Source organism: Barbatula barbatula (assembly GCF_947034865.1).
Source record: "Barbatula barbatula genome assembly, chromosome: 13".
NCBI lineage: Eukaryota > Metazoa > Chordata > Actinopteri > Cypriniformes > Nemacheilidae > Barbatula > Barbatula barbatula.
This window is the reverse complement of record NC_136776.1, coordinates 20584776-20656864: the sequence shown is the minus strand read 5'-3', so window position 1 is coordinate 20656864 and position 72089 is coordinate 20584776. Positions and strand designations below refer to the sequence as shown.

General features: G+C 39.8%; 1 protein-coding gene across 1 annotated transcript; it reads right to left on the bottom strand.

Annotated features, from left to right (window-relative positions):
* Positions 1 to 17365: 17365 nt before the first annotated feature.
* cntnap5b (contactin associated protein family member 5b) lies at positions 17366 to 58017 on the bottom strand (the record flags this gene model as incomplete). Its single annotated transcript, XM_079471020.1, has 24 exons — positions 17366 to 18487; positions 18591 to 18656; positions 18736 to 18939; positions 19574 to 19661; positions 19764 to 19897; positions 21222 to 21446; positions 22432 to 22671; positions 22831 to 23049; positions 24029 to 24199; positions 24657 to 24784; positions 24970 to 25126; positions 26147 to 26347; positions 27435 to 27554; positions 28473 to 28579; positions 33742 to 33913; positions 35120 to 35263; positions 36150 to 36420; positions 39258 to 39401; positions 39550 to 39734; positions 40764 to 40967; positions 44280 to 44427; positions 46212 to 46405; positions 47475 to 47585; positions 57945 to 58017. The coding sequence occupies 24 exons, from the start codon at positions 58015 to 58017 to the stop codon at positions 18285 to 18287; spliced, it is 3909 nt and encodes a 1302-aa protein (XP_079327146.1). The 3' UTR covers positions 17366 to 18284.
* Between the last annotated feature and the right edge of the window lie 14072 nt (positions 58018 to 72089).

Genomic DNA, 72089 nt, shown 5'->3' with positions numbered 1-72089 from the left:
ACGGGCTCTTCTCGGCTGAGCATGTAGTTGTATTGGCAATCTATCTGAAACGCCGTACATTTCAAATCAATAAGCAACAGTAGACTCGCAAGCGGCCACCCCACCGCGTCGAAGCGAACGTCCAGTAAATAACTATTGAGAGTCACCCGTGTGTCAAATCTGTCATCTTAGTTTTGCATTTTGCTGTTGTGAAGAATCAATAACGCAAACCACGAGGGAACTGTTGCAGCAATCCACTTGTTAACAGAAGCGAAAAGCCAAATGAATAGCTAGTTTTGAAAAAACTAAATGCCACTGTATTGCACGCTTAAGAGCTCCAATTTAAATACAACATCATCGTCGTAATTTCCATTTTATGACGGTTGAACACTGCATATTTGTGTGTGAGTATTTGTGATGTATTTTTTTTCATTTTGCGTGTAAATACAGGTCTCCACTGGTCTGTTCAGGGAGAGCGGTTTAATTTCGCATTGTTATTGGGGTTTATAGAGCTCTGTGTTGTAGCCTTTAGCTAAGAAGATTACGCTAATTAGCATCTATGCTTAAAGCTAATGAATGTCAAAACGCAACCAGATTTTCTTTCAATTTCAACCCCCGGGACTGTCGTCCCCAATTCACAACGTTGGCCGAATAATACAAAGTATAAGCGTACTTAGCTCTTTATGACCTCAGATTCGAAAGAATGGGGAAAATACGAGTCACCTCAGCTGTGTTTTGTCAAATGTATTAAAACGGATTTACTTAATAATTTACTTTAAATAATTTGGGAAACCAAACAGTTCTGGGGCACCATCGACTACCTTAGTAGTCTATGTTCGTTGGCTCCGTAAACATTGATTTTGATCTTTGACATGGCCTTCAAAGTCACATTTTCCCAGAATGTTCTTTATATTATGTAGTTAATCACCAAAAAACCCTAGTAGCTTTAATCTGGGTTTACAATTCATATATTTAAGGGTCACATACTATATATACAGTATACTGTAGGGGCCACGCATTACGGTATGTTATTATAGTAGCATCATGTGACAGTCTCCAACTCACCTCATTAATTTTGATGTCATTCACAGCAGGCTCTCAACATTAATAATTTAACCAAAGACTCTCAATTTTTCGTCAACACCCTTCGTTGTGAGTGTGAGGATTAGCTTAGCCAACAGCAGGTGACACTTAGAAGCTTTTGTCAGTGTTCGAATTCTTAAGCTGTCTGACAGGTCGGATTCAACAGTGTACCCGCTCAAGTTCCCGAGCTAATCATATAACCTTCCTTCTCATTATTCGAACATGTATAAAGTATAAGTGTGATGGAAGGCCCGCCTGCTCTCATCTATAGCGGCTGCCACAGCGCGCATGGGAAAATCGCGACATTTCCATCAAGATCTGCAGCGAGCATCATCCAACAGAGTTATTACAGGTGCACTGAAAAGAGAGGCGCCTAAATCTGTGAATTTCATGTTTTCAGTCCACTTGCTCGGCTGGATGACATGCTTGTTGGTCTAGTTCAGGATGTGAGCTCAATAGTATGGAAGACTGGGTAATGATAAAACAATGCCAAGTGGCAACTGTCCGGGAATGGATTCATCGAATTGTGCGATGTTGCGGTGCTGGTCAAACACGATGCTTCATCCGAACAACACATACAGAACAGTAGGTGACATGAAATGAAATAATGAAATGAGATTTTATACGCAAACAGAGTGGCATGAAAGAAACAACAACAGTATGTCATGAGGTGTGTTCACTGTGCCCATGACATCTAAGCATCGTGAGAGCGTCTCGACAGTAATGCCTGGACGTCATATGCCGATCGGTCCGTACAGCGTCACATCTTGTCATTTCAAACCTGTATTACTTTCTTGCTTCTGCAGAACACAAAATAAGTTATTTTAAAGAATGTTGGAAAACGAACAACAGCGGTACTTTTATTTCGTGGACAAAAAAAAACATGGAAGCTAATGGGAACTGCCGTTGTTCAGTAAACAACGTTTTTTAAAACATATTTTTCATAATAAGTTTGAAATGACGTGAGGGTGAGTAAAAGATGACAGAATCTTCATTTTGGGTGAACCATTTCTATAAATGTGAAATAACCTGAAGGTGACTACCAAACGCTAATAAGTAGATCAGTGAATACCTGAAAATCCATTAAGCTATTTATTTTTTCATTTCTCCTCCTAAGAAAAAAACAGACAAAAGAAGCTGTTTTATTATCATAAAAGGAGCTTGCCATTGTCAGACTCCCTTTGTGGTGCAATTGGATGTCACCTGCTAACAAAGACCGGTGTAAGACCCGAAGCGCTTACTCTGTGTTTCGGCTTCTCACCCTGACGTTTCCGTCCTGAACACCGCTTTGCCTTTCAAACACGAACATGATGGCGTGCTTTAAGCCTTTATTTATTACGCTCTCAACCCTTAAACGTGCCTCATTCCTGTCGTATCAAACCGTCTCTAGTTGAGGCTAAGCCAAATCTAAATGAGGGGGTTGACACGGTCTATTGAATGGTGCAATTTAGCTTTAGCAAAAGCCGCGTTGTACGCACCTATCATTTGTGATAACAACACTGATTGTTAAAATCCCAAAGCCTTGAGAGGAACAAACGGTCAAACGTTTGTCTTTTTGATCAAATTTGAACTGTTGAACTTCTCACACCGCAATTGTAAATGTCTGACACGTTTATCTTGCGGCAACACAATGCCACATCCGGAGACGGCTTTATTTGCGTCCGGGGGAATAACCGTATCTCCATTACGCAGGTTTCCAAAGGCCTTTCCAAAAACAACCGCATCCAGCTTTCCCAGAACATGCCGGTGCTGTTATGAAGAAAGTATGGTCCCATTTCTTCGAAGAAATAGGCTTTAAATGAAGGCTGTGTGGTCTGTTTTCTCTGCGGCAGCTTTAGGTAACCTAACCGAATGATACTTGTTATCTCGGGGCTCAGCCGGGGCAGAAGAAGAGGTGAGATTGGAGGCGGGTAATAGGATAATTAAGACAGATAGTGTTGGAAACTAGAGTTACAGTCATTCATTTACAGACCTTGCTATATCTTGCTAGTTTTTATATGAAAGGAATACAGGCTGTGATGGCCAACCTTGAGCATTTCAACAAGGTCACTTTCTTGAATAAGCGTATATGTGACTCGCCAATAAGTTTAGCGGGTGAGTTAGACATGCAGTTTTTAAATGTTCTTAGCAACACATATTACTACATCTGAGAGACTTTTGGTGTAATAAAATACACATTTTGTGTTAGAATTGATCATGAAAAGAGGGTGTTACATACCATAATGGAGCCAGGTGACTAGAGGGATCCAAATGTGGAGGGATTCACGACGCCATCTTAAAAGGAACACTATCAATCATTATTATGAGTCTGGATTAACAAAGCAAATCTGACTATTTCTTTTTAAATAAAATTTAAATATACATATACTCCCAGCATGTAAAGCCCACATAGCTCTATATCACCTGCTGTTCTAAAGCTATTCTAAAGTGCTCATAGCAGTTGAACTTCCATTAGCATTTTCCACTGAAGTACACGATATACAAAGACGAATGTGATTATCACTGTTGACTATTCAATTTTTGAAGGTCCCTTAGTTTTCAGAACCTAAATAATGGAGTTAATGACAGTCATCGGGAGCAAACCTCATTCAGCGGGGTCAGAAAGCCAGTGTCTTCAAGTACAGTAATCCTACTAAATGGTTTATTATGGTTCTCACCAAAAGTCCATTAAAGGGAGATTACACGCAGCAAACTGTGAATGCCAATGAGCCAGAATCAATCAAGGATGGTGTACAGGCCCAATATTAAAGCCTCAAATCCTCATAAAAATGCATGGACGACATGGCAAACAGGCTCATTGCGAAAACGCTAGTCACCCTACATTTAAGGATTAAGTGACTGCAGTACATTCAAGCTAAACATTGTATATCATCATTTGTGTTCTCTAAAATCAAATCGAACCCACAATCTTTGCGTTATCGCTATACTGAAAAAGTTGAGCGACACAAGTACTGGAATGCAGACCACCGCAACTGCATAGTGGAAAACATTTTTATGTAATTAATTTTGCAATCTTTGCTCTCTTGGAGGCCAGGCCCATATGTTGAGCTATTTAGGGTTCGGATAATAACACTAGACTGGGGTTCTTCAGATCTGAAAAAGAACATATGACACTCCAACACAGCTGTCACAGCAGCGCAGGTCATCCTCTCCGCTCAGCGTGCCTGGCCCGATGCCAGAGTATATCGGCCATCCTCGCTGTCACAGCGTAACCGTCTCGGTCGGGCTCGTATCACACCACCCCGTCAGCACCATGGAGGTCAAACTGAGAGTGATGCAAGCTGTCACCATGGAAACTTTATTTTAATGTTGCCACTTCTATCTGTCTGTATGTATGTATGTCGGATTGTCTGTCCATCATTATTATCTGTCTGTCTTTCTATCGATCTGTTTGTCTATCTATCCGTCTATCTATCTGTCTGTCTGCCTGTCCGTCCGCCCACCCGATGTGCTCTAGTGTCCCTGTATTATGCACCCTTGGGAATGTCAGCTACCTTTAAAACAGATTTGGAAATCACGATCCTTACCATTCCTTTAAATCAAAATGAAGCACAGCCCATGAACCACCAGATCCAGCCATTTTATATAACGGCACGTATCATCCTTCTAATTAACAAACAGGTTGACAATCCCTCTGAAGGGCACATTGATTCTCATTAGGGGTTGTTGTACTTTTTCCTTCCGCCCGGCCTCTAGATAGTCACGGATAACATAGAAACACTATATAGATGCAAAACAATTACACCAAAATACCACAAATCACACGAAGGACCTTAAATCTCACCATGTCACGTTAAATCAAATGAATTAAAATAAAAAACATTTCATTAAAATCACTCAGCTTCTCTACACTAGCAAGAACTATAATTCCATTTAAAGGCAGCTCTGTAGACAGCAGGTGAGAATTAAATTAGAGATGCGCAGCCGGCGTGATCTAAAAATTGATCCGCGCCCACTGCCAACCGTGAGACATAAATACGAGCTTAGCAGAAAAAATACAAAGCCATCAAACCAAGCCGAGGAACACAGACTGTAATCTGGAACTTGCAACTGTGGTGTTTCTGGTCCCTGAGGTGGCACATTTTTCCTGAGTAGCTCATCTTCTGCAAACAGCAAAGACGCACTTGGCTGACCCCAATATCTGAGAATCGCCGCCCATCCGGCGGGTTGGGCGTAAGGCCGGTGAATGGGAGTGGGCAAGGGTCACGGTAGAGATACAGTCCACAGAATTCGGTCTGCCATCTATCTGCTGTAAAAAATAAGACAGGAATTAGAAAACCATCTGTTTCGAGAGCAACAGTACAGAGAGCGACTCGATTCACACGTAAAAAAACAGGCAAGCTGTATCAGATTCATCTTTTTCTTATATTTATACCATCCGTTCAACCTTGTTAGTTGGTTTAGAAGGTGAACAGAATGATTTCCCATGAGATATGACAAATTATGTCTGACATTTCACATCAGCCTCTCCTGAAACGCAAGCCAAATGTTTTTAAATTAGTCTGGTCCACACCCAAAGAATTCTCAAGTAAACAGATTATTGTCCAACGGCGGGGCGCTAACAGAAGCGGTGCCACCTGCGAGATTAAAACTGACATTTTGCGTGACATTTAAACAAAGAAACGAGGAATTAGTACTATTTCTGTTATGTTTGAGATGTATTACTTTTTATGTGCATTTTACCCGTTTGCTTGTGGAGACCCATTTCTAGCTGCAGGGATGTTTATAGGGTTTGTTTTTGCGTGGTTTGGATCAGTTTAGATCGATCAGAAAGCTTATTGAAAAGAGAATAAATATATGCCACCTAACTCATGTTTTTAATGTCACTGCGATCTTAATTCAATTCAATTCAATTCAATTTTATTTATATAGCGCTTTTCACAATTTGCATTGTTCCAAAGCAGCTTTACAGGGGAAAAACGAAAAACCCAAGAAAGGGTAAAACACGCTACATGGTTTTTATATAATAAATCCAATTATTCTAGTAAATAAATTCATGAATTCATTGCTACCGAGGTGCGGCGGAATAGCCAGGTCAGGTGGTGTCTGTTTATTTGTTAATTTAGCGACTGTGCTAAATAGAAACCTTGGATTGTTTTTGTTGGTTTCTATGAGGTTACGAAGGTGCTCAGCCTTTGCTGCTTTTAGTGCCTTTTTATAACAATTTGCACTCTCTTTCCACGCCATTTATCCATTTGCGCTCTAATTAGCAGGGTTCAGAGTTTGACAAGCAAATACAAGTTGAAAAAGTCAATAAAAGCGTCCAACATGGGATAGGTTGACTGGGTACATAGGGCCGTGGTATTTGAGGGGCCTCGAAGTTCCTGAAACTATATTTAGTATTATTTTACAATTGTGTGCCTATACTGCGCATCTGTGCACCGCTAAATTGGAGAAGCTTCGGAAGACGTCTGACATGTCTAACCGCGACTGCACGATAGGCTGGATGAGTGGACTCAGATCCCTGCTGAAGGCATTCTGTTATCACTCCACGAGAGATATAAGCTTTAAAAATCAAATAAACAAGACAATTTTTTAAAAAGTAAATGCATTTCAACCCAACAGCCTTTTACGTCTGCTTTTCCAACTCTGTCTGCTTACATCCACATGGAACGTTCCAGCCCATCTCTCAACGTTTAAAACTATTGTTTTTCTCATCCCTTCTCCACCAAGCTGATGCCAGAACAAAGTCTCTCAGCTGATGATAGAGAGAGAGAGAGCGAGTCTAGCAGATGCTTTAGCATATAAATACTCGCCCGAAGTCATGATCATTACCCCACATAATATGCAATCACACCCAACCTGGAAGTGCGCAGATAAAGGCGCCTGGTAATTTCGTGTCTTCCCTTTCACTTCTGCTTCTCCGCTTGTCAGCGCGAGCTAACGAAAGAAAAATCGTTTCATTAGCGTCTGGTCCCTCCAGCAGTCAATCGGGAATTTTTGCCGTACCCTTCTCCTTTTCATCTTGCGGCTTTGAGTAATTGACGTTAGCATTGTTAACGGGCACGTGCCTTGACTTTAGCTTGCACTCGGGTGACATTAGCCGACTAGCATTCAGCCTCAGCGCTCTGCTTTTGTTGCTCTTTTTAATAGACAGATTGCCAAGCGAACGCTTCTTTTGAGAGGCGTTTGAAAAGACGCGACAGCTAAATAATTACTCTGTCAGGTGTTATTTATTTTGAGAAGATCATTGCTCTTTTGCTCCCATTTTGGCTTGTGCAAACAGTGTTTAATTGGATTAGCGGACTGGGTGACTCTGGTTGTGCGGTGAACACTGCATGGCTTTAAACACAGGCCTGAAACATATGATACATGTATGATATTGACGTAATGTAGCCTAATGTATGGAAATTAAGAATATAGAGAAATAATGCTGTCAAATGATTATTGACAATTAATCGCATCCAGAAGTTTGTGTTTGCATAATATAATGTATGTCTGTGTACTGTGCATATTATTTTTGTATTCATAAAAACGTACAGATACATGCATTACTTATTCTGGATCAGATTTATCGTTTGACACCCCTAAAATCTACATTATTAATTACACAAATAATATTGAGAGTAAACACCGCAACGTCTTGAAACATTTACTGTCATGATCCTGTCCTGCCCGTCAGTTGTTTTCTAGTTCTGTGGACTGGGTCGTGACGGTACCATGTCTTTTTCTGCTTGTTTTGTCATGCCTTGATATTTGCGTTTTAGTTTTGCCCCCTCGTGGAAAGTGTTTGTTTTGAGTTCCTGTTTTGTTTAGTTTTGCCCCCATCGTGGGTTTTGGTTTAAATGAAGTTTTGTGTGGCACCTTGGTTCTTCTGCCATATCCCTGACATTTTCTGATTTGTTTTACAAACGTTAAAGAAAATAATTCTGCTCTATTTATTTATGAATGTATTTTAGTGCTGTCAAATCGACTTTCAATTGTGATTTATCGATTCCAAATAACAATTTGTGTTTATATACTGTTTAGGTGTGTATTTCATATGCATACACAAACAAACATACATGTGTAAATTTAAGAATTATTAGGAATGTTTATATTTATTTCTACATTATGTAAATTATATCTAAATATGCATTTATATACTGTATATTTCTGTTTATATTTGTTATATATATATATATATATATATATATATATATACACACATGTATGTGTGTGCATTTACATATACATGCCAAACACATTTACTACAGTATAAAAAGACAAATATTTATTTTGCAATCGATTAATCGCGATTAATCACTATGAAAGCGCTAATTTATAAATACACAAAATAAAATAGTTACTTTTAGTGCAATAATATAGCTAAACAATGTGAAATGTTCGGAAGTTATATATTATTCTTCGAGTAAATCCTTGTGAACGACACCTGTTTATATTCCTTCTCAATCAAGATGTTCCTGGAAGTTGCTTCATTGACGCATCTAATTGATTTTACTGCCATTAAAAAAAAGAAGCACAATAAGCCAAGCTCGCACTCCCGAGAGACCGAACGCAATACAGTGCAAATGTTCTCTCAAGAGGCCTCAATCCCAGAAGCGTCTCCAGCCGATGAACTGTATAGTACGAGATCGATACAGATCGGTCCTTTAAGAATCTCTCATGCAACCATCAAACTCAATCGCACACACACATGTAAAACAAGTTCCAAGGCCTGAAATTAGTGCGATGGAGCACTTTTCCGCAGGAAATGGTGTTACAATGCAAAACCACAGTCGTCATCTGCCTTATCCTCAGGCTTTTCGTGAGATATCGTCTTCTGAAGTCATTCATAAAAAAGGCTTTAGGTTTCATATAAAGACAATCTTTAAATAAATAAAGAGACACAAGAAATATTGTTTTCTATATTAGTTATTGCCATGGAGTTACAGTACTATACCGTTCGGAAGGGGGAGCCCTGATTTATCAAGCTGACACACAGCTACATTTAAAATAGCATTTTTAGTTTTAACACTAATTCACTGAACTATTCATAGAAATCTGACGTTATATCGATAATTTTTTTTACATAATCAGTTTAGTATTAATGTCAGTTGAGAGGTGTGAAATTATTATTAACCAAATAAACAAATGATGCAAGGATTATGAAATAGTTTGATGTATTTATGCTACGAAAGCAACAGCTGTGAAAAACGTGTTTGTAATCCAGGTGTTAACACGACAAGCCCTACAAGATGAACGTTTCCAGGTCATATTTCCCGAACACCTCCTTTCGGGCCCACATAATATTTCACATGGAAATAACTGAGAAAGAGAGAGAAAGAGAGCGAAAGAGAGCGAGAGAGAGAGATAATGAGTCAGAGTAAAGCTGGAGAAGAGGCGACCAGCATAGAAGGCTGTTGATTTCTGCTCTCAGGTGCTTTTAAAGAGCTGAATGCAGAACTCTCGTGGGGTTGCCGGGCAACCGGCGGAGCAGGACTCCGAAAACACTTTCAGTCACATATCTAACAATCGCCGCTGATGCAAAAGGCCTTTGAGGAGCACTGGTGGACTCCGATGTTTTCATTAGCCTGTAGCCGACCTGCCAGAGCACGACACAAGCGATGACAAGGTTATGGGTTCGAATCCCAGGGCGGAGACGGAGGTTACAAACCGTAGAACTGGAACGGAGGCAAACATAGAAATACAAAAAGTAAAACAACGCAAAATCATTCACACAAAATTGTCACAGTTTTGTCTATACAATAAATCTGTTTAAATGTTTAGTTTTTTTAAATAAAATTCAGTTAACAGTATATAATAATAACAATGTTATCTTATTTTTAATTATATTTACAATTTGATCAATTATTAATATTTATTCAAAATAACTCGTCTCTTTCGTAATCACGAACTCTTTACCCAACAACGCTTTCACATCAGACGAACACCGTTTGGTTTCGTAAAGCAATGATGAAGAAAATGACACAGGGCAGACCAGAACGAGCAGCCGCTATTTTTCACACCTCTGTTTATGTGCTAATTTATTCATGTCGGAAATTGGGAATACCAAGGCAAATCTTCATCCGAGGCCTTTATTGTTAGGAAGCCATTTTCACAAGTTCTGTTCACAAATCCTTTGACACCTTCGATGGAGGGTGTTGCGATTTTATAACAAGACCCGACTTGTATAGCAGAAAATCCCCCGATTTACGTAACTCATCTACATTACATATGATAATTAAAGTGCTAAAATTGTCAGTATCAAAATACTCAATTTAACAGGAACGTTAGCAGAACGTGTTTAGAACGTATTCTTGTAGGTGGGTTTGCAATGCATAAATCAACAGCCGAATGACTTTCAGAAGTAACTGGCATATCACGCACACATTGTTTGTTTTTACGATATTTGAAAGATTCACCCATTTAACAGTGTATCTTTAAAGGCATGTAGACAGACTTATTTTCGTCTGTTTATGCAAAAGTTTAGCGTGACCCATCACCGCTCTGCGTCGCGTGTATGCGGGAAAGAGAAACAAAGTCATTTTTAGAGCTGAGATAGCACTGTGACAGATGTTTGTCTCTTTTTTTTCAGTGACACACTGGGTTGTGTTCTACCTCTCCTTCACCTGCTTTGCTGAAACATCTCTCCGTTTGAGAGCGTCAGCATATGCTGGGGCACGGAGCTTACGGAACGCGTTTTAAAGGGGAAAAGACCATCAAAACAGCTTTGGTGATATGAACGACAGCGCTGATAAACCGATGTGATAAAAGTTAGTTTTGACATGCAAGTTTTGCTAAAGTTAAGATTACCTCAGAAAACCTGGTAAAGGATTGGAAGATGATATCCTGTAGTCTCGTTTCTTTCCTTGAATGTTGGGAAATAATGCAAAATAACCAAATAACATTGGGTTACATTGCACATTTACCTAAAAGGTTCGAAAAGAAAAAGAGTGAATAGTGAATTCCAGGCGTTCTTTTCTGAATATAATGAGTCACTTTGGGTAAAAGCATTTGCTAAATGCCGAAATGTAAATCAGTCGAAAAGGGGTAATATTGGAACAACAGTTTTAAAGTGATTTTGCAATATTATTTTGTTGTTACAAGATGTAAACAAAGCTGGTCCTGAAAACAAAATCAAAATGTCAAACAAGCATCTTTAATACTACTTCTATATGTGAACAAACAAATAAAAAATTGCCAGCTTTTTTCCATACCACGTTGTTTGCGTCTTGTGAAATGGTCTGTAAGAGATTATTAAAAAGGTTGTGCTTCAAAATCACTCCTTAATGAGAATTTGACATTTTGAGCGAACGGTTCCTTTAAGAAATGAATTACAACCAGCCGCTATAAATTTACCCATCACTCCCCACCTTCCTTAAACATTCCGGCGTCATATCCATCGTCACGCAGACCCACATTTACTCGCTTGATCCCGACCAATCTGTGCCATTTAGCGCTAAATCAAGCTCTCCTGATGCACGTCCATCACCGAAGGTTGACACTTTGATTCATGAACAAAACGGCCTTCACCTTTCGGAGGGTTGCAAGGGGTGACCGAAAAAAAAAAAACAGTAAAAAATAATGCCAGAGGTGTGCATTTATAAATGATGGCATCGCGAGATCATTACTTGCATTTGATCTGAGCTGAGAGGCAGAGGTTTTAGGCAGTATGAAAAAAAGTAAAGAGATGATCGATTCAAGGAGAGGGGGTCGTACATCACGGAAGAAAGAGAGAGAGAGAGGCAGAGTGCTTCCGCGGGTTTGAGTGATGGTGGGAGATAGTTACGGCTGAATTCAACTCGGCTCCTGGTTTCATTTTAATGAAATTACTGGTTGAAGGCCCAGCCTTAAATTAAAAGCTGATATGTGGTCACAACGCCCGCCATCATTTCTGCTCCAGTTAAATCCCATCTGTATAGAGGGCTTCAAAACCCTTTACATCCGCCGTCTTCAAAAGAAGCTGAGTGATTCGGCTGGTTATTTTTCATCCTAATACATTTTCGAACTATACTGCACTGCGGGAGTCACTACTGTTTCAATTTACTCATTGGACGTTTGGTAAAATGGCGGCGACAATTTGACGATTCGACTACAGCTACTTGCAACTGGTTTATAGACCACTTCAGAAACTAAACAAAATACAACCAACATAACATTTATAGCCAAATTAAAATGTTGAACGAATATCCGAAAGATCTAATTATGTGTGTAAGAAGTAAAAATGTAAATAACATAAAACAGGAAGGGCTTCTGGACCACTGTTTACATCCTCCGAAGTGGATCTGTTAAAGTATGCTAGCATTGGCTTAGCTAACATGCTTCATTCTGAGCAGAAAAGGTGTGAAAATGAACCCTTTGAGGTTCCTGGAGATTGCAACTGTTGGGGAACCTTAAAGGTTCATTTTTGAACCTTTTTGATAGATGTTCGTATTTGAACTTTAAAGATATTTTTCTAACTGTAAAGGTGCATTCTCTTCTAAGATGTAATGCACAATGTGACACGATTACAGGATTTGGTATGCATTTGTTTGTCTCAACTTTGTTTTCTGAGTATTAAAAATCATTTAAAGCATCCAAAGGTCCATGGTTTTACCACATTTGTCAACTCATGTTAACATTTTAACATTATTTTCACAATAACAGTCATTATTGCAAGATGAATACAGCAAATGTACCTGAACTGTGGACCAAATACAAAAACAAAATAGAAACCACGAGACCGGTGAAATGCTTGCCGGCTTATTATAGTTGCTAGACAGGACTAAGAAATACAGCTTGCTTTTTTGATGAATGTCCTGCCTGGTTAGTATACTCTGTTATACATAATGAAGCCTAAAAACCACCAAATGTCAACCGGGTTTAGGATCTGCATGCGATCACTGATGGCTTTGCATATCTTTTGTCAAATGGCCTTAAGGCATTCAAAACGCTGAATGCACATTATTGTACGCACGGGCCAAACTGTTACCCAACAGTCCCTTGCTGTAAACAGGATAGCTTTTCACTCATTTTAGTAACATTATGATAACTAAGATGACCCCAGTGATATTTTCATACGTATAAAAGACCTTTCGCCTTTCCGAAGAAGCAGTAAAGCGCTAGAGAGACTCCAAAACGGATAATGAGCCATGCAAAATAAACAGCTCTAGGCAACTGTGTGTGTTCTCTGCGTAAATGAATGTAAATAGTTTCCATGTTTCAGGAGTGGAAGAGATTATTAAGAGCTCATATCGTCATGTCTTCAGCTGGAAGAAAAATCGATTTTAATCAGATTTCATGCAAGTGACTTAAGGAACGATCTCTGATTTAAGAAATCAACAATAACAATTCTTATCAATGTAATTTTGCACTATTGAATACTCAATCATTTCTTTTGGTTAAATGAGACCGCAAATCAAACAAGACCATAATGGACCGTTCTTTTTCCAGATTAAAAAACAAACTGAATAAATAACTTAAATATATAAATCACTTCAGAATTTCTGCAAATGCAGAATCCAAATATAGGTCTATGTAAGACTCACAAAAAAGTTCAGTTCAAACAATAAGACAAAAGATAAACGTAATAGTCTAAAATCGGCCAAAAGAAATTGTAAAGAAAACTGTAAAAAACGGTAAAATTTTGGCAGAAGGGGTGGCAGAAAAATATAGTAAAATTAGTAATAAGATGTTTTTATGTTATTTTACACATGACACCCGAATTTTACATTTATTTCTAGCATTGTTTTTGACCATATTACAAAAATACATGAAAATTCTGTACTGAATATTCCCAACCACTCCGATCTTTACAGACATGAGTTATCTAGAGTTTCTCAAACGTCGCACACCCACGAAAAAACATCTCGATGGATGGAAAAGAGCACACAATTATCTGCCCATGTGTTGGAGAAAATATTAGATTTAGATCCAGAAATGATAGAAGTTAAAATGATGAAACGAAAATGTCTACATGACTCTCGCCTTATCTTCCCCCACAACAGATCGAAAAGACCTGGAGTTTTCCGTCTGTCAGCTGATACACTCAACCTTTTGTCCTACAACTTGTTAAATGGTTGCTGTTGACACCGTATATCTTTCCGTCTGTCTTTCTGCATTAGGGACTCAGAATTACCTCTCTACATTTACCTGGGCTTTATTTTCCCTGACACTCGGATACCCGAGATGGTCTCCGAAGTGCTGTCTGGAAACGGAGCATTATGGATGAATGTCCAATTCTCCTCCAAAAGCTTTTAACAGACCTTGAATTATTTCCTGTTTCTCTCGTGTTCAGTGTTTGAACGCAAAATGAATTACAATGAAGCTTGAGTTGCATTTGTATGAAGAAACTTGACTCACACTCTTGCAATAAAGCTGGCTTTCATATGGAGATAACCGATACTGAAAGTAAAAATGTCAAAGAAATCGAACTTTGTGACAGTCAACACAACTGTATAGCCCTGTCATAGTGAAAGCTTATTGGTCCAAAGCTAAAAAAACGTTTTATTTCAACCTCAAAATGTGAAGTACTAATCCTAACTCACCCGAATTGACCAAACTCTGGCATTTCTGTCGCGTCAAAAACAATTTACCAGCCATTCGACACTTGCTTAATGAATGTAAGAACAAAAATCATTGTTGGTTCCTGTCAAAAGCAGAACAGATTCGCAACCCGTGTCAAGATCTATTTGAACATATCTATTCCTAATACACTCATATTCAGGTGACAGACAATAGACACACAAAATATAGCTCATAAAACTATAAAATGTCTCTGTTTATTATTAATATTAATAATAATAATAATCATAAATATACATCTAGACTGATAACACAATAAATCATAAGAAAGCTGTATATAATATCCATAATATAGTATGAGTTTTGAATCATGTTTACTAAGAGATAATGCAGTTTAACTGCAACTGGATTTTGTCTGGATTTCGTCCACGTTCATGATACCTAGGCAATGCGACTGTCCAGATAACAGCGGAACAGATGCGCTGTGGGAAAGGCTATCTGGCACGATGGATGTTCATGGTATCTGCATTGAGATTTTCTCAATAAAATAGCGCTGAATACTGTGGAATAAAGGGATTATTTTACAGTAGTGATGTATTAACCGTAGCAAATAAATACAATTGAACTACTTTCATTTAGTTTTCTATGTAAACACACGCTCTAGATGGACAATTTAAACTGTTATGCCTTGGTTTTAAGACGATGTGTGAAGTTGAAATAATAAAAATGTTTACACACAGCGCACAGCAGGCAGGACAAGTGTCGAAAACGTTTGTTTACAATAGCAAGATGGCCACGAGACTCTCACGGTTTGATTGCGCTTTTTCAAAGCATTCTTGAGCGCTGTGTCATGCTTTTTAGACACAAAGATGCGTTCTGTGCGAATATTGAATTTATCCACATTTCATATACAACCAAAGTCCCTTGTACTATATACCACCATGTACTATATATGTCCTTGAATGCCCTATAAAATAAAATGTTGGTCCATATGTGGACTTTTAGCAGATATACACATTAAGAATTTACAGTCGTTTTCGGGAAAGCCAACAAAAGTTTTTGATGACTCATCTCGCACTGATCTGAATTTTGTCCAATCAAATGCTCTCTAGACAGAACTCTTAAAGGAAAAGTTCATCTCGAAATCTAAATTATCATTTTTGAAGACGCCGACAGGGCTGTCACAACATCAGATTTTTCAGTAACTCGCAATAACTGTCGTGGCCCAAAAAACACACAGCGTCACTGTAATCGCAGTATCTACTAGAACAATAAATAAATTATGCTATAAATTATGTTAATCTTACATTTTTTCTCGCCATTGTGGCATTTAAGGCAAAATGTTAAACAGGTGCAAAACCGCCAACTACTATGTTTATGTATCAACCAGATCCTAGAACCTTTTGACAATATTATCGTGTGTAATATTTACACATCATTCACAGATACAGTCACGGTTAATAATATTATGATTATTGCAGATCTCGCTTTATTATGACAGCTGTAATGTCCAAACACAAATTTCCCGTTTCAACAAGAAAGTGATGTTTCACAGATTGTTCAGTTTGCACATCTGTTTTTTGAGAGACGTCACATCTTAAACTCTTCAGAGCGGCTGAGGCTGCTTTGGCTGTGCATCATTTTCAGAAGTATTAATATCCGAGCTCTCAGATTCACTACCTCCGAGAGATCATCCGTAATCGAATGAAAGAAACGGTCCGTTCCTGCTGGTGTTTATCTACGGTGAGATGGATTTAGCCGTACACCAGACTCGGTTCTGAGCCCAGGGCTGTTTGAAAGAGGATCCATCATCTCCATGCCATTGCGGGAGTGACATTTACATAGATCACGGCTAGATAAATATCTAACATTACTGATTCTTTGTCCCGGCTCCCCTGAAAATGACAAATGAGGGGGCTGGGTGGGGCGATGATTAGATAACGCCTTGAAGCTTCGCTCTTATGCGCTTTGGGTATCATCAGAGGAATCTGTACATCTTGACCCTCTCGTGCGCTATCCGGTTAAGATCGTTTTTTTATCATTTGGTCAGAGAAGCAATTACATTTGAATTACATCTCATGTCGATATTTTGACAAAGAAGAAATCATAATATGATCTAAGGCATATTTGAGGCTCACGCAGGAATGGCCTGCCAACCTTTAACAGGGTGTGAATGATATTTTGACTCCGTTACTCTTGCTGGAAAGAGAATCAAGAGTCACCAGTATAGATTAAATTCACGGTCTGAGTTTATAGCGGAATGGTCGGACATCTTCAACGTGCAAACCGCTCTTCGTTTGTGATTAAACAGAATTACATTTCTACCTGCACAGCCTGTACAATTCTACACTGGTAAAACGTGACACGTGCAATTTAATATATACATTTCTCTGGATTTATTTAACAGCTGTGCCGAATAATCTGCTACGCATCCTCTTTGTTCCTGAAACAACATTCATGTCAACCAATCATTTTCTTAAAGATTATATTTGGTTGACAGGAATGTTGCATCTGCACCAAACAAGAGTGTTGATCCATATGTTGTAAATGAAACTGCATATAGGCCTAGACGCTGATATTGATTTAGAGTTTGTAAAAACGAGATGCATTGGATAAGCGAATGAAAGAGTTTAAAGACAACATAAAATCAAAAGAGACGCTTTTTACTTTTTAATAATGTTACTGTGCATGATTCATCACTGCATGTTATTAAAAAAAATCTCTTTTAACAAAATGTAAAAACTTTGAGCAACTTTTATTCTCTGCGGACGTGACAAAGACCGTAAAGGTGGCAAAAAATAACACAAGACAATAAATTTTGTTTTCCATCCCCAAAAGATTAAATAAAGGCCCGCTCTACATTACATGATTTCCCACTTTAATAATCTATATAATATTAATCTATATAATAAATATCCCTTTATTCAAAATGTATCTGTTACAAAAACAAAATACGCTGTGAATTCTATTTCATGTTGTCTTTAAAAAGAAAAACAGGAAGTGAATGCGGCACAAAGAACAAGAGGAAGTGAAGGAGACCCGCTGGTAACATCACCCTCTTTTATTTGCATCAGTACATCGAGCTCACCCCTGGCAGAACAACACATTGTGTAGGATCAGTAAAACACCAGAGCCGACGGATTTTTCACGGCCGGCATACCGAAGACCACAGAGCGTTTGATTGTCTGCCAGGGTGACTCGCGTGTGTGCGCGCAAGCGCTTCCATAATCTCTTTGTTGTGTGGTTAAATAATTAGCCCTAGAAGCAAAAGAGAGTCACTCCAAATGTTTGATTCTCCGTCGTGTGCTGAGGGCTGAAGGCCATGTTTGTGTAAAGCTCCAGAGCTTTGAAGCCACCTGATCTTTTAACTCTGGGAAAGGTGTTGACTGCAGCAAAGGACCAGTGTTGTCAAGACAAAGCGAGTCTTAATTCCACCATCGTTTTTTCGCAGTCGTAGATATCCAATATCGTCACCGTAGAAATGTAATCCGGGCCGTGCCATCTGCCTTGGCCTTGTCGTATTAGTTTTCAGTAGGCACCAAAAATCCTGTGCCTCATTTCAGACCCGTTCCGACCACCCGCCCTGCCTGGGAGCCTATTAAGGGCATTAATATCTGCAACGGTAATATCTATTCCCTGAATCTTGTATGCTAAGAGAGTGGTTGGGAAGGTGAAGGGCACTGGCTGTGTCCACACGGCTCAGCCGTATTCCCACGTCCTGTCCGCCGGGTTGGCGTCGCAGGCAGGGTCAGAACGACTCGGGGGGGGGGGGGGGTCATGAGGTTGCACGTCACAGGTCAGATGAAGTACTCTTTCCTGCTGTCTCTCATGGCACTGTGTAGGTCCATTTCGGCTCGATACCTGTGTTCTGGCCTTGGCTGGTGATCTTTCGTCTTGACCGGGGCCATCTGTCGGGTACGATCGTGTCGATGACGATACAGAAAGCGGGTCATCACGGCCACGGCACAGAGGACGATAAGAACTACCGCTGCTATCAAACCTATAAAAATAAATAAGTGTGTAGTTAGAATATATATATATATATATATATATATATATATGTGTGTTCGCAGATATATTTACAGATATTGCACAGCACATACCTCCGATAACAGCAGAGTCGTTTTGGCCAGCGTTAGGATGAAGTTTTTTGCCTGTGTCTGCATGATCTGAGAATAAAATGAAACGAGAGGTTTGGAAAGGACGTTAAAGATGTACCTTGAATTCAATATTTAACTATAGACCAACCTGATAACGATCTGGATGAGGATTTATCTGCCAGCTCGCCACAGTTCGACTCGACAAGGTTACCGAGGACACTGACCAATGAGCTTCCTCGATTCAAAATGGCTGCCTTGAGAGGAGCCAAATGATTGAACTGAACTGATGAAAGACATCCAACGAAACCTTTCGACCCGGCCTGAAGCACCTCCTCGTCAACGCCAGCTCTGCCTACCAGGGGCAAGGAGGCGGAGTCTTAAATGTGATTGACAGAACGTTGACAATTCTTCTGACAGATGACTAAAACGACTCATTAACATTTGTCCTATGATATTAAGTATCGACTAGTCAAGTTATGTTATCAATATTGAAACATACACATATAATATATTGGAGTCTAAGAATGATTGTTGAAGAATGATGAGTAACAATAAAGTTGAATTTGTTAACATTTTGTCAGTTCTATTAGCTTTGTATTTTTTTGTTGATTTGTTTTGCTGTTTTGTTCAGATTTGATGCATCTACACAGCAAGACCCTCATGTCTATTGTTAGCACTCAAGACTCAAGACTCAAGTCTTCTCTGTTAAGGTCACTGTAATTAATTAACTACAACATTTTCACATTTCTAATATTTGTATAAATTAAGGCCCCTGTCAAAGCCTTAAAACAGACCATTAATCGCCATAATCGCAATTATTGAATGGATAATTAAAATCTTAATTGTGACGGCCATAACGTGTCCAAAACGAAGGATTTTTGCCTATCAAACTATCTCAAGGTGGTCTACAATCGCAAATTGGTCAGTTAAGATGTTTTTTTTTAACACCCACAGCTTTAATCTTGGAGTTTAATTAAACTGCCTACCTGTGACTTTTCCCAATGTCAAAGACCTTATCGTGATCAATTCCTTGTCTGTAGACAGGCTGTATTTCAGACTGGTATCTCTATCAATCTAGAAAGAGAGCAAATGAGAAAGAAAAAGAGAGAAAGTGCTGTAGTAAATGTAGTAAATATAAACGTCTCAGCGACTCCAACAAACCAAATGGCAACTCACCTGAACATACATGTCTCTTCCCTCCCTGTGAATCTGCACTCGATGAAGCAGTCCGTCGGCCAGATTTACAGACGCCGGCGTGAAGACGTCCGGCTCTTTCTCCCTGTTCAGACGATACCAGATCTGCAAACTCCCTGCGGGACCCAACGAGACGGACAGGAAATGTGCGACATGACTGACAGAATCAAATAGGAAGTGCTCTCGGATACCTCATTACATTCCTCGCAGATGAGGGTAATTGCGGGCTTGACCGCTGTTGTGAAATATGTCAATCGCAGGAAAAGATGCTCCTCTCCAATCATCAACAGCACCATTATCATCATCATCATCATCGCCGCGGTAATCAACCACAGCTTTACTGTCATCAAAGGACAGCCCTGATTGGCTGCTACCGGCCTGTGATTCTCCCGCATGTGTCATAACAGGACAAACACATAAATGAAAATGCGCGTACTGTATATGTTTAAAGGTTTTCTTTTTTCCACATTTTGAATGGAAGTAATTTCACCAAAACGAAAAAAAACACAAATCTGAATTCTGAGCAGTTTTGAGATAACAAGCTTGAACATTTTTGCATTCCCTTTGACTTTGTAGATAAATCCTTCTTTGTCCCGGATGTATACATTATAAAGAAAGAACCATCTCAAGTTCTTGGCAGCGTCTTGAGGTTTTTTACCCGAGATATTTTTCAAACATTATTAAAGTTAACATCTTTTCTGGGCTCTTTAGTTAAATAAAATCAACATATACAAAAGATATATACAAAAATAAAAATGACTAACTAAATGTTTTGTTGTGTATTTAAAAAAGTTTATATTTTTGTTCATTTTTCTATACCTTTTCTATCTAAGTTATGAGTCAAATTATCTTAAATGTTTTAATGAATATTGGATATATATACCACTGCTTAAAAAGTTAAGGGTCAAACAAGTGAAATTACTTTTGTAGAAAAAATATGATGCTTTGAAATGGATGACTTGGAATAAACAATAAACAGAAAACAGCCGAAAAGAGCCCAGAATGGATTCGAGCAAAAAAATGGTCATAAAATATTAAGTGAACGTTTATACCGTTTCTAGGCAAAATATTTTGATTTGTTTTAGTTTAAAAATGTTTTTGTTACCCCATAGTTTTGGTAAATGTGCAATTACTTAAAATGTTAAATGTTACATTACTATGCAATAAATCCAATATTCTATTGCTTCTATTGTTTACCTCATTTGTAAGTCGCTTTGGATAAAAGCGTCTTCGAAATGATTAATTGTAAATGTGAATATTATTCATAAATAATATATATATATATATATATATATATATATATATATACTGTCCGGGAACTTCCACTGCATCCCATAAAAATATCTCTTTTTCTTTCCTTTGTACAATATGACCTACACAAGCAACATAAACATTTCTGCTTTGTGACTCATACAGTAAACGCAAAGATCATGCACGTACCGTTGCGAGCGAGAATAACAGCCATGTACTGCAAATGGTATGTGTTGACGGTCAGTAGCATGGCGGGCGTCTGAGTCGTGAGGAAACTGAAGGCAACGCTCTCTCGTGAGTTGCTGCTTTGAGCGTAGATGGCTGAAGACTGGCGGCTGTAGTTGCGCTTCACGGAAAACGGCTCCTGAAAGGTGTAGGTCACCGACGAGCCGCTTTCGAAGGACACGGAAACTTCTAGAAGGTAGAAAAACAAAAGCAGGTGAACGTTGGTGCCGGCGGGCAGATCTGAGTAGGCGATTGGCCGCGTTTCATTCCTCATTTGCATATTAATAGCCTGTCGAACGGCAAAGGCGCTAAATGGCCTCAGTCCAAAAAGCGAGGAAATGCAAGATTTAACTTTAAATGAATGCAAAATTATGCCTGGACTTCAACTGACCCCTAGGCTTCACTCGGTTTTCATTTACTCATAATATTATCTGAACAGAAACACCATCTCTCTCGAGTCCAATAAAGAGAGAGAGAAGCCAAGTACACGCTTTCATTCAGCGATTGTTGAATGGGTTGCTGTCTGGCATATCTGAGGATCAAATGCGATAAAGGGCGTATTGACGGAGGAAGGGTTTAGCATTGAGCGTGATGGGCAGGGACGGACCCGCTGGGACTGGTCAGGTTTCAGCCCTTTGAGGAGAATTCACCCGAGCAACGGCAGCTCATGGTCACGGACGCGCCAGCGTACGAAGTGAGTGAGAGAGACAGGAATGGCAGAATTGCACTTGATATCTCATGTTTTATCCTGCTCGGCTTTGATCAGGTGCGAATGTAAGTACGCCGCTGTCTTCGAAAATCAAGGTTGCTAAGCTCTCAGGCTTCCTTTCGCTGGAATGCTCTTTGATACCTCGGTGAGTTTACTGAAGTTAAAACTGCGTTTGATGAAAAACTGGTCCCTCAACCAAATACGATACACCACGGAAGAAACCTTTGCAATGGGACGAAAATAAACAAGTTAACTATGACTTTCTTTCTTTTGCAGAACACAAAAAAAGATCTTTTGAAGAACGTTAGTAAGCAGACAACATTGGTCCCCATTGACTTCCATTGAATGGACACAAAACCACTGAGACATTTCTCAAAATATCTTCTTTTGTGTTCATCAGAAGAAAAAGTCAAATACAAGTTTTGAACAAACAAACGGAGGAAATTAAAATGTATAATGGCGCACCTGTCTTGCAGTTGGGTCCTCCGTAGGCCGAATGCGTACAGTCACAAACGTAACCGCTGCTTTTTTCGATACACTTCCCCCTGTTGTGACACAAGCTGTTTTGGCTGCTGCAGTGACCCGGACAGCCTAAACTGACCCCAGGGGTCATTTTTGCCTTTTCCTCAAGGTCAAGGGTCATCCCGTTGATGTTCAACGACCTAATACATCCCAGAAACCCTCTCTGTCTAGATGCCGTGCCTCCTGTGGGTAGAAAAAGAACACCTTTCACAATCTCAAACGATACCCAATTAATATTCAAAAAATTTGCATACAAACAACATCTGTCTGAAAGTACAGGGGTGTTATTCTCCCACCCCTCCCCCCGGTCGGCACGGAGCTGTCACTCGTGGCCGTGCCTACCAATAAACAGCTGGCTGTTGAGCTGAAGGTGGGTGTGGCCTTCGGTAGGAGCCTCCAGGAAGCGCAAGGGCAGCTGGTCCACCTGCAGCGACGCCTCTTTCACGTTCCTCTCCGCTCGCACATAATGCCACTGCTTGTCATTCAACGGCACATGAGACTTCACCGTCAAGACCACCGGCCCATTCCCGACGTCAAAAGTGAAGGTAACAACGGAGGGAGCTGCGGGAAAAAAGTGACAAATTATGAAACGCAACATGACATTATTGCTTTCATTATTGTTTTATATTTTACATGTTATTTTCAGGCAGCTACAATAGGTTATGAAGTTTAAGGAGGAAAACAAAACTCATTTCATCATGTGACTACACAAAAGATCTTTTGAAGAGCGTTGGTAACCAAACAACATGGACCCCTTCCATTGTATCAACACAAAACCTCAAGAGACGTTTCTCGAAATATCTTCTTTTGTGTTCCACAGAAGAAAAAGTCACAGGTTTCAAACAACACGAGGCCGAATCAATGCCAACATTTTTATTTTGTCAAACTATCCATTTAATCTGCTTGAATTGAAACAGATGTAGTCCAACATAACATGCTCACTCTACCCGTGAGACTGAAAGCAACCTCTGAAGGTGAGCCAAACCCTTTCAATTTTCATGTTTACTGTGCAATCATCTCTTTCGTATGCGTGTGTTGTGTTCTGGGAACATTGGTTGGAAGAATAGCTCTTGTAGTTGGTGGAAAATATTAGAAAAAGGCAGGCGGAGCGATGAAGTTGAACGGCCTTGCTGAACCGTATACAGTAATTACACAGCGGACAATTTCAGTGGCAACACAACTGTTGAGTAAAAGCGCTCTTTTGAGTGAAATTGGCTGCTTCCTTTTTCTGTTGGGTGGAAACGCTAAAGACACGCTATTGAATTTGAGTGTCTTATATCGTTTCCAGGCATGCGTTACTTGTGTTTATGAACTCAAAGGATAGTTCACTCAAAAATAAAAAACCTCTATCATCATTTACAGTAGTTCAAAACCGGTACGACTCTTTGTTCTGTGCAACGCAAAAGAAGATATTTTGAGAAGTGTCTCAGTGGTTTTGTGTCCATACAATGGAAGTCAATAAGGGTCAGTGTTGTTCTATTGTGTTCTGCAGAAGAAAGCCTTTGGTTGAAGGCCTATCCATCAGTACGTTAGGACGTACCACTGAGCTCCAGTCTCATAAAGTCTTTTGCGCCCAGGTTCTCCAGAAGGACACCGGATGGATCCGTTGTTTTGAAATAGAGCGAGATGTCGACGCTCAGCTCGGCCTGGAGCGTTGGGAAGTGCAGGTACGAGGACTCCTGGTAGAAGGAGGCAGAATTCCACAGGAACCCTGAGGTCACAGGAGACTCCGATTAAATGAAATGAAACGGGATTATTCCTATCTCAATATTTAATGATCACGAGTTGTAGAAGTCTCGTGTCTCTAGGCAAGAGAGATTGAAAATCATTTCTCAGAGAAAAGGCGTCCGATATTTAGCTTAAGAATCGGACTAAAGATGAATCTTTCTTTAAGTAATTTCTGACTGCTGCACTGTTACGAGAATTGTTTTCTCATTTTCTTGTGATCTTCCTATAAAGGTTATCTTGTGAAGATACGATTTTCAGAGGTAATCTTGAAAACATAAGACGAAAAGTTTATCAAGTAGTAAAGTCATTATTTGGTTGTGAACACGTAAACAAACATACACCACAAACAGCAGCTTGACACTTTGAATATTCTGTTTGTTGTAAAGGCGTTTGAAAGAATGGTAACGTGGTGAAATATATATCTCGAAAGCCTTACGTACTGTCGCCGTAGCAGTGGAGAGACCCCACCCTGTAGATCGCTTCCGACCCCGTGCGGTTTGTGTCGCCCACTAAGATCTCGCTCACCGGTAAGTGTTCTTTGTAAGACAGAACTCCGGTGTCATTCTCCCTGTCGACAAGCAGAAACAGTGCGTTTACATAAGGTTTATGCAAACAGCCCCCTGTCGCCAGTTATCAATAACCTAAACATTTGGCGTGACAATCGACAAAAACGTCAAGTGTGAAATTGATACAGATGACCACATTCTATAAAAGTGATGGATGCTTGGAAATGAGATGTATGAATGTGTTCACCATGAGCTGCGGTCAGCGTCGCAGTTGCAGAAATGGTTCATATCGATGCAGTTCTCATCCAGACTGCATGCGCATTGCTGCACCCCGGGGAGAAATCCGCCCCAGTACGTCCTTTTCTCGCCTGCCCGATCCAGCCACCAGGACAAGGGCGTTCCATCTGGAGCAAACAACAACACATTTCTTCATTAAGCCGATGATTTGACATCTACCACCAGAGTCAGCTACGGAGGAAGAAACTCAGGGACGCACTACAGATATATACTTACTATATTAATATAGATTTATAATGAAAATGATTATATTGTTTATTGTTGACTGATAACCAACGATGACTAAATATTACAGATTCAGACTGCTTTGGTGAACTCTTTTGGTGTTTTTGTGTCCAACTTTATAAAGGAATATCTGGGGTGACAATAAAATAGGTCATATTGACATAATACTGATTTATTGATAAGGTCACCGATAACGCTAGCCGACCATAAAGAGCCGAAAACGTTGACCATGTGAGGTTAACTCACATGTTAGCAATTCTGGTGGATTGTTGTTCTTCTACTCTAAATCCACAATAGTGCTTGAATCTGGACACGTGCTCAAATCTCATTATGCAAATTCTCAGTGTCCTGCACAAACTGATGAACAATTTCAAGCGACGCCCCGTTTATAAACTTCACCATTTTCAATCAATTAATATTTTAATTGGATTGTGGTCAAGTCAGATTATAGATTTGAGCAAAGACCACTTTGGGTTTACCATCCAATGAGGTGTGACGTTTTAATCGAAAGCAAGGGCTCTGAGGGAATGCTGATAGGCTGTATAGATGAGTGAGAGTTACCCCTCAAGCAGTGCTTTATAATAATCTTAATACATTTTATTCAGTCATTAAGCAATATTGGATTTTATCATATAATTCAAATCATTGCTTAAAGCTACAATCCATCATTTTTAGCTCTATATCGCCATCTCTGTAAAATTGCAGGTCACTTGACTTATTTATCCTAATATGGACTAAAGTCAAATGGCATCAAACAGACAAAATCAAACCAATTATAAATTCAATATAAGAAGCTGGGTGAAATATACAAACTGCACCTTTAATTGATATTTTAATAGTTAGGAATATCATTCAACTTTGAATTATATATTATAATTTTACATAATTATGATAATACGAACCCCATGTGTTAAAAAGTCGGGACTTCCTGCAGAGATACATCACTTCCTGTTGACACTGTTCAGACCTGCCCACGAGCGTGCGGAGCTGGTCCAGGGTGGCGCTGTAGTTAAACGTCATCATGTGAGGCTTCTGGGGGGACGACCCCTGAACCCGCACCATCTCTGTGCTGTTGTGTTTAACCACCGTCCAAACCTTATCGTCTACGAACCAAAAACACACATCCACATAAATTTATTCCGGGAACATGCAGCGCGCTGAGGTCAAGTGTCAACAACTACCGCTTGAAACGTCAAGTGCGGCATCCTCCATCCTATTCACAATACTATTTTTATAAAATATTAGCCTGCGCACGGCACAGTATGCAGTACAGTTCCAATCCATCTTTCATCCGTGTTGTTGGTTCCAAAATCAATCCTGTACTAAATTGAAAGTGCAAATAGGAATGTACCCCACAGTGCACCTCCCCGCTTCAGTGAATCACAGAAGCGAGCTGTAATCCTGATAATAACACGCGCGAACCTACCGTTAAAGAGCGCGGCTTCAATTAGCTTTAGAATAATAAGCAAAAGTCTCTAAAACCCTCGCGGAAGCCGGTCCTCGCCGCGCCTTTGACGTCAGTCTTCCTTTACCCCATAAAAACCTCACCGGGGGGTTTTGGTTTACCCAGACATCGGGCACTTAAGTGGGCACGTGTCGGGCGTACAGTAATTTAAATCATGTGGCATTGCTAATAGAGGCAGAAGTGGACACAGCTACTCATACCAGTAAATGCACGTGTTATTTCAAGGAAAAAGTAGCATGTGTAATGGTCTGATTAATAAAACCAGGTCCGTCTTTCTACACAGCGGGGACAGCGCTGGCAGAGAGCACAACATCCATCAGCCATCAGACAAGTTCAAGGTCTGATTAATGATTCGGCCTTCGTGCGGATTCGAGCAAATTTCCCCTCGGCCAAAACTTCCTTTCAACAATTTAACAACCATGTGCCTTCGAGAACTCCCAAGCCACAAATAATACAAAAATATAGACTCTTGCAGGTCCTGCGTGGGGTTTCCGAACCATTAGCGAAAATAAAATGATGACTGTTTCCAGACGGGTTTTCCAAAACTCGTGCCGCAGTGTTTCACTTTTCAGGGAAATCAACCTTTTATACTCATGTGAAGCAAGAGTACAGGTAAAAAACGAAGCATTTGATCAAAATCTTTTACCATGGCCGCGGCGGTATAAGCTAATTCACCTCTATTGTTTCGTGTTAAAGCTTATATTGTTTTTCCACAGTAAACTCACCGGTTATGTTGCAATAGACGACGGTAGATTTGAGCGGACCACTTCCATCAGGATCAATGGAGAAAAATCCAGAGGCACTTCCTGTTAGCCTGTGGGCCTCACAGGAAGGTTCAAAGATGGCTGATGGGGCAAAAGCAATAAACTCAGTTTATAAAATCAGTTTCTGTTCAGTTTTCTAGTATATAAAATGTAACAAAATGAACATTTAATAAAATGTTTGGTGTGTGTAGAGCACACCCTTTTTTGTTTCATTTCTTACTAATATATATTTTATTATTAATATTAGAATTGTTAAGTACTTTAAAAAAATTATATTATATTATTTGTTTATTTCAAAATATTATAATTTAATAAATTGTATTTGATACAATCTTCATTTTTCACATTTCCCTATCTTTGTTTGATTTAAATGTTTCCCATTTCTTTCATTAAATATTTTCTTTCTTTCCTTAAATCTTTCCCATATCTTACTTATAATTATTTTCTTTTTGTGGATTTTTTCACTTTCGATCGTTCTTTCTTTCTTTCTTTCTCTCTCTCTCTCTCTTTCCTTTTTTCTTTCTTCTTTCTTCTTTCTTCATTTTTTACATTTCCCTATCTTTGTTTGATTTAAATGTTTCCCATATCTTTCTTATAATTATTTTCTTTTTGTGGATTTTTTCACTTTCGTTCGTTCTTTCTTTCTTTCTTTCTTTCTTTCCCGTTCCTTTTCCTTCTAGCAATTGTTCTTTTAATTTATTTCCATTCAAATTTCCAATATCATTTCATTTTAACTCTGTTTATAATTTTTGGTTTGGTTTTCCATTTTTATCGTTCAATCTTGTGTCACTTAAACATTTTTCCCTTTTTTCTTTCAGTTTTTTCAATTTATATCTTCTTTCTCTTTTCTTTCTTTCCTTCTTTTTCCACTTTCATCTTTCACCAAACTTAGGAGTCTAAGGAGTCCAAAGATTGTACAACTGACAAAAGTAAACAATGTTTTGAACATTATGTCTATTTGTGCTGAAATTGTGACTGTTGTTATCGTTGTCAACTCACAGTTATGACAGGTGGCTCCCGTGTACCCGGTTCCCGAGCAGCCGCAGAAGAACGTGTTCCAGGACTGTGAACATTCCGCGTCATGCTCGCAGTAGTTTGAAAGACATCTGAGAGAAAAAATGCAACTTTCACCATACGTACAGAGGGGGCAAACAGATTACAGAATTTCACAAATCACACAAACGACGCACTGCGACATACGGTACAATATCAAGCCGTAATACATTCTGTGCTCGGGGGGAACGTGATGTAAAGACGTGGCATCAATCAATAAGCACAAGCAACTATTAGGAAATAGATGGGCGAGTCAGAAAGCTCATGAAGAAGGATGCATCAATTTTGCCACACGCTGAATACGCACTCAAGGATGAGAACGGTATTGAAAGATTGCCATAGTAATGAAGTCTGGAACTGAGATCTCTTTTTCCATTTCTTCCGAGATTTCTGTCAAACAGGTACAAGCAATACAGCTGTTGAAATGATGGACGACTCCGTGCATGCAGCGTTGAGCTTATTAACGGTCTACGAAATCAATTTCTGCTCACAAATGGGGTATTTATTGTTTAGTCTCTCTAATCGGCAGGTAAACAATCTACATGCTCGTGATGCATTATGCGTGAACTCGTAAACCCGGTTTAATGAATCCTTGCCGATGAGTATTGAATCCTATTTAATGCAAAGCATATGCTAAACACCTGTGTGTAAAAATGCTAATTGAACCTGCAGCGCTCGCTTGTTAAAACACACCCCAACAAAACAGTTAGGGCATGCGTTTCGCTGTAAAATTACAACCTCTGTGTAAATGTTGCGTAAAATATGGCGTGGCGTTGAAATAACGTTGAAATAATGTCTGTCGACTCGCAACATGATGTACAAAATATAAATACTTGCAGAGGTTTGGGGAAAGAAGAAGCATGCATGACACAAACTTTGATTTATCTTGTAGAGAGGGAACAAAAGATCATGAGAGGTAAAAAAAATGACAGTGTCGCGACAAATAACTCATCTTCACGTAGCGTGTGATGAGAAAAAGGGAGCGGGGGAATGACAGCCGCCTCTCGCGTCACGGACCGCAGGATTGTGGTTGCGTCTGCAAGCCGGCGGTGGTCGTTTCTAAAAGATACTGATCTCAGTGCTCACAGACGATGCAAGATGAAACCGGACTGTTAACCCACCAAAAAACGTTTTAATACTTGTCTAATTGTGTAGTTTCTGCAACGTTAAGCACTAGAGGGCATTCTTTTGGAAAAAAGTACCGAAAGGTTAAGGGGAACATCATCGAAGAGGCTGAGACGTGATATCTAAAGTGCTGTGTTGCAAATCTTCATTCAGCCAAAGCGGCTGTGATTAAAGATTATCTCTCCTTCATTCTCATTTTTGTTTATGCTTCTGGTAAGCCCTCTTGAATAGCAGGGCATTATGGGTAAAAATGATTCACAGGTCTGGACGGCGACATATTTTCACCCACAAATATACCCGCTATTCAGGGCAACGGGAGGGGGATTGTTGGAGGGAGAAGCGGCGTCTTGGCCCAATGGCCGCTGTCCAAATCTCTATCGATCTGCCTGGATGTATCAAACTGTGTGGACAGGGACTTGGGGCCCAGTTATAGGTTAGACATTGTGATAAAGAGACGAGCAGACAGGACAAAAGCAAGATGTCAAGATACAGAGCGAGAATGAAAGATAGCAAGCGTCTGAGGGAAAGTACGCTAGGCTAGGTGTCCATAAATGATGTAGGACGGCGATCAAAGGTCACTGGAGTGGAGGCACCCTTTCGGGACTTTCTCGCTCGTGCTAGAGGACAGCCAAAACTCACAAAAGGCGCCGGTTATCTTCATTAAATAAGGTTGATGAGCTTTATTGAACCAAATAACAGATGAGCTAACTTTCGAGCGTCGGTTCTCGTAGCTTACTTCGGTACTCGTGGCTTGCAAGCCTCATGTGGCTCTCCATGACACTCATACTCGGCAGATCATACCAAATAGTTTTTAAGACATTTTTGCCTGCAGATTGATGGTCATAATGACAATGTTTTCTACCATCACTGACCGACAAATCAGAATAAACCTTACTAAAAAGCGCTAATAGACCAATAGTAAGTGAACACCAAAGTTATTAAGGTTTACTAAAACTATCAAAACATTACTGCTAATTGAAATAAAAAATCTGAGCAATGTTCCCTCGACAATAAACTAAAATAAGTTTAAATTGGCACTAAAATGATCAACAGAAAATAAATACAATCTAGACAACTACGACTGAAATATAAAATAAATGTAAACTTGAATATCGAAAAAGAAAATATATGAATAAATATCAAAAGCACAAAACACAAAAGTAGCTGAAAATGTAACTAAAATGAAATGAAAATTTGCAACGTTGAGACATAAAAGTTATGAATATGTGATTCATATTTGAATTGTAATACTGCTGGTTTCATGTGGGAATCTATCAAAAAAGAAATTAGAAACTGTTGAGCAACACCTGCTGTACGTGGCTGCACTAAACAAGGCAAAGATGGTGTCACGCCTTAAGAAGGGACGCTTCACACACAGATCTAAAGTTAAGACGGACTGCTCCTGTGAGGAACTGTAGAGTTTTTAAAAAACGATCTTCAAAATGTGGATATCTCAGGCAAATAGATAACTACATTAACTACATCTTCAATAAAAATGTGAGACAGTAAACTGGACCCACAAGGATTCTTTACTGTATTTTACAGACGTGTTCTCAAAATATATCTAACAACTGTGCTTTCACTTTGGACGCTGGTGCTCGACCATTTAAAAGTACTAACACGTTTCCACTAAAGGTAATCCTCATACACCATTTAGAATCAAGCGTTCTTATACTTTTGAAGAATCACGCAGGTGTCAAAGCTAGCTAGCCAAAGTTCAAATTCAGTTAGACAGATCTAACATTTGCGAACTTTTTAAATAAGTAGAGAACAAAACTCCATGCCAATGGGATTGTATTTAAAATTTAAACATACAGTTTGATGTCAAACATTTTAAATATGAATGTTTGACATCAAACTGTATGTTTAATTCAACAGAGGTTACGGTGATGGTTTCTTCTGTTATATTAACCTCATCATACACAGTTAAGGTGGATCCTGGTTCAGCGGTGACGGCTGGTCAAAAGACCATCTGAAATATTGTTCGACAAGCAGGCATCAGAGCGAGAGGTTTGTGGAGATGCGCCTGGAACTGACTTCTCCCCCCGGACCGTTCACAGCATGTTGGCAGAGCTAAAATCACAATTCATTCGCACGCCGGCTCTGCCAGCAGTCATCTGCCCCGGTGCCAGGCCTGAGAATTTGCCCGGTGAAGAATGTGGCTCACGCTGCCAGAAAGACCTGCAGAGACGAGACTGACGAGTAGAGATTTACAATCTCTCTCTCTCCTCCGGTTAGCTTTCTCTGCGTATATCGCTCTTATCCAAACGAGGCTATTCGCTCTGTTTATCCAAAAACCTTTCTATTTACTTTGCTCTCCTTCCTTATCCTTCCTTTTTAGCCCATTTGACTTCTTTTGTTTATTGTCTCTTGCGTTTGTTTTTTATGTGGCGTTCATTTGTTTGTTCCATTATCTTTATTTATTCTTACGTTTGCCTTTTCTTTTGTAGGCTCTCCGCCTTTTTCCCCTTCTTTCATCCTTTCTTCCAGCTGCTTTTTCTTTTAATCAGTTTCTCTATTTTCCTTTCTTGCGCTCTCTTTTGTTTCTTCCACGCGATCTGACTTTCCTTTTGTTCACTTTCTTATCAATCTGTCTGTCTGTCCATCCCTTTCATTCAATCATCCATCCATCACTTAATCCCTCTCCATCCATCCATCCCTTTATCCACCCATCCATCCAACCCTCTTTATACATCCATCCATCCCTCGTTATCTTCCATCCGTCTATCCCATTCATCCATCCATCACTCTCCATGCACCCATTACTCGCTATCTTCCATTCATCCCTCGCTATCTTCCATCCCTCTCATCCAACCATCTATCCCTTTCATCCATCAAACCCTCTCTATCCATTTTTCATCCATCCATCCCTCATTATCTTCCATCCATCTATCCCTTTCAACCATCCATCACTCTCCATACATCCACCCCTCGCTATCTTCCATACATCAATCACTCTCTATCCATCCATCCATTGATTCCTCTATCCATTCCTTCATCCATCCCTTGTTATCTTCCATCCCTTTCATTTATCCATCCATCCCTCACTATCTTCCATCCATCCATCCATCCATCCATCCACCCATCCTTCAATCTCTATCCATCCATCCCTCTCTATCCATTCCTCCATCCATCCATCCATCCATCCCTCGTTATCTTCCATCCATCAATCTATATCCATCCATCCCTCGTTATCTTCCATCCATCCATCCATCCAACCATCCATCAATCTATATCCATCCCTTGTTATCTTCCATCCGTCCCTTTCATCCATCCATACATAACTCTCCATCCATCCATCACTCTCTATCCATCCATCGTCCTTCTCCTTATTTCTTCCCTTCCTTTACCCAGCATTCCTTTTCCTATAGCGATGTAATTCTAACCTGTTTTGTACCTCCCTGTTTATCTCCCACTCGTGTGTGCACATGTGCCACAGACCAGACTGTGGAAAACATGCCAGGCTGCCGAGGGATAGAGAGATAATGGAGAAACGGTCTCATTTGCTCATTCCCTCTATCCATTCAAATCTATCATTACATCGCTCACGATGTCACATGCACAAGAACACACACATTATCAAGAGTGAGCCATGCAGTGCCTACACACACGCATATACAGACACATGTTTTAATGCAATAATGTAAAATAAATACTTTTTGCAAATCGCTGATTACCTCAAATTTATTGCAGTCTTTCCAACACTGAACAAATGCATTAAAAAAGGTTGCGTCCTTGTTAGTTGCACTTTAAAACTTTGCCCACGGCTTTTGTGCTCGCTGGAAATACACCAGCGTTAAACAAACTTCAGATGTGTGAGGTTTGTTTGTTATTCACAGAAGCATCGCAACAACTGCCGGCCCTCCTGGGCAAGGTGTGAAACATATTTCCACATTTGAAGTTTCATGCAAAAAATGTGAACGGCAATTAGCTTGCAAATCGCTGTCGCGGATTTTAACACGGCGCTTCTCGGTTTTGAAACCGCGCTTGTTTGTGTGACTCATTATCTCAAAACGAGCAAACTGCAATAATTTATTTAAACACGTAGCTGACATTAGCATATCAATAGGAATAGTTAATGCATACACACCGGTCGCGAATGCCGCAGATGTCAAACTGGAGCTTGCTGTAGTTTCCCAGCAGGCCTTGCTGCACCAGGTACAAGTTGTTTGGCTGGTTGTTTATGACAATAGAGCGTATACAGCCTTGATAGGTCACCGTTGGATTCCGACATCCAGGATTGGCTAATGTTGGGGGGCAACCTGTTAAACATATTTAAAATGTAAATAAAACAGATTGTGTCAAAGTTTGATAAGGTAAATACCCGATTTGTATAGACAACATGTGCATAACTTAATATAAAACAGAACCATGCTGAAAAAAGTTCGGTATGTCCATCTTTTCATTAATTATATTTTGGCTACATCACAAGTGTATGTGTTTTCTGAAAAGCTATGTCATCTCTATCAGTCATAATAAGTGTTATATCAGTCAAAATAAGCAGAATTTGCAAACGTTGGATGTTTTGAATACACCTGTGGCAAAGTGTAGACCACAACAGACGACCATCTGCTTTGTCACTGATTAAGCAATAAATACAGCTATAACTGCACCGAAACAGTTTAGTCCCACTTATTTACATATCACAAGCCAACCATCCAGGCTAATTCATAAGGACATTTTTAAATATGTTTTACTTCATTATTTAAAGCTGAAATGTTTTATTCATTAAAATCGGGTATTTGTCAAGTTAGTTTATTTAAAGTGACAGTTCACCCCAAAGTGAAACTGAACAACCGTAGTACCCATTGACTTGCATTGGTTTTGTGTCAATGGAACTCAATGGGTGCCTCCGATGTTCGGTTACCGGCGTTCTTCAAAATATCTTATTTTATATTTTGAAATGACAAGAGGGTGACAGAATTATAATTTTTGGGTGAACAATCGATTTATATCTGCTTTCATTATATATAATTATGTTATACACAATATATGTAGAAAAACAATATAAAGAAAATGTTATTGCGTTGGAATGCAAAAATGACAATCTAAGGGGTATATGGGGAAGGATAATGTGCTTTATTGTTAAATAATATCCCAACGCAAAAAGAAATACTGTACATTTTCTATCAATAAAATTCATTTTACATTTTCTTCCGAAAAAACAGAGCTAAACATGATGAGTTCCTCTAACGTCAAACATCCAATCGCTCCAAACTTTAGTAAGATCGAGAAAACTTTTGGATTCATTCAAAAACTCACATCAGCCTTCATTACATTTACATTCCATGATATAAAACAATGACAGTGATTACAAAAAGCTTGATTAAGAAACCTCACTAAATATAGTGATTATCAGCCCCCATAATTCAGTTTTACATGCATTAAATGATGCTCATCACCTTCTGTCATTTCTGTCACTTCCTCATTTCCAACCAACACTTTTTAATTATAAAACCACCACCCACCTCCAATCAGCACGTTCTTCCCGGGCTGCGCGCTCTCTTTCAGCTGCATGGTGGACGCCGCCTCATCGTCCACAGAGATGGACACCTGCAGTCCGCCCACGCTAATGGACACCGCGTGCCACTGGCCGTCACTCAGAGCCTGACCTGGCGGAGGCAGACACAGACGCGTGTTACATCTCGGAGGCCGTGCATTAATCATGGTGGGTGATTGACAGATCTGGGGTTTGCCCGTTGGAGCTCGTCGAGTTAATCTGCATATGTCAGCCCGGCGGAGAATCCACCATTCCCCCCGAGAGGGACGTGCAGGGATTCGGTTTGGCGTCGGCGATGGCAGACTGCCACGCAACCGCATCCTGAATTCAGTCGCAGGTGCGCCTGCCAGTGAGCGTTTCGCATCTAAACTAAAACTGTGTTTAAATATTCTCTGCGAAGGCTTTTGGATTTTGTTCACAGGCTGTTTGGCTAAGACGCAAATAAAGAACACAAATGCATAACCTTTTAAATATCCTCGTGGGGAAGCTTTCTTTCACATCCGTTTTTCTGCAAACATGAGCTAATTAGAATGAATGTGGATGTTTTTTCCGCTTTATAAACAAATATCTAAACATTCTTAAACAATATGAAATCTGTGAGGATTTGCGCAAAATGTTTTCAGATAATATACAAGTCATTCTCTAGCCATGTTCTTTTTATTTAGATTATAGTTTGAAGTAGTAGTTAATACCATAATCATAGTAGAAAAATCAAATCTGTCTTTAAAATAGAGATGAGACAAACAGTCTAATACTATATATATATGTTCTGAAAACAAGTTACGATGTATACAGTATACATTTTTTATTTTATTTAATCTATCGCAGTGTGACGTCATGAACATCTGTGACAATGGCAAACAAATTTGATGTAATGAAGCAACGACCAATCGGAATGAAACTTTTCTGGGGTGGTGCATCATCAGATCTCAGTGGACAATATTAGGATCCAACGTAGTACAAACCATCACACATACAGAAACAGACGTGCGTCTTACCAATGACTATGTCAGAGCTTTGCAGTGCCGATCGGTGGTGTGTGAGTCTCAGCTGCCCATTGACAATTAGCAACAAGAGCCTCTCAGTGTCTCTTCTCAACGAGGTGGATAGTAACATCCCCTCTGTGTTCCATGTCCGGAACTGGAAAGTCACCGTCAACTCCTCGCCGTCTGACACACCGGCCGCAGGAAGTGACAGGAAACTGCTGCTGGAGCTCAGAAAGGTGGCGGAAACATGCTGAGGCTCTGAACAGGTAAAGGTCACGTTTCCCTGAAAGGAGAAGTTAAGGTTGGAGGGATGATTGGTCAAAGTGAGAGTGCCATACAATTTCACAATTATTTTATATCACAGTTGTCAGTTGTTTTGTAGAATCTGAAACAGTTCAATGAAAATGAGATCCATTTTTATATGATGAGCTCGAGTTAATAATGTTAAATCTACTTGTTACAGAATACACAAATTATCAAGACACAAAGGACAAAAAGACATATTTCTTCATTTGACAGCCCTGCTGAAAACAACAACAAAACCCTGCACAGATCACAATAGAAAATGTAATGGATTTAATGGTTATAATGGGAATTGTGTTGGATTTGATTGAAACTATAATGGTGTCTACTGGTATGCGATGGATTCTGGGATGTTATCTGGCGGATGGGAATCAGTAGAACACTATTAAACCATACTGGAGTAATGTCTAAAACTAATAATGGAAAGATCAAATGGTTCATAATGGTATCTTAACAGAAATCATTAGAATTTCTGTGATGGTTGCTATTGTTTTTTCAGCAGGAGGGGTTTTGCCCACAGGTCAGCTGGAAAACCAAATTAAGTACAACAACATAAAATCAGATGTTTTGTCTTCAATGGAAACAGGATAGCGTTCTGTATTTCGACCAATAATCTGACAGCGCCGGACTGTATGGTGGACCGTTCATTGATCCGTGCTCCAGTGTGGCCTCAGACAGTAAGCCGCAAATGAGCCCGACTCCAGACTTCTGGACCGCAACACAGGGACCACGGGAAGAAACAAATATGTTTGGATCGTAAAAGGGCAAGGGGAAACTTAAACACCTACAAAGCTTACGATGAAACCGTACCCACTGCTGCAAAACACGGTCGTGTGTGATACGTCACCTAAAATACAAATGATCTGATCATTTCCTTATCCTCATGTCATTGCAAACCTGTATGACTTTCTTTCTTCTGCAGAACACAAGAAGTATATTTATAAGAATGTTGGCAAGCAAACAACATTGACCTCCATTGACTTCCATTGTACAAACAAAATGTCTCAAAATATCTTCGTTTGTGTCTCACACAAAACAGTCATTTACAGGTTTTGAACAACAAGAAGGTGACGTATTTATCCAAGTCAGGGAACACTAAACAGTTGTCATGAATCTTACAACATTCACAGAAACGCTGACCCTGGTTAAAACCAACCAATTACGAAACATTCTGTACGATCTCACTGACATAAAAACATTGTAGACTTCCTGACCCAGACACACCGTATCGCACAATACATATCTGCTATGCTAAATCTCCACTATGATGGCGCTAGTTACTCCAGAGACACGTTGCCTCATTGCTTAGACCTAATTGAGCCCCAAAGGCCCCTTAGGAGTGCACGGTGAAAAACTACTGCATAATTGAGGGAGAGAGAGCGAGGGGTGGTGTCCGCTGTGAAATTATCTGAGGGTGGCGGGGACTAAGTGGGACTCGGGCATTTCGGTTATTAGTAGCGCGCACTCGCTGAACTCCTATCTGGTCCATTAAAAGATGCAATATCCAGCATGTGGGCCGTATTAATGGCGGGGGTGATTAGCTGTGCTCTGGTGTAGTTGACTGCGCTGATATGACAGCGGACGACAAGCCATTAAACATGATCGCAGTGGGGAACGGGCGGTAACAATGAACGCGTAAGAATGAGATCTCGCAACGTTGCTTTATTTAGAAACGATTGTCATTTCTTGAGGCTGTGAACTGTGAAAATGCAAAACAATAATGTAGAATTGTGCGGTTTATTTTGGGACTATATCATTTGGTCATTAGCGGGAATATAGGACTATGTGTTCTTTGTTCATTCCAAACGTGTATGACTTTTATTCTGCCGAACACAAAAAAAACTAATTTGAAGAACTTCAAAATATCTTCTTTTCTGTTTCACAGAAGAATGAGTCAAATACAGGTCGATTTGAAGGTCAACAAATGAAATTTGTATCGTCAAATACGATGTCATTGATTCACGAGCAACAGCATGTCAACGTTTGCCACAAAATAAGCGTAATGACATCACAACTTGTATTTTCCAAGTAAAAAGACAGAACGCTGTTGTTTTGCATTTACCTGAAAGAGGATTCTGGTCATTCTACGTTCATTAATCGGTATAACTGTGGGAAGATGGCTGTTATATATAAAGCAATCGAAATGCTGTATATTTATGACGAATACAGCAATAGATCCTCAACAATATAAAATAACGTGGGCATTTCAACATCACACTCCTGGTTTAGTCAGATAACCAACATGTGCCATTAGGCTAAGCCGTCCCTCTCATTAAATTCCTTTTCATTTCAAGATGACCGTAATTCAGTCCCCAGACCTTTCGCGAGCCAGCAAATCCTTTTACAAGACGTTCGTCAGCAAATCTCTAATGAGGCATAATCCAAGTCCCGAGGACCTCTTGGAAACTGACTGCTCACCTTGTAAAAGATATTTTAATGACAAAGTTCTCTTGCTTTGTTGGAATAATGCGAACAAAACCACAATTTACTCTCGCGAAAAGCTCCCTTGTGCCACTGTTTATTGGCGATGGCTCAAAAAAACACAACGCTGCGGTTTGTTCTCTCCTGCTGTACGCCAGCGCTGAGATGCAGTTCTTAAAAACGCAGGTAAAAACTAACACCACTTGGAGAATGTTATCCCACATTTACATGCTTGAGCTATTAGTAAAGAAATCACTAAAGACTCCAAACCAATCCATTATGATTAAGTTATAATGTGATTCGTCTAGGATCGCGGTAATTGTTCTTATTGTGCATCTTTACAGGCCCTAACAACAACTATCACATACGGTTATCAATAATAACAAACATTCTCACCACGCTGTAGATTTGTGGCTTGCGCCGTTTGGCCAAGTCAATAATGTTGACTCCGTTGTAATACAGGTTCTCCATACATCCCTGAAAGTTCTTCCGTAGAAACGTGCCTGGCTTTCCGGGTAGAGGGATGCCTCCGATGCTGAGCTTTGTGAAATGAATGGGACAGGACAGCAATGGTAAGGTTTTATAAACACAGCGAGACATTTCCTTTTAGCACGTAGATCTAATGTGTGTTCGCTATTATGTTACACAGTAATGCGATACATATTTCAAACGTAAGAAACATCCTCACCTCGTAATCGACCTCTAGCGAATCGTCGACGCCACCCGTTCTCATTCGTCTGGTTAGTCTGTCCACGGTGAAGTTAATCTGTTTGTTAAATCGCTCGATCAGGACGGAGTGCCAGTGCTGGTCGTCTAGCAGACTACCCAGAAACGCAGAAACGTGGCCACTGCTAGCACGCGTCTTAGCATCGTCTTAAGAGAAAAACGGAGAGGGTTTAAAATTAACAAAAGGAATGACCCATCTATCATTTTCTTTTTGTAACTAATAATACTACTTTCTGTATGTTTATTTTCATCAAATCGTGCTGGTTGACCCTGTTGAAAAAAACAGCATATGCTGGGTTAGGTATGTTTTCATGCTAGTGTGTGTTGGTATGTGCTGGTCATTAATGGTCCTTAGCTAGTTTAAGCTGGCGAGGAACCAGCACATGACCATCTTAAACCAGCAAACCAGCATCCAAACTTACCTATGTATGTAGTTACTATAAAAAACTTTTCTAACTTTTTTCAAAATCCATTTTGAACCCATCTCCTAAATGTCGTTTACTGTAATGTGAACAAAAACATTTAAATTGTGAAGTATTTAAACACCACGCTAATATTTGTACAACCTAATGTACGCATTTACGCTAATGTAAACAAAACAGTCCAACAGTGCAATAAAAATGACAAACAGTAATCCGTATAATTACTCAGAATCGCATCAACTCGAAAACCTAAATGCATTATGAAAATCTGAATTTAGGGGTGAAATGCGCATAATTGTCATTAAAACGTCCCAAAGCAAAAGCTTGATTTATGTAAATGTAAAAGGAAAACATTGCCCTGATGATCAGCATCAACATAATAGCATTTGTGTGTACTTCAGCAATCAGAGCTCGCATAACGTACGCCGCGTTCGATTTGACGGTTGCTGCTAATTGAAGACGAGACTCTGGGACTTTAAACCAGCCCTGGTGACAGCTCGCTACACTTCTGTGCGATTCAACCTCTTAATCAAATCTCTGTTTCACAGCCGCGATTGTGCTGGCGGACGTTTTGTCTTACTGAACGGCTCCAAACATGTGTACAATCTAAACAGAATCTCATAAGGGCCTCAAATGCATTTAGTGTTTTAGTAAGGGCCGTAAATGGTACGTGAGAAGTGTTAGCGAAGATTATGAAGATAAAACACTACCGCGCATGCTTAAGAAGGATTACAAAACTTAAAAGAATACAAACCGAGATTGATGTGCAGAGCCAGTCTGCCCTTGTGTAGCTCCAGCGTGATGTAATCGCCCCGTTGCCCCTCACCGTGAACGAGAACCCCGTCCGCACATTGACTCTTGAACCGCAGCGAGATTACATCTTTCACCGTGCTGGTGGACTTCTGATTGAAGCGGTACAGCAGAGAGCTCCTGCCGTTGAAGTCTGCAACATCCGACTCTGAGAGTGGGAAAAACATTTCAAATCCGAATCATTAAGTGAAATAAATGAGGGTAAAGACATTGTACACAAAGACAAATCTAGTGACAATGAATGGAACATCGTACTTGAATTTTGAAGGGGACGCGGGATCAAAATTGACCTTATTTGCCTTCCTACAAAACATTCTGTGATCTTCTTCTGCATCGATGTCCAAAGATGAAATATATAAACACATACCCAAAGCCGAACAGCGGGGGGAATCCGCCAATAATATTAACTAGACTACTATATTTTCCTAAAGTAAATGTGAGAGGTATTGCCACTTGTAATTAATGGGGGTTTAGGAGGTTACTAGCCTGTTGCTAGTGTCGCTACGCTATTTCGGCATACCCTATGTATGGATCAGCCCCTGCTTTAATGCCTATGAGATTTTTGTATGTCTATTTTTTTAATCCGTTTTCATTGTCTACCAGGTACAAGTCAAATCACTTTAATCGCACGACACCTTAGCAAACACTGTGATGTTACAGATTTACGTAATTGGATTTTCAAAACGCAATAAAATCCCAAAAGATCCCACTGAATATTCACTCAGAAAGGTGTTTGGTTAGTGCCAGGGGTGGTCGCCAAATAAAACAAACCCAAGCTCTTTCTACTGTGGAACCAAAAAATATATATTTTGAGAAATCTCGAAGTCAGTTGAAATCGTTTAAACTTTCCCTCTCCACAGTCCTGTTCATGACCTAGGCAGTAGATTTCATTTTACCCTTAAAAGGTTCCCTCAAAAAACATGGCAGTCTCCAAGCAAGCCTTCATAACAAATAACATCTCAAGTAGTAAAAGGAAGAAATGTGGATTTTGACCTGGGCGCAGAGGTCGGGCAGTAAATGTATCTCTTTTTCTCCATCTCCCCTCGCCAAACGGACCAGGCGCGTAGAAGCAAATCTTTGCAGAAGTGGCATTATTATAACCTTAATAAATATGGAAAGCTTAAAAAAAAGAACGTTGAAAATGCGGTCAGGTTTTGGGACAAGAAAAGAAAATGCACATTGTATAATCCTTCCTGAGGCGAAGAATAAGTACAGTCAAATTCAAACTCTTTGCTGTGTGTAAACTCTGCCAGACTGTTTGTAAAATGCAACGCACAGCAGAATTAGGCTGTGCAATAAATTATTCATGATATTATTATTTATTCTGGATTGCAGATGGAAAAATAAACGTATAACCTTTCGGTCTACCTCGCTGCAAAGCCTACCCGAAATCCACATAAAGCCCTTCAGAGTTGGGATTCATTCTCCAATTTTGATACATTCCTCTTATCCAACTTACTGTAGAAGTCTTGAAGTTGAAAGGAACCTTACATACTTTCCTAATGCACTTTCCCTGGTGCACAGTTCACCAAGTTCACTGTTCTTTCTTCATCGTTTCAGCTTACCAAGACTGCCGTCTGCACCATTTTACACATTTCAACATGCAGAAATGCAGGCAAATTTGTGCATGCCTTATTGCTCCAGCACACATACACAAACAAACAAAGCTGGCCACAAACCCAGAAGTAGATCTCACTTTATCTATTGGTCTCTTGGTGGTATCAACGCAGCAGTGCACAAATGTGAATTAATGGCCATCGCGCAGCGACGCACGCACACAATGATCTACACACTTGTATGCTCCTGCAACACACTCCTTATTTCGGACACACGCGCGCAAACTGTTTATTCCATGAAGCCACGGCCTTAAATTGCAGTTAGCAGCAAAGGCACTTGACAGATTTAAAACTAATTGACTTCAGGAGCATTCAGCAGTGCATGAATAAGGCCAATGCACCACCGAGGACGTTCGAGTTAGAGCATACGCGCGCGAGAGAGAGAGAGAGAGAGAGAGAGAGAGAGGGAGAGAAACCACTGCCCTCAATGTGTGTGTTTCTCTCTCACCTCAGACATGTTGGAATGCTCTTTATGCCATCAGTGACGCCAAGTATTTTCCATTCACATTCCACTCTTTAACTGAAGTTCAGGTCACCAGACATGTTCATATGCGCTTTGTGCTAAATTCGTGCGACCTTGCGTGAAGCCATTATAAATACAGAGTGCACGAGCGCCAGGCTAATTATAAATGTAATTACCGAGCGCTAATTCAGTGCTCGATTCACCGGCCGCCACTTCAAAACGCGAGCATGCCCCCACCGCTAATGCTAATGCTAACCTGTCAGTGGTCTGACTTTGAGAAAGCGCTAGCGTCTGGGGTTATCAAACCCTATTACTGAAATACTGTGTGGTCAGCACCCACTTATCATGTTTGATCAACGCGGTAAACCGAGTCGCCCCAAGCGGTGTCACATTCCATCCTATCTCACCAAATTAACGTCTACAGAATAAACACGGTGGTGATAGGTCGCAGAATCAAGCTTTGAATTGACAATGGGCGCAGGTAGCGAGCGGACTGCAAATGCGGTCGACCTGAGGAGAACGAAACAAGGAGGGTGTTAAAAAAAGAGAGAAAACAGGCACAAGCAGTGCCGTTGTTATAAATATTTCAGGCACAAGGCGCATATACCCTTGAGGTAACCGATTGATTCTAACTCTGTGCTTTGATACACACGGAAGGCAAAGTCTAAACCAACCCAGGGCGACTGCTGTAAAAAAAAACTTTACACCATCTATGAATTATCTGCATCTACAAAAACAGCTGAACTTTGGAAGCACTAGCTGTTTTTAGCTGTATCATAAAGCATGTTGTTAAGCATGTTGTGATGTCAGGCTGCAAGAGAGTTATAGGTTGGTCACATTCAGGGTCACTGCTTAAATTTATGTGGCGTGGGACATTTTTTAGATGGCCCTGGGAAAACATTTTTATGAGTGTTGTGCCAAGAGGTCAGTATGTGACATTTACAGTATCTTTTGGTTTTAAAATTTTTCATATTCACTGTACAAATTCGCAGTTGAGAGATTACCAAAGTTGAACTTTACTACGCATGAAGAATGCTTTAAGAGTGCTGGGAGATGAATCCTCATAGGGATAGCTCGCCCGTATATAACAATAATTTAACCCTGTATATTACTCTTTCTTCTGTGAAACTCAAAACATATTAAGAAAAATGTGGTTTTATGAACACACGATGGAGGTCAATGGGTCAATGTTATTTGGTTACCAACGTTCTTCAAAATATTTCCTTTTGTGTTCTGCAGAAGAAAGAAAGTAATTCAGGTTCAACATGAGAGTGAGCACATGATGAAAGATGTTTCATTTTTAGGTCAACTATTGTTTAAAAATGTCCTCATGTCAGTACAATTCCAGGACGAACATTTATTCCACAAAAACGGTACTCACTGTAAGCACAGCCATAGACCTCCACTCTGAGGCCTATCCATCCCCCGGGACTCCAGTCTAACGGCAAGAACCGCAAGAATCGTGTTCTGATGGAGTGTGAGAGCTTGTGGTGAACAATCCCATCTGAATTAGGGTTTCCTGGGAACGTCTGCAGTGGTAAAATTAACAAGACAAAAAAGAAAACAGTAATAGTTACATGCATGCGTATATATTGCTAACCAGTGCCGCTAGAATTTTGTAAAGATCTTGCTTGTGTATTTTATGCATGAACAAGGCCATGTGTTAAGATCATTTGTAAGGAGCTTCTCATTCATGATACAATTGGGACCATAAGCTTTGTACAGATTTAGCTGTACTTCCAGGGGGTGAAGGTTTGTTTGGTTAGCATGGACAGTGAGCCTGCTGATGCATCCATTATGCACAACATTATCCAGGCAAAAAGCATCCCCACTGACGCCCATTAAAAATAAGCCGTGACATATAAATGACAAATATTTTCTTATAGTATACCAGACATTTTTCCAGAGCCTGATATTTTGAGAACTTAAAAGCGTGAAATGATCTTAAATTTCCCCCTGTTTGCTACCATTGATGTCCCGGCTAAGGAGAACCGCCAGTGAAGGGTTTGGGACCGTGTGCGTTCTTCTGGTACCATGAGGCAATCTGCATTGTAAGGACATCAATTTACCGCAGCTAACAGGTAATGTAAATATATAAAAACCAACACGAGTTTACCTCACATAAACTCTCTCAGACAATCAGAGAGTTTCAGGCAACGTTCTTCAATTATCTATAGATAGAGTTGAACTGTTGCCAATTTGAATTTACCTTCAATATTTAAAACTAAAACGAAAAGGTTAGCAGGGAGCCGCCGGCTGCATTGGTTTCTTAAAGCTGCCCTCATAGTGTCGCAGCTAATCCAAACATCCAGGTTTAGAATAGCTGGGGGTGATCCCCGCAGCCGCGCCGCCTACTAGAGGAGCGGGCAGGACCCGGGGCGCCTGGCGCTCTTGAAACCCGCTCCACGTCTTTTAATCTTCCACTCATTAAAATGCTTCACACCTTCAAAGACCTCCATTAAACTCCTTTCTCAAACTAATCAGCACCGTTTTTTTCCCAGTCGGGTGGAAGATAAAAGAGGCCAACATCGAACCATCAGCATACAAAAAAAAACACAAGTAAAAAAAGTGGTAAGAGATGAGTTCGAAGGAGAACCCCCCCCACCCTGCATCCACTTTTATGCAATTGCATTCGGTTTGTTTAGCGCTCATGATTTCTTTAGCATGAACCTGACCACTCATAATGAGACTAGGTAACGGCAGACGAGATCTCACCGAGTCGGAGCTATATAAGAACGCAGGGTAATGGTAGAGCTTTGAAATGACTAGTATTGATTTAGGGAAGGTGGACGAGGCCGTTTGTTTGCCTGTAAGTGTTCGGTGATGCAGCCGACCTCTCTGGCAAATCAATCGATTCCAAAGTTGTCAAAGTAAAACTATCACGGAATAAGGAAAAGTAATTCGACGAGGATTTTAGGCCGAGCTCATGGTGACCACTGAGGTCGAGAGACCATGAAATAAGTTTTGCCATGGATATAAAAGTCACATCACTCAAGACCAGGAGTGTATTTAATCTTCGTTTAAGTGATTAAATTAAATTCGAGTCGTTAATTAAACCGTGAACATTACGTGGATGGCCGGTTCTAGACGAAAGGCGGTTGCCAAGTGTCCGAAAGCACAGTGGGAATAAATTCATTTTTTCCTTCAAATTATTCCAGTTTGGTAAAGACATAGAAGCTAAAGAATGATGGAAGCGCGAGCGTCCTATTCCATAAAAAGGCCCTGATCCACTTTATCAAGAAAGCTTTTACTGTACTTATTTCCAGTGCTAATGCATTATAAATATAATAAGGTTTTTTTTTAGAGTACTGACCCCTACATTGTCCTCTTGTCTGAACTGCTTCCAAGCTCTTCCTGTGTCACTGTAAAGCAGCATGTAGCTCGTCACCCAATCAGGGCTTCCGAAACGACCTTGGGTTGCCACAGCTGTGACCTCGACCCGTTCCCGCAGATCCACCTGTAGCCATCGCTGTCTGTCTGTGCGCTCTGGAGCCCAGCCACCTCCTCCTTACACACATACACGAACACACAATACTCTGGTGTTAATCCAAATTTTTGTATTAAATTGTAGAAGTGTGATGGAGCCATAATTTAAGTAAAGCAAATATATCATTCTGATTGTGGATGTGTAGTGTGCTTGCTACCAAGTCAATGCATATCAAAGCTTCGACGCCACAAATCTGGAAAACATTGTCAAGTCATCAGCATTCCTTCCATCAACCCAAAGGCTTTGTTTTCAATTAACACTGGGTAACACACTTAACGCAGATCTTTACTTGAATCGAGTATCAAAAAACGTTCCCTTATTAACCAAAGTTAAACTTTTAATTAAAAGCAAAAAAGGTATAAAGCAGCGTTCAGCAGCCAGCCACAACGTCTTTCGGGGAGCCTGCCAAGTGTGCTCCTTTTAAGCTTGGCTGCGCACACTAATTAGGAAATCTAACTTATATTGGCACCGTATCCGTTTAAATCACAGCACAAATGGATGGGAATTCCAGTGCTGGAGTAAACACACAGCGATGATCCGCTGGCATGTGCATGCTGAGTCACGAAGGGCGTCTGCGTTCTGTCAGGCAATAGAGTAAATCGAGCTCTTGACCTGTCTCTTGACCTGTAAGTCAACTGAATTCAAATCAAATCAACCCTTAAGGCTGAGGAACATTGCATAATACTTGGTCACAAGTTTAGCTTGAAATGTTCCATGCTGGCATTCAAAATAGGATTTTTTACATGACAAAGTATGCTTGCTGGATCTAGATCCATGTTGGATTCATTGTTACGTTAACTATTAAAACTAAATGACATAATTAATTTGATGTTACTAAGTAGTTTAATAATTGAATGTGGGATGATAAGAGTTTGCATTACATTACTTTAAGAAACATCCAATCACATTTGAGCTCAGACTTCGCTCATCCAATCAGACTCATCAATCATAATAAAGACTAAATAATTTTTATATAAGAAATTGTGTGCAAGAGGGTAACATAATGGAAAGTAATACATTTTCTGTCAAATCATGTAGCAACACCTCCTTAAGCTAACAAGCATGTTTTTCTGCTTTTCGGTCGCTCACCGTCTTTTCTGTTGAGCTTGGCTAAATACGGCGACTGGCTGTCAGAGAAGGACGTCGAGCTCTGGAACGATGTGGGGGGTAGAGACGACACGAGCGGCCCGTTGCAGTGATCTAGAACAGAAAATGCAAATGACACAATCAAATTTTGCGATTACTATGGTGACCACAGACGATGTTAACAACAAGACGTCGTTCTGTACAAATGTTGTACAAAATGGTCCTTGAAATACGTGTCCGCAATTTTCCACGTATATAGAGACGGTTTCGATGCAACAACATAAACAAATGTAAACAAAATGTTACTGCGCATGCACGCTTTTGTGGCCCAAACCAGTACACAGTAATTTTTTTATAACAAGCAAAATAAATAACTTTATAAATAATAAGTTAAGGAAATTCCATTAGCTAGTAAGTATAATGTCTAGCCAGTATTATTTTAGGTTACCAAACCATTACGTGGTTAAATTTACATGCGACAGTTACACGACCTATTTTTAAATATATACAATAAAATTCAGTAAATTGTTGAATTATTATACGATAAAATATTAATATAAATGAATATTAACATAAATAAAATTAAATATTAATAGTTAGCCGGAACGATCAACAAAAACAGACCGGAAATTAACATTGGGCCCGGTGCTTGTGTCCGATGAAACCATCCATAGAGATTTAAAAAAACAATTGAATAACCACTCTTGACCCCATATAAGATTGATGTGTTATACATAATTATTAAATATGAAGTATTACTGTCATCAAGTTTCGCTATGATGTCATCTAGGCAGCATGGGCGGAGAAAGAATGTTAATAGCCAAACATATTTCCGAAGCAAAGATGACCTGCACGAAAAGTTTTGGCAAACTTTAAAAAGTGAAAAAATAAAACAAGCAATAATAGCAAAAACAAGCCTTATTAAATATGTTTATACTGTCACGATTCAATATTTCCTTAATTTGCAAAATTATGCACTACATTGTCATCTTTTTTTAATATAAATGCACAAAAGATGGCATATTATGAAGAAAATGGTTTGTTAATTCTTGACGTCAATCTTGGTTGAAGACACCGGTTAATGGACCAGTAGGGAAGCAGTCAATGTGAATGTGGTAAACTTCATTCTTAAATGGACTACGGGCCTTCAATCATCAAGTAAACATGTGAGGTAGGATAATGAAGGGAAAGCTAGAGAGAGAGAAGGATAGATAGTGTCAGTGGATCTATGAGTCTCACTTGAGTGTTTGAGGAAGCCAAATTGATTTCTCAGCTAATTAACCTTTCAAAAGCTTTCTGAATGAGCCTGACATCAAATACCATCACTCACGGTATTGCAAATGTTTTCCTGAGGGACAGAGAGTTAAAAGAGAGAAAGAGAGAGACATAAGGATTAGAAACACATGAAACGCTGAGCGTCAAGTAAGGTCACAGCAAGGAGAGAGGCCAGGGGCAAGAACTCGCCCCTTTCTCCCTTTACAACGGTTTCGAGAGACGTAGGACGTCTCCGGGCAAATATGCCGTAAATGAAACGCCGTCCTCATGCTCTGCGGTATATTTAGTTTCCGAAAAATCCCTAATGAGAAGACCGGGCAACCTCTGAAGCAAGTTTCGTCCAGACGAATACTTTTAAAATCCGCCCCACGATGCATTTTTAAACAGGGTGTCTGTCGCTATCCGGCTATCTTCTCCTCTGTAAGCGAGTAAAGCAGGCAAATTGAGCGAGTGATGTTTCTAAAACTCATAAATATGAATGATGAAGATGACTGACAGGGGATTTGTGCCCGTGCGGTGATGGGCGTGTGGAGCGAAGAGGAATCCGCAGGCGCTCAATGTCCACAAGCGGAAACGTCAAGATTAGATTTTCCCGCGGAGGGGAAGCGAGATAGACTTGGCGACTGCTTAACACCTGATGCTCTGAGGGTAAAAGTCAGAGATAGAAATTGATATAGTGTGATCATAAAGTGGGAGATCCATTCTGGGAGATAGCAAGTGTGTCGGGCAGACAGGAATACGAAAGATACATTTAAAAGGTGTAGAATTTTGAATAATCACTTTACTTTTTATCATTCAAACAAAAATCTGTGTTTGAACTCTTTTCTTATAATTATATATATAATTATTTTGTATAATATAATTTTTTTTAACAACTATTAGTCAGAAAAAGTCTGACTAAAGATAAGTACTGAATGTTAAAGGTCACCTGCAATTCTATAATTCAAACAGTGATGGTGATAGAGATCGCAAATGTAAATCTTGTTTTGGCTGCAGATTTTATGCAGATACATATCATTTACATATTTTTGCTAATCATTATGCTAAAAAATATTTATTGTAATCGAATACAATGAGCTGATTACTACTAACATGATTGGTTAATCATGGTAATATTCATCTCTGTTTAGCTTATTAATTAGTGACAACCGAGGGTACTCGCGCATGCTTGTAATTAATAAAACAGTTTAATTAATCAAGAGCGGCTCTTGGATAATATACATAACACCTACAAAGAGCAATTTATGACAAACACGAAAGCCCTGAGATGTTTGCACACGCACACGCGTGGCTGCTTGTTGGACTGTAAAATACATTGTTTTTCTTATATTTGACAAACATGCTACCCGTAATTGTTTCTACTGGGATCACAAGGATTCTCTGTATGAATGCTACGACGGGCCGGTGGGTGGAAGAAATAAAATTTTTGTTTACCTTGGAAATTCTCCTAGTCAGCACTGTGTTTTCTACTGACATATGCATGCTGTGAAATTAATGTTTATGGGTGAAAAACAACTCGCGGTGGAGATATTAGATCGAGGATTGCTCGTCCTATTCGCTGTTTTGCTTGCTAGACAATCAGACGACGTTTTAGTACGGACGGAAGAATGCGTCACAAAAACCAGTCTCAAAAGCACTCAAAAACATGTGCCAAATCGAATCCTCGACTGTTCGCTGCCCCTTTTAAAAAAAAGACCCAAAGCTTTTAAGCAAATGCTGTTCTTGAAAAACATGTACGAGGCTATTAGCGCGCGCGAGAATCCACGAAATTGCGGGCGGCAGTTCAAAGCCAACCCCCCCCCAGGGCCGTATTCTTACGCTTTATTGGACGTATAAGCGGCCCGATGCAAACCCAGCACGACAGTCCATGTTTTCCACTTTTAAGACTCTCCACCTTTAATGGAATTCCCCGGACGTCTTGGTGCATTCGAGCTGTGACAGAACATATGATTTCTAATGTGATTCTCAAAAAGCTCTTCCCACATTGAAATGGGTCTGGTTGCACAAAAAAACCTTTCCGGCGGATGCATTGAGAGAAAGCAAGAAAGACTACAGCTTAAAGTGAAATACTGAATGCATGGACAGCAACATCCTGTAGAACGTGTGAAACACTAATTTAAATCCTGTTGGAGATTTCCTCATGTAGCCGGAGTGTCCTAGATCTGTTTGAAGACGGTAAACAGCATATCCGCTGTGGAGTGAAGCTTTTATTTTTATTACAGTATGTAAGGTTAGAACCTAAAACTACAAGCAAATAAGCTGGTATACATACTGAATACTTTCAATAAAAGTTTTCGCGAAATGCGTAAATGTCGAATTATCTAGATTTTGGGGTTTAAATCAATCTGACCCCTCAAATCTCAAGTACCTCAACATATTTAAGCAGTCTATGTTTCTTTTTAATCATATTAAATCATACCCATTCTACATTTACTTAAGAAAAGCCCTATACGTTCACAGTACAGCCTGGTGCCTTCGCTCAAGGCATTGTGGGTAATTAAAATGACTTGGGCCACGTTTTTGCCCTCTCTTCGTGCCTGGCATTTAGCGTTGACCTGATTTTAACGGTTGCCCATGGCAGCGACGGCTGATGTAATAGAGGAAAATGAATGGGAGGCTGTTACTTAAAGCTGACAGCGACAGAGACGCACCTCACTTCCGCTGTGAAACACCGAGCTCACCTCGGCAGGTAAAACACGAAAATAAGAAATGAGAAATTATCACACAATTCCTTTTGACTACAAATCATGGCTGTCCTTCCGAAACCTCAGATGTCCAAAATTCACTGTTTTTCAGGAAATGGTATATATTAAGTAAATATTAACAGTCACGTTTAATACTTTGAATTGGTTCCCATTAAGAAACAGAAGGTGACTTACAACAATGAAAGATACAAGACAGCAGCTAAATATTATTATTAAAGAAGCCCACATGCTTTGTGAAGTTCAACATCACATGATGCTTTGAAGGGCTTAAAGGGACACTTCACCCAAAAATGAAGTAGTCAAAAGTGCCCCAGAACTGTTTGCTGTCCTACATACAATGTCTTCACAAATGTTCAACACACACAAAAAAAGTCATTTTTCATACCAGTGGGGGGCAAGATCTGTCTGGGTATAAGCATTCTTCCAAATATCTTTCTCCGTGTTCATCAGAACAAAGACATTTATATTGATTTGCTCGAAGGTGAGTAAATGAAGACAAAATTTTTCATTTTTGGGTGAAGTATACATCAACGTGAAGGGTGAAGTATTCCTTCAACGTAACTATTCCCAAAAAAGGATCATTCTCCATTCTGCATATTTTACCTATACAAAAAAAATGTAAACAGTTCCGTTAAGTTATGCCATCTGGGACATTAAGGACAGAACTATGTTCCTTCAGAATTCCTCCAGAGCTTGTCTTTCAGTCAAAACACGCGCTGTTTTGGAGAGTTTAGCTGAGAAACGCGGTCAGATCTGGATTGATCGTGAGTCACCTCAGGGACGTTTAAATGCAGGTCATGACCAGAGCTTCCCCACGTATTGACTGTCTAAACGTTCTCTCATTCACCGCAGGAACACAAAGGACTTTCAGCATTCGGAAACGTACATTTCCGTCTTTTTACACAAAGCTATCATGCGGCTTGAATATTTGGAATAAAGTGAACGTCAAACAGCTCAAGTCATACTTTGCGCTTTTACTTTTGTCCTTTCTGGATTTTGACAAAGTGGATTGCTTGATGGAGAATCTGCTCAACAACTCCAGTTGAGTTTCGCTGAAGAAAAACATTAACATGAGCTTCGAAAGACATTAGACTGAGTAGATCTTTAGTGCTATTTGTAGTCCGTGGAACACAAAAGAAAGAATTGTCTCTGTGATACAATTGAAGTTAATGGGCTGCTATGTTGTTTGCTTTTAAACATTCTTCAAAATATTTTCTTTGTGTTCTGCAGAAGAATAAAGTCATACATTGACTTTACAAGACATGAGGGGTGAATAAATGACACAAGAATTTCAATTTTACGGTGAACTATACCTTTAAATGCTCTTGAAAGTTGTCCATTATTAGCACTGACTTTAAAAACACGATTCTACGATGTGTTTAACCTTGTTTAATCAGTCTTGGAACAACGACACACCGCTCCTCGCAAAGACCTCAGATTGGTCGACTAGATACAAAAACAAGCCACAACCTGCAACACATGGCAAGAATCAAAGCCCCGAAGAAATGTTTACAGAACCTCTTCTGCGCACCGCAAACACGATCACAGTAAGAAACAGCCAGGGACATTATTTCCTGACAAAGTGTGGGACGACGGCAGAAGTTTGTGGAATATTTGTGAAACGCCATTAGCAGCTTGTAATGGCTTTTGTTATGCCTTGGGTGATGCTTGCGAAGTTGCGAAACATATGTTCTTCAATCTAAACGCCCACTAATGCAGACAACATCTCATTACGGGAGGATACATTAAAAGAACCGTGTTTCTCAAACTAGTGTCGGGAGAAAACATCAGACCATCTGATTTCCAAGGTTCAGGTTTGTGAGTAGCAAAGTCTTCAGATTGATGGATTAGATCCGTCAATCATCCATCGCACGTTGTAGTTCTCTGGGGGAGCGAGGGGTCCTGGTTGACTTTGCAGGCATAATAACAAAAGACAATGTACAGTACTTGTGCACATCTAGTTTACATTCTCCTAATGGATGGCGTGCGCTTTTAAAATCTGAACGGATTGTTATTAAACAAAAACATCATACACTTGCAGACTTTTGGAAAGTTTCAGATAGAAACACACTAACTGATCAAATCTGCAGACAGAAGTCCAGACTGAAAATCTGAGCAAAAGTCTTGTAGTGTATTTTAGCCAAACTAAACTTTTCAACTGTCGATGGAAGCTCAGATGCCACTAAACGGAAAAACGTTTTAAGACCCAGCAAATGTTATTCTTCAAACCCGGTGGCTCGAACCCATAGTTTTGTTTTCATGATGAGCGACTATAAAATGCCCAAATGTTTAACGGCCAAATGTATCTATGCACCAAAATATGACACTCAAAGTTAAGACCATAAAACATCAAAGGTACAGTTTATATACAAATACAAAATCATTTACTCATCTGCTTGCTATTTCAAACTTGTTCAAAACACAAAAGAAGATATTTTAAAGAATGTTCAAAGCCAAACAACGGCGGTAGCCATTGACTTATAATGCATGGACACAAAACCAATGTAAGTCAATGAGGACCACCATTGTTCGCTCTTCTTTTGTGTTTTGCAGAAGATGGAGAGTCATAAAGGTTTGAAATAACAAGAAGATGAGTAAATGATGAGAGGATTTTCATTTTAGCGTGAACTATGTCTTTAAAATCCAATTTGGTGACACAATCAGATTAAACAGTTAATGCACAGTCCATCAGAATATATATATTTTTTTAAATATACATTTATCAAAATTGTAGTATTAGCTTTCTACCCTTGACGCCTATTCAGATTAACTCCACATTGATTATATATTTTTAAAACAGCTTTATCATTTCTAACAGAATTGTCATTTATCGAAAACCAAGACATTCTCTGGATCTTAGGAAGACAGCCTTTTTAATTTCATTTTCTTTCTGTTTTTTTTCTCACCCTGCCGTCCCACGCATCTTTCAAAATAGATTTTCTGGCATTTATAAACCGTCTTAAAATACCCAGCGGCGTTGTCGTGATAAACACATCACCGCAGCGAGAAAAACATGCGCGAGCAAAGGCCATTTAGGAACGGGTCTGGAGTTTGGAGAGGCGAACTTGTTTGTCTTTAACTTTTAAGGTCAGACGCAAACAGCGGTTATGGATCCGCCTCTTGTTTGGGGCCAAAATTACAGCTGACACATGTGCTGACAAGATAAAGGCAATTATTGAGTTAGACAATGATCTACTGTACACTGCAAGCGCAGCTATTTTCTCTCCTGGACAGGGGGAGAGATAGAGAGACGGATAAAGAGAAAGAGAGAGGACTTTAGAGAGTTAGAAAGCTAGGAATGATGCCCACACTCTTCATGAACCGGAGAGGTCATGGAATAATTTTTAGCATTTTACCGTGATACACCATGACAGACCAGGTCGCAAGGTTGTTCGATAGTGTGACGGACAGAAGATAAAATTATTCTTATGGTAAAAAGCATCATGAAATGAGTTTATAGAAGAAGTGACTTCACCCTTGAATACCATGAAAACTACAGAAGGTCAAAAAGCATCTGACCCTTGCAATTCTCTGGCCATAATGTTTTGTTTTTTAAGCAAAACTGTGTAACTTCATTTTTTCGCTTTGCACCAAATTGGTTGTATTCATTGTATTTAATCATTATCCACCCTCATGTCTTTCTAAACCTGTATGACTTTCCTTTCTAAGGAGCACAAAAGATATTGACCCCCATTGACTTCCATTGTATGGACACAAAACCACTGGGACATTTCTCAAAATATCTTCTTTTGTGTTCCCCAGGTGTTTGTGTTCCACCAACAACACTGACCCCCATTGACTTCCATTGTATGAACACGAAAACCACTGGGACATTTCTCAAAATATCTTCTTTTGTGTTCCCCAGGTGTTTGTGTTCCACCAACAACACTGACCCCCATTGACTTCCATTGTATGAACACGAAAACCACTGGGACATTTCTCAAAATATCTTCTTTTGTGTTCCCCAGGTGTTTGTGTTCCACCAACAACACTGACCCCCATTGACTTCCATTGTATGGACACAAAACCACTGGGACATTTCTCAAAATATCTTCTTTTGTGTTCCCCAGGTGTTTGTGTTCCACCAACAACACTGACCCCCATTGACTTCCATTGTATGGACACAAAACCACTGGGACATTTCTCAAAATATCTTCTTTTGTGTTCCACAGATTAAAAACAATCATATGCAGGTTTTAAAAACATGGGGATGAATGCATTCTTTTTTATTTTGGGAAAAACTATCCCTTGAAAATGTGGGTACCGTGGGTCACCTCTTGAATTCCAAAGCAACATCTGGGCTCCTAAAGCAAAACCATCTGAGATTGAGGACCAGTGCTCTGCGACCTCTTTATTCTACTGATTTAAGAGCAGAAGAGTCCCAGCTGAGTTCTCAGAGTCTGGACCTTACAGATCAGGTAATTAAAAGGAGTAATTGACTTGCGCGGCCGAATGCTGTCAGGCACGTTCGATCAAAGCGGAAAAGAAAAACTAGGCCACCGACAACAGACTCTCTCTCTCAAAGAGACTCTGGCTCACATTTCATGTGATCCATCTATTTCCCGAGCATATACGTCTTGAAATCATATTTACAACACAATAAACAATACAGAGGCGTGTTTATTTTCGGCGCCTTTTTCTAGGCCTTGTCTGCCTCGTAATGCAATTCGAAATTGGAACATCTATCTATTTGCAATCTGTTGTATGAAGAGTTTGTTAATTATAATTTGCAACCTAATGGGTTATGAGAACGGCACGGTTAGTGCGGGTATTAATATTGCCAAACTGCAAGCGCTTAACCACAGATGGTTTCACGCCTGCGATGTCTCGCGGCCTTCTGTTATATCTGTAATCTATAATTATTATCTAACGCTAATATTTATTTAGCGAGAAAAGCGCTACTAATTTAACACCATTTCCTGCGAGTTACTACAGAACGAGCCAATCACGGTGGATCTTAAGAAGTCTATTAAAGGGAAAGCACACCTATAAGTGACAATTTGTTCATCGTTTATCCACCCTTGTGTCATTTTTAAACCTGTATGCCTTTCTTTCTTTTGCAGAACATAAAAGTAGATATTCTGAAGAATGTTGATTACCAAACAACATTGGCCCCCATTGACTCCCATTGTATGGACCCAAAACCACAAAGACATTCTCAAAATATCTTAATTTGTTTCCAAGAGGCATGAAAGTCATACAATGACGTGTCAAGTTTTTTTTCCGTGGATGTACAGTATGATGGATGTTCCTCTCAAGTTCACACAGGTGACCTATCAAAGTAAGCACAGGTGTAGTTAATCACATAAACTACAGCATTGTTCCACTGACCACACTGGCCAAATACCTTCAAGACAGGATCAAATATTGATTTGCTATTTAAAAATCGACAAACCAACAAAACACTTTTTGGACCAATTTGCATTTGACATCATATGACATTTTCAGTCGTGCACATTTGCGAAAACAGACTAAAGACATATTTAAGCTGCTTTGAAGCGTGTGTTTAGGCACATGCAAATAAACACTCCATTAGAAACTTGCATGTTTGTGTTTGACAACCCTGAGACAACAAGCCTGTCTATGGGAATAATGCAAATCTGCGTTTAACGGATAACACAGCAATAGCGTAAATACATACACAAATATAGTTCTGGGTTTTCGATTTATCGCTGGTCTTTTCTTTGCACGCCTTCTGAAAATAAAGCTTTTCAAATTATTCTTAAGACATGAACAAGAGAGAAAAAAGCTAAAATAATGCCAGCACAAAAATAACATATAACCTGTAAATCTTGATAATTGAAATTTATGGCCCTGATTAAAGTCGTTAAAACTTAAAGTCCTCCTAAAAAGGACCTTGTGCGTGGATTACGACTCATCTAAATGTCATTGGCGGCGCTGATACAGGGAAACAGCGCCTTCTAGCGGACGTGTTTTCCAAATGAAATTGATAAAGCAGCGTCTACAAACACCGTTTTAAATAATAAATAATAAGTCTATTTATTGAAAGAGTCGTTTCAAATTCCAAATAATTATACACGTAGTTTCCTGAAATGTTTTCAATGTGTTTATTGTCCTACATGTGGGTATAAACCAAAACCATTACTTTTAGTCTAGACATGTCACAGTAGCATTAAACGCACGGGTTTACTGAAACCAATACATTACACATTCACATTAACAGTGATCAACTCGTTGAGCTACACATGCTTCGATTTAGCGACAAAGTAGAGCTATTGTAACTTTCAGAAAGGAAGATTTTGACAACGTCGAAGTATTTTTTCATATTTAAATAAATGTCATAGCTTGAATTGTAAAGTAATCTTTACATTAAAACGCATGTTAACTAAACTGTTATATAAACGTAAATGTCATCCTTCAATAACAACTAACGTAAATTATATGCAAATGAAAATTTACATTTAAATGTAATGTATATCATTTTGACATCCATTTGACATACAATAAAAGTCTTTTATGTAATTGCACTCACAGTTATTTGCTGCCAGCGTGGTTGGTAACGCGCACAGGAGTGCGAACGCTTGGAGGCTCAGGACGTCCATCATCATCGTCATCATCAGCTCGCCAAAGCACAATAACGCTTATCCAAGCTGTACCATATTCCCAGCCAGCGTGAAATAGGTCCGAATGGCAGTTCGGGTTCGGGTCCAGCTGCTGTCTAACCTCAAACTAGTGTTTCCAGTGATGAAACGACTGAGACACTCCCCCCATACTTTCTCTCAAAGACACACATCAGGCTCTTCCCAAGAGATTCTGCACATACTAAGTTTTCTTCCGGCTTAGTCTTGATACATTTTTCATTTGACTCGTATTCCGAAGTGTAAAGGTCCAACTGAAGTGACTAGACGGTCTGAATGTGACGCTCAGAAAGAGACGCTTGCGTTTGGTGCGTTACGCGTAAGCCGACGGTGGCGGCGTGGAGATGTTGCGCGCCGAATGATAGGATCTGTAGAGAGCAGATCGGTTTTGTGTGTACGAGAGAGAGAGAGAGAGAGAGAGAGAGAGAGAATGAGATAGAGAGAGAGAGGGAGAGAGAGAGGGGTGGGCAGGTCCGCTCGTCTGTAAAGCATATTTCAGCACCACAGATGTGGACAGCGCTTTTTGACGCACAGGACGCGGACCCACAGAACGCGTTCACGCCTTCCATAATAGCGGCAGTTTAAACATATAATGATATATTTGAAAAATATTTTAGGGTCTCTTTTGAACATCAGACTTTATTTGCTTTTCTTTAAATCTCATTGAACCAGACACCCCCAAAAGTATCAGACAACTGAGCCACACTTAAAAATATAGAAAGTTCCTTGCAGTTTACAATAGGCCATAATATAAACCAGTGTCATTTACTCTAAACAAATATAGCACGTACAAACGTTTAAGTTATTCATGGGCATTAAATTAAATTTTGGGAATGAATTCCTGAACTCAGTTGATTAAAATCGCTCCACAAATGGTTTGGAAGTCAAGTTAGCTGTGAGAAAAGCGCCTGCCATCATTTGTTTGCAAATTATACACTTGGTTTGATACTTTGTTTAATCTAATGCAACTCATACATTTGCGGTGTCTAAATACAGTTGTTAGTTTCTAAAAAAAAACTTTCAAGATGAATATCACTACTGCCTGTTTGATCCGGAAAGGAAAGTATAATGTGATGCATTCTCTCTGACATCAAAGAATTAGAGTTGGAAAACTGAGGTAATTATTCCCCGTTTCATCCAAAATACCAAGTAGAGTGCTCAGCAATCCATCACAATAAACAAAGCACGAAAACCCGTCCAACTGATTATTCAGGGGATCATAATGTGTCTACAATACTAGGCTTCATATTCAGATGAAAAAAAGATGAAACTACACACGTGTACTGATTATTATTAACGCGTTCATCTTAATGCACTTTACAAATAAAAAAATAATCTCTTGGCCGGTCAAAGGGCACAATGGCATGTGTTTGAGACTGGATTATAGAATGCAGGCTACAGATTAGACCATTAATCCCAGAGGTCATTTAGACAAAGAGCAAAGATCCTCTGTGACAGATCCCATAGACAGTGTGGTATTCAACTCCGTATTGAAAAAAAGACATTATTGAAATATGTTTCATCATTGTTAACAGAGTCTATATAGATTTGTGCATTGCATTTCTTTTAGATTAAATAGCCATTGTTTACAGAAACACTTTGTTTAACATTGTTTACTGTAACTTGAGATATGCATGTTGCCATATGGCAAGTGTACCACAATGCAACACCATTTTAAATTGTTTATTTGCAAGTGTTTATAGAACTATATTTATGCATAAAACCCAGAAAACTTAACGGTCTGATGATAAAGTAGGCTATTAAAGGAATAGTTCACCCTTTTACTCAACAAAATAATTCCTACCTTTGTGACTTTCTTCCGCAGAACACAAAATATATTTTGGAAAAAAAAACTTTATAGACATATAACCACATTTCTCAAAATATCTTCTTTTGTGTTTTATAACACAAGAAAGTGCCATACAGACATTAGTGTTAAAAATGATGACGTTCATTTTTGTGTGAACTATCCCTTTCTGAGTTTCAAATATTCAGACATCCATTTGCGAAATTATCATTCGTGTACTGTGGTACACAGCCATCATATTACAACCTAGCTATTGTTATCCATATCCTTTAATCTGAAAAAAAAACATACGACATACAGTGATAATAACATAGTACCATTACTTGACATTTAAGACAATTTCCCTTGACACGCAATCTGCGTTTTAACAGGCAGGCTTCCTGAATTCTTAATCGTCCACAAGCTTCATTGGGAATGCATCCTGATCTTCTCTGACTGGAGATCCATTTCCTGTCTCATCGCTTTAAAGTCCCAGCATGCTGTGCTGTGATCATGCTGTTAGACTTACAGATTAGAGGCTTTTAATTTACTCCAGCCCGCTCTCCCTTCGCTGCCGGCTCCTCAAGTCCTCCGTCCTCGGTCAAGGTTCTCGCGCTCTCCAGTGTCTGCATTTCATTTGGTTAACCTCACTTTAATAGGCTGGGTTAGGACAGATTGGATGGGTGTCATCCACTTGCAAGGGGGTGACATGAGTGTTGGGAAGCAACTTTAAAAACTGAATAGCTTGTCATTTTGCAAGATACAGTTTCAAGGTTGTTGAACTACAATTAAGATTATCACTAAAACATTTTTTTATTTAAAACCGGGGAAGTTATAGATTGCAGCCTTCAGTTACTTAAATTAAACTACAGTCAAATAACTAGTTTAAATAGATAAACTACAATCTAACCAACAAAATCTCACATCAAATCGTAACTATTTTACGAGGTTGCTAAATCGTACTTGGTATGTTTTATTACGATTAGCTTTTCCGTACATTTTGTACGTTTTTGTACAGTTCCCATTGTACAAATTCAAACGAATTAGCCACCTTGTAAAAACTACCATGGTCAAGCTACAAAATTAAAGTCGCCTAAAATATGGTCACGCTACTAATTGTATGCTAACGTCGCTAGCTGCTCAATGCTAACAAAAACAGCCAATTACAATACGTCATTTCGGGTATATATTTCGTTTTTGTAATTTCTCTCTTTTTTGGATTCATTGTTTTGTTTTGGTAATTCGGGCATTCCAATGATTCACAAAGCCGTTTGAAACGACCAATTCACAAAAAGAAAATCAAACTTTCCAAAAGCCACATATGAGAAAGAGAGTACAATCTGCTATAATAAATCAAACAATCCAACAGTGTAAGAAAAAGTGAAAATCACTTTGTACTCAAACGCAACATTTAAAAACATTGCATTTGGGTTTACTACAATGGTCCTCGTAAAAAAAAGTTATTGATAAAAAGCCAACCCTGTCAAGTGTGGTTAAGATAATAGTGTTGCTACTTTTAGTTAGTTTCTCCCTAACGCTGGTTGTGAAATAAGGAGAGCGAGAGAATGAATCTTTCTGAGAAAAGGACACAGTGTTCATTTCCACAACCAAAGCTTTGGGAAAAAAAGATTAAAGACGGGAATAAAAAGAAACGAGAGGGAACGGAAGAAAGACATGGGGTACAAAAAGCAGCCTCGGTTTCCAGAAAAGCCACACACCGACAAAAAGAGTACAGCAAGAACAACCATTAATAAATAATGACATTATTTATTAATTACATATTCTGGATGATGTTTTCTCTTTTCATGTTGCTCGTTTTTTTACCTCTCTTTCAGCCCTGCCTCCTTTATTGTGTGCGGTTTTGAGCCCCCCAAGTTCTTGGTTTTCCTCTGTCATTAAAAATTAAGTGGTTCAATACACATGTCCAGGTTTTCATTATCGTTGAACTTGATGAAGGTTCACGCATTGATTTTAATACACCAGCCAATTTGGCTCCTGTAGATGTTGTATCTAAAATATGAATACATCACATAATGAAAACATATGACCGAGACGGCTAAAGCTGATAAAAGACAGCAAAGCGAATGAGAGACAAACTTGTCTCATTCAGGACTCTTTAAAAATGCATCTCGGCTTCTCTACAGAGGCACAATTTTCAGGTTAAAGCCCGAAACTTCGACCCTGTGTATTCACATCAATCTCCTGTGATCCAATAAACGTGGCCAGAGCAAAATCCTAGTGTAAACCGTGTCCAAAGCATTTTTTTTTATTTGATTACGGGAACCACATTCGTTACCTCAACACATTTGTCGGCCAGGCCCTAATGCCTTCTGGACAACGCTCTCGATCAATAGTTGCTCATAAATGAAGGTTTTAAAAGAACCTAACCTGGAGTTAAGTGTACCTGTACTGTAAAATTAATTCAAGCAGCTGAAACTAAAAACAACACCATCTCAACAGAGTATCAACGTAGCTCGCTGAAACTGTCCCACTTCAAAGTAGAAGCTGGAACCAAATAGTGTTTCAACAGTTCTTCATCTCTGAAACCCGATAGACTTGCCTCACTCATCCGTAGGGTCCAACAGCAGATGGGTATTGACAGCAGGCTGACATCCAGTCAAAGCGAGCAGTGTGGGTCCACCCATCAGATTCGCTCTCCTGTAGATATCTGACCGTGCCGGTTCTTTACATCCGTGCGGACGGATGCAACCTTTCATTCGGACTCGGACTTTAGTTATATGACTTCTGGGTAAATGAGCTAGATACTTCAAAACAAATAAAACAGAAAAGTTGTGTCTTCTTTTAAAATGACATTACAGATACAATGACTAATTGCAAACCTAATCCTGCTCTTATATGTTTCGCATATTTTTAGCAACCACAGCAATATGATAAGAGCAATTTGCAATAAAAAATTACATTGAATAAAAACAACCACAAACGATTCTTGCATCAAGCTATAAAACGATTTAAAAAAACGTGTATATCTCAAAAGGGAAAAGCTGTAATTATTGATATTTCGTTAACACTTCACATCCTAATATAGTACACTATTTGAGGGGACTTTCCTAGTGACCGAATTTATAGTGTAAATTGAGTGAACTCGTTCAATCCAATGATGCGTCACAATTGCAAGTGTACAACCAATGTTGCGCTAAATGAATTTCCGCCTCTTGACAGAAGATGGACTATATTAGAAAACAAATGCAATGCTCCCCGCTAAAGATTTTTCTACTGGCCCGGTCGGGCAAGTGATTCTAAATGTACTGGCTCTGTCAACAGGCCCGATAGTCTCCAGGGCATCCCTTATTGTTGAGCCCTGAAATGTAGGGGATGGTGAATGATAGTTAGGGAACGATTTCGGACACCGACTCCTTTCAACATTGTAGGTGTCGATTAACATTTTGCCTCAAGAGAAAGAACAATGGTTGCAAGCTCTGTCTACACTCACATTTCGAGTATGATTCATTGGCCAAACACACAAAGTTAAAGATTACATCGACTAATGGCATTATTTATTTATTTTCAATACTGTAATAATATTATTATCGTGAAATCTTTTGGTCATGATAATCATATAGTGAAACGCTGATATTCGAACCCTTCTGGTCACAAAGGTGTACATACTTTACAACGGCTTCTCATGGGCCCACCAATCACACTAAACTATGTTCTGTATTCCATGTTTTGCAACATTTCTATGCTATCCTGTATCAAGCTGAACTATAAAACGCACACACACATTTTCCAATTCTATATTTTATTCCAAACTTGCCCAGGGCTGTCAACAGCAGTCCTGTAGGGCCATTTCAGAATGCAGTGCAACAATAGTTCAACACCGCTGCCTGCCGTTTTCGAGCAAACCTGAAGATATTTACTAGCTGCATGGACAAGATGTGTTCGATTAGGGATGTAGCTAAAGGCCTGTTCACTCCAGGGATGACAACAATAACTATAACGATAGCAAAACAATATTATAGGGATTTTTTTATTTTTATTTCAAATGCCAATTTAAAGGGCTTATGCATTTAAAATGTAAAACTGCAGAGCACCAGGCTAGAATAAACACATTGTTCACCGCGGTGGATGCATATATGGTTATAGTTATCTTCATAGTCATCATGGTGTAAACAGACCTTTGTGACCCCTTAATGCTTTACGTTTACCCCCATTTTGGAAAACCAAAAAAAGTTCTAAGTCAGGGTTCTGTATCATTAGCAAAGAACCAAGATGGAGGAACCTACCAATCCATCACAGATCACCAGTTTCAGAGACATCTCATGGGTTTTGAAATAAGCAGTACATGCTACTAGAGTGCTACTGAGTTACCCAACAGGGCCTTTCAGATAGATGCTTACAGGCACGTACAGTACAGTCGCTCATGTCATGTTTATTCATCTTGTTGTGTGCAAGCAGCCTACATGTTTATGTCTCACATGACGTGCAAATCTATGTAAAGACGAGGCCCTTTCGGGGCCCCCGCCTCCGTCTGCAGCTACGTGTTTTTAAAGGGCACGCGGAAGAATCGTTTCTGCCCCGCCGCGTGGGAAAATAGGTGGCTAGTTGAGGCAACATCTGTTCTCGATGGATTCTGTCCTGCCTTGCTGGGAAGCCAGATGGAAAGAGAGGGAGAGAGAGATAAGAGGAGTGGAAAAACGTCTGCGGGGAAGAAGAAAAGCATTCAGGAAGGTGACTAATTACGTCTCTGATGTCTGAATTCAGCCTGTGAAAGTGAATTAAACATCTAACAGTCTGTGACTCCAGAGAAGCTCTTGATTGCTCAAGGTATTACAAATATTTCACAGATTTTATTTCCCCAGAAAGCAGAGCAGGTAGATCTAAATTCACCTAATCTTGTTAAGTGAGATGCAGTGCGGTTCGGCTGACAAAGCACTTCACCCTTAATGGAGAATCTCCTCAGCTTGAAAACCTCTGGCTTTTGTTTCCCAGAAATCTGTGCTCATTATCTCCATCCCGTAACGGTGCGACAGCCCTACATTCCAGCATGACGGCATGGTGGGGTAAATTTACGGAACGCTCCGCCCGTTTCCGAAGAAACACCATTAACCTCTTGCATTAGCTAACCCTGAGCATATGCCGAAATTTATTAACTTTTACGACGGACGATTATGCTGATAATTTCCATTATAAAGCCATTATGAAGAGCAACTATAAATGTCTGAGATTTGCGACTTAATGGAGAAATTACCCAACAGCTCACTGTCACATCGAGTAGCCGTGGGTCTTCGTAGGGTAAGCGTCATTTATAAATGAAGTGCAAGAGGTGTTTGCAGCTTCTGTGGAAAAGAAGGTGAGCAGGCCGTCCATGAGTTAATTTGCTTTGCATGAAATATTGGCATTTTGACGGAGCCAAATTGACCGTTTCGATGGCTTTGCTCAATCACAGCATTAAAATGTCCATCAGCTATTAAAATATGAATAGACATAGAAAGAACAATGAAGTAAACTATTTCTTTTATCATTCAGTTCATGGAATGTCCTGTACCCTTTAAAATACTATTATTCTTTTGTTTCTCTTTGACAGAAATAATGCTAATGGGTTAAAACAAACCAGCATTTTGGGTTAAATCAACCCAGGATGGGTCACTATACAGCCCAGCGGTTGGGTTTGTGTTATTTGGGTTGAAAGTAGAATGTTTTTGTGTCGTTTGTTGCCCTGAAAAAAACTTAATATGACAATAAAGATCTGAAATGTTGATTTCTCTACAAAAGCTTTTTCAGCGTTCTGCTACATGGATTTAAAATTTTTTATTTGCTTTAAGAAGAATTCAATCCTTCATGAAACATTAGGAAAAACAAATGTGACCCTGCCTGTGAAATCCATGCTAAAGTGTCAGTCTAATTATCAAGAGCGTCAAAGGTTTTTTTCAACCATAAAGTTAACCGTGATTTTAATCTTGTCATGGCCTTGCTCTGTCAATATGAAAGATATCAAGGTTATATTTCTATCACAGACTGTTCATTTTATATTATGCCAGATGATTTGTAGAAAACACTAAATCACCAAAAAATGACATCATCTGGGTTTTCACAGGCAGGGTCACATTGAGAAAAACGATGAAAAGCACTAAAGAGTTCTTTTCTAAGAGTCTTTTGTTTATGATTAATTAAACGTATCTTTGCATCAAAAGCTTTTCACAAACTGTATTCATTACAGAAGACTTTAACGCAAGTTTGACCCTTTGTCGTAAACAAGCATCCTTGGACCCTGAGGGCACAACATAAGCAACACAAAATGTACACCAACTCTTTCAGAGAGTCTTTCAAATGTCCGCTGGCCCTTCTCAATATTACCATTCAGCACCACACTACGGGTGTCAGCTGCTGTCCTCTAGCAATGTAGCGGCCCATCAAATCGGGGCGGGGACAGCGCGGTTGTTTATACCGGCTTCCTCTTATACGTTCACACTCTACTTGCTTTTAATTTCCTCTCTTGTTAGATTGAAAGAGAGTTTTCTTTTTTTTCTCCTCTCTGCAGACTGCCACCGTGGCATTTATGTCTATGTCAGACTTCAATAGGTCAAAGCGCTGTTTATCAGAAGCTTCTTTTCCTTAAAGACTTTCAGACATGCCGGCACTCGCGTGTCATCTGCCCGGGGGAAGCCAGGGCAGTTTGTCAATAGGCCCATTATGAGACCTGTCCATGGATGTGACAGGGGCCCGTGGCTCTCTTTGTTACTGTCAGGGCTTTGAAAACATCGCAAGAAAATCCACAGGTTCCTACAAGAATTAGAAGCGCTCTCTCTTTGTGTTCATGATAAAAAACTGAAATTGCAACCTTGCCTGAGCTGGAGTCTCGCAGGAAAATGTTCTCTAATGAGGTCTTCCCATGCACAAACATCTCCAAGTGGCTGTTTTAAAGGTATAGTTCAACCAAAAATAAAAATGTGTCTTTCAGTATTTGCTTACCCTTCAAATCTGTATGACTTTCTTTCTTCTGCTAAACACAAAAGAAGATATTTTGAAGAATGTTGGTAACCAAACAACACTGCCACCCCCATTGAATTTCATTGTGTGGACACGAAAGATTTGATAAAATATCTTCTTTGATGTCCCACAGAATAAATTAATTCAGGATTGGAATGACATGAGGTTGAATAAATCATGACAATTCAGATTTTTGGGGTTAACTATCCTTTTCGTTTAGTTTAATCATTTTTCGCACACAAATCAGCATTTAAAAAATAAACTAAGCGTAAATAACCTACGCACACTCTTGACTAAACATGCAGTTTTACACAAGACTCATTATTTGTTATTTACTGCAAAAAAGTCCATTAAACGGAGTAAACACACGATCCATGGAGCCTCAAAATGGTCATTACAAAGTGGCACAAAATATGCTCTCCAAAGGTTTTTGATGGGCAAACCCTACAAGACTGACATTTCAACGCAACACTTCATTAAATATCAGACTGCCTGAATGAAACGCCACGCCTAAAAGCACAGGTTCCATTTACACAGTCCGACATTAAAGGGGAATCTCAGCTTTTTTTCTCAACGGCACCCTACAGTTAGTACAGTTCTGCAGGGAGGACATTGTCGTTCATTAGCTAAACAGGGTCAACTTTGTGTCTGTCCCTCCCACATGCAGAGTCCACAGAATCGGCTCCACTGCTGCTTCCCCCTTGCTGCGGCCCACACAGCAGGTGTTTATGGGTAATTGCTATGTTTGGCGCTTTAGATTGTTTGTGCTGATGGTGGCGGTTCCTTCCCGGGCATGACTATAATTTTAGGATAAACACTTTGCTACTGTGCATAAGTTTTCAAGCAGCACAGCAGTATGGGTATTAAGGGGGTGTGTACAGTACGTTGCCTACGAAGACGGTTTCAAATCCCTGTTCTAGTATAATTTACAATTTGTAAACCGTTAAATTAACTTTCCTGGAAATACTATGTTGAGATTGTTTTTGATAAACAGCAACACAAAGGGTAAAAGTCTGACATATTTCCTATTAGCCAATCAGATTGTGAAAGAGAACCACAGTGCAGTCAAGGTACACATTATATCAGTGTTTTTCCCGAACCCACTCCCATGGCATCCTGCAAAGAATTGTGGGATGCCTGTCTATTCAAATGTTCCTAGATATTAAAAAATGATTCGATTAAATCCACTCGTTTCAATTATTTGCTCAGATATATCTCTGCTTGTTACTCTATGAATGCAAAACCCCAAAATGATCAGCTTCGCCCCCCTTTTTTTGGAGTTTTGACTAATTCGATGACCCCCACCCGAATAATTTCTACATCTCGCTGACAGCAATTCTTTCCGTACGCCAAACCGCTTTGGACCAGTTATCTACACCATACTGCACAAACAAAGCACGGGTATCAAAGTACTCTGGTTCGGCTTCCAGCTGGGACAATCTGGCAAGCACGCGTGAGCAAGATGAACACCTGAAGGTATTAGGGAAGTTGTAAAGACATCTGGAATAAAACGAAAATAACTGTTCTACTTCCACGCTAGAACTCCTGATGTATTGTCACAGAATCCACAGGTTGTAACTGTTGCATGTGACTGAGGTGCCGTGGATCCAATTAGTCTCAGTGCAGCGTTTTATATCACAAAGCCGGCAACAAAAAAGACTTATATAAAGTAGAAGAAAATTGATGGGAAGCAATACGGTGGATGAATGAGTGACGTTCTTTAACAAATGTACTTTTTACTCTAATTGCTAGACTATGCCCATTTTGACCTTTGAGACCAAGAGAGAGATAACCACACCACAAAATCATAAACACATACAGTGGGCTAAACATTTATATAGTAAACTAGCAAACCAAATAGGGAATTAATAAATAAATATGTAAATAAATATATAATTTGCTATAACAAAACTAACTAACAATAATTTAACATGACAAATACACAACACACATTATAAGGTGACAGGTGCCTCAAACTGAATCCATGAAACCATTAATACGATAACTAGAAGTATCTACACACATACTTAACCACTTTAATCGCAACCTTTTAAAGTGGCGCCAGGGCGGAAACCTTGTTAGCGAAACTGGCGTACAAATAACATAATACAACACACACATGTTCTAACTTAGGAACACAAAACCTTGAATATAAAAGTTTGACTAAATTGTTCTACATCTCACAAAGCAATCCCTGAAGTTCCTGACAACAAGAAGAGGACGCCGAACTGAGGTAACTGCGTAATGACGTCATTTAAACGCGTAACATTATGTAGGAATGATCGCAAGAAATCTATAGGCTTTTTCGACTTGATGCGGTGCCACAAGATCCGACTGGCGGATGACATCAAAGTACCGCAAGAGCAATTCGAAAAACCATAAAAAGTTTGCTTTCGAATCGCTCTCACGGTACTTTGATGTCGACCGCCTGTCGGATCTTGCGGCGAACAAGCGTATTATGATATTATCAGCTAACAACTGTGTCTGTCAACCGTACTATTTAAGTATAATTTTATTAATTTAGACGATTTATGTGACAGGCTTGAATGCGCAAACTACATTTCCCACCATTCTCAGCGAAGCGTGAACACAAACCACACACACGCGCACCATTTGCCCTTTTTCTTTAGCCTAGCGGCCTTTAAATCTTCCTGTGAACTTGACCGGAAGACTTGGACAGATGAAAGAACGTCGAGTGAGTTTGATTTAGTGCGTATGTGTGTGAATCATTTCTTCAGAAGTATACGCAGAGAGATTTTTACGTGCTTAAAAAGTACCGACATAATTATAATATTACGGAATATAATTTATTCAATTCGTCCCTGATTTACGGTTTGGTTTGTACAGAGATAGATGCCGCACCGTCTTGGTGCTCTGTTTTATTCCCGACACAAAACGGCCCATCCATAAAGGCCCCACCTGTGAAAGAAGTTTCATTAGATTATTTATTTGTTTGTCTGTTAGAGGAAATGAGGAGAAATGGAAGTGACCTTGCCAGCCAAAATGTTTCTCTTTATAGATAAGGCTGGCTGGATATGTTGTCCCTGGGCTATTGTGTTTAATGAAAATGAAGACCCCCCAGAACCCCACAGAGATCTCTGCAGGTGCCAGGCTCTGCTCTATTATTCTCAGACAGAGGAAGAGAAAATGGCAAGGAACACGAGGCACAGACGGCCATATTTCAGCTGTGGTCTGATGTGAATCTTTTTTGTTCTCTTCCTTTCATTCAAAACATGTTCTCATGATGGAGTGCTGTAACAGTTTCTTTTTACATTTGTGACCCAGGGGTTTTCCACACTGTGTGTCTGAAATAATGTTCACATTTTTTATATCTGAGACAAACTTACCTATATGCTTTATTATACTGAGATGATGGACACTGGTGTGAATTAACATGTTGATTTACAACATTTATTTTAAACATGGTATAATGTTATTTTTAACCTATATCTAAGAACTATGTAAAATGATTTGTGTCTTAAACTTTGTAACCTAAGACAATCACCCTTGTAAGTGATTTCTGATTGGTTAACTTATATACCGGTGTAACTGTACTTCTTGCAATCGTCCCTGCATCGCTTTGAACGTTGTGTTCCTTTCTTCAAGCACTTACATTAATCTTCGTCCAGCATTAAATTTCACCACCACTGAATCTTTATCGAAGGACCGTATCAAGCTAAAGCTACAGCTGATCTGCCTACAGGAAACCGGCCCATAATGCTTAGGTTGCAACCGCATCGATCCGCAGCATGCAGCGAGAGACCCACACGCAACCGTCCAATGATGGTGGCCGATAATCAAGCCGCAGGAGCGCAGCCCCCTGAAACTGAGACACTCCGAGACAGTTGAACAACATGAAACCGCACGGCTGACACGGGTGGCATCAAGACTTACTGAAGGTGAGATACGCAAATGGATAGAAGATTTTTTACTGATGAGGTTTGTGTTCATGGTTACAAGGGCCTTAATTATCACTACTTATAGTATATTAATCTTTCTATGCTACAAAGAAGTACATTTTAGAATAGGGTTGAAATGTACAGTAAATGTGGGCAGTTGTGACTTGATAACAATTACCAAATGAACCATTTTTGCAAATTGAATGCTGACGATTAGATTTTGAGAAATTGTTCTTAATTTAAAGAAAACAGAAAAGTCCACAACAACGCCACAATGATCAAACATTAACAGTCAATCAAAATGCAGTCTAACTGTATCCTATACCATTATTGTTTGCTTGTTGTTGTGGTTGGTAATCTGTCTTTTCTTTGTCTTTTATGTAGTTATCATTATCGCCCACTGTAGTTATCGCCACCGCTGATATTGCCCTGTAGTTATTGCCACCGCTGTTATCGCCACTGCTGTAATCGTTACTGCTGTTATTGCCACCGCTGATATTGCCACTGTAGTTATTGCCACCGCTGTTATCGCCACTGCTGTAATCGTTACTGCTGTTATTGCCACCGCTGATATTGCCACTGCTGCTATCGCCACCGCTGTTATCGCCACTGCTGTTATCGCCACCACTGTAATCGCCACTGCTGTAATCGTTACTGCTGTTATTGCCACCGCTGATATTGCCACTGCTGTTATCGCCACTGCTGTAATCGTCACTGCTGTTATTGCCACCGCTGATATTGCCACTGCTGCTATCGCCACCGCTGTTATCGCCACTGCTGTTATCGCCACTACTGTTATCGCCACCGCTGTTATCGCCACTGCTGTAATCGTTACTGCTGTTATTGCCACCGCTGATATTGCCACTGCTGTTATCGCCACCGCTGTAATCGCCACTGCTGTAATCGTTACTGCTGTTATTGCCACTGCTGATATTGCCACTGCTGTTATCGCCACCGCTGTTATCGCCACTGCTGTAATCGTTACTGCTGTTATTGCCACCGCTGATATTGCCACTGCTGCTATCGCCACCGCTGTGATCGCCACTGCTGTTATCGCCACCGCTGTTATCGCCACCGCCTCTATCGTCACAGCTGATATCGTCGCTGCTGTTAGCGCCACTGCTGATATTGCCACTGCTGTTATCGCCACCGCTGTTATCGCCACTGCTGTAATCGCCACCGCTGTTATCGCCACCGCCTCTATCGTCACAGCTGATATCGTCGCTGCTGTTAGCCCCACTGCTGATATTGCCACTGCTGTTATCGCCACCGCCTTTATCGTCACAGCTGATATCGTCACTGCTGTTAGCGCCACCGCTGATATTGCCACCGCTGATATCGCCACCGATTTTATCACCACTGCTGTTATCACCACTTTAATTATCGCCACCGCTATTATTGCCACT